General features: G+C 39.6%; 1 protein-coding gene and 1 pseudogene across 4 annotated transcripts; one reads left to right on the top strand and one right to left on the bottom strand.

Moving 5' to 3' along the window:
- Positions 1 to 4,814: 4,814 nt before the first annotated feature.
- On the bottom strand, positions 4,815 to 5,237 carry LOC145064328 (secreted RxLR effector protein 161 pseudogene; annotated as a pseudogene).
- A 31,107-nt stretch (positions 5,238 to 36,344) lies between these two features.
- On the top strand, positions 36,345 to 43,209 carry LOC145062209 (lysine-specific demethylase JMJ21-like). Of its 4 annotated transcripts, none has more exons than XR_013687480.1 (12): positions 36,345 to 36,579; positions 36,670 to 37,188; positions 37,570 to 37,680; positions 37,755 to 37,813; positions 37,956 to 38,022; positions 38,112 to 38,308; positions 38,496 to 38,591; positions 38,757 to 38,920; positions 38,995 to 39,233; positions 39,350 to 39,447; positions 39,517 to 39,638; positions 42,774 to 43,209. XR_013687480.1 is itself a non-coding variant. In XM_079009841.1 (11 exons), exons 3-6 carry the CDS (start codon positions 37,574 to 37,576, stop codon positions 38,116 to 38,118), a joined length of 240 nt encoding a protein of 79 aa, XP_078865967.1. In that variant the 5' UTR covers positions 36,345 to 36,579; positions 36,670 to 37,188; positions 37,570 to 37,573; the 3' UTR covers positions 38,119 to 38,308; positions 38,496 to 38,591; positions 38,757 to 38,920; positions 38,995 to 39,233; positions 39,350 to 39,447; positions 39,517 to 40,671. The 4 variants fall into 4 exon arrangements, 1 of the variants encoding a protein (XP_078865967.1); XR_013687482.1 differs by lacking the exon at positions 42,774 to 43,209 and having other exon boundaries at positions 38,995 to 39,066; positions 39,170 to 39,233; positions 39,517 to 40,671; XR_013687481.1 differs by lacking the exon at positions 42,774 to 43,209 and having other exon boundaries at positions 37,931 to 38,022; positions 39,517 to 40,671.
- Positions 43,210 to 72,089: the final 28,880 nt, after the last annotated feature.

Below are 72,089 nucleotides of genomic sequence, written 5' to 3' on the forward strand. Positions count from 1 at the left end.
TTGTTTCAACCCATATAATGACTTCACTAGTTTGCAAACCTTTGATTCTTTTCCTGGGGCAACATACCCTTCTGGTTGTTCCATGTAGATTTCTTATTCTAAATCCCCATTTAGAAAAGTTTTTTTTAACATCCATTTTATGTACTTCAAGATTTCTTATAGAAGCGATTGAAAGTATCAATCTAATGGATGTAATACGTGTGACAAGAGAGTACGTATCAAAGTAATCAAGGCCACTTTTTTGTCTATAGCCTTTAATTACTAGTAATGCCTTGTACTTGTCCATGGTTTCATCCACTTTCATTTTCTTCTTGAAAATCCATTTATAGCCTAGTGGTTTGCAACCTTGAGGTAAATTCACTAGCTCCCATGTATGGTTTTGCAAGATGGAATCCATTTCGCTTTTAATTGCTTCTTTCCATTGAGGTCCTTCTAAGGAGGTGACTGCCTCTTTGAAATTTTGATGCTTTCTTTCAACCATGTAAGTGTAGAAATCATCTCCAAATGACTTCTCCACTCGTGCCCTTTTACTTCTACGGGGATATGTTTCTTCTTCTATTTCTGGTTCATAAGAGGATTCATTGTGCTCAATTTACTTTGAAGCATTTGTCTCAACCTTATGAAGACATGGAAACACATTCTCAAAGAACGATGCATTTCTTGACTCCATTACTGTGCCTTTGTGAATTTCTGGAATTTTTGAGTCATGCACAAGAAATCGATACACACTACTGTTTTGTGCATATCCAAAAAATATGCAATCAACATTCTTGGGTCTTATCTTAACCACCTTGGGTGCAGGTACCATGACCTTTGCAAGGCACCCCTTCACTCAAAGATATTTGTTGGATGGTTTTATACCTGACCATAACTTGTATGGTGTTTTATCCGATTTCTTTCGGGGGACCTTATTTAAAAGGTAGTTACCTGAAAGTATAGCTTCTCCCCACATTGAGGGTGGCAACCTAGAACTTAATAACATGACATTCATCATTTCCTTTAAGGTCCGATTTTTCCTTTCTGCCATACCATTTTGTTGTGGTGAATAAGGTGCATTAAGCTCATGTATGATACCATGAGTTGCAAAAAATTCCTCAAACGGTGATACATATTCACCTCTACGGTGACTTCTTAGTACTTTAATTTTCTTTTTAAGTTGATTCTCAACTTCACTTATATACACTTTAAACTTCTCTATAACCTCATCCTTACTTTTAAGTAGATAGACTTAGCATAATTTAGTGTAATCATCAAAAAAAGTGATAAAGTACTTATTTCCACCTTTAGATGGAATTGATTTCATGTCACACATATCGGTGTGAATTAATCCAAGTGGTTCGGTTATCCTTTGAATGGACTTGAAAGATTGTTGTGTAAATTTTGATTCAACACAAGTGTTGCATTTGTATTTTGAGTCAATGTGAAAGTGTGGTATGTGATTGATTTTAATTAAACGACGAAGAGTATCAAAATTAACATGTGCTAATCTAGCATGCCATATATTTGAAGACTCAACCAAGTAAGTAGAAGAGTTATTCATTTCCTTATCATCCTCACTTGGCTTAAGAGCCATTACATAAAGTTTGAACATATGATGTTGGAAAATGGAAACAAGATTAATGAATTTGACAAGTGTGTTTATGTTAAAAACACAAGTGAGGGTTATGTTATCTTGTTACTTTATGTTGAAGATATGCTTATTGTTGGTAGCAACGATAAACTGGTTCAATCAACAAAGGACATGCTAAAGGCAAGATTCGACATGAAAGATATGGGTTTGGCAGACGTCATCCTTGGTGTGAAGATTACAAGGACTGCAAATCGACTTAATTTAAATCAAACCCATTATGTGGATAAAATTCATGAGAAGTTCAAATCTGGTGATACTACTGTAGCTAGGACACCAATTGATACAAGTCATCATCTAAGTAAAAATAGAAGTGGAGGAATTGCACAAGTCGAATATGCTATAACTATTGGTAGTCTAATGTACCTTATGAGTTGTACCAGATCTGACTTAGCTTTTGCAATAAGCAGACTAAGTAGATATACCAGTGATCCGATTGATGAACATTGGAAGAGTATTAAAAGATTATTACAATACTTAAGGTACACTTACGATTATGGGTTGGACTATACAACATATCCCGAGGTGATAGAAGGGTATAGTGATGCAAATTGGATATTTGACATTAAAGACTCCAAATCAACCAACGAGTTTTTTTTCACACTTGGTGGTAGAGCTATATCATGGAAATCTTCAAAACAAACAGTTATAGTTAGATCCACCATGGATTCTGAATTTATAACACTTGATAAAAGTGGAGAAGAAGCTGAACGGCTACGACGATTTTTGGAAGATATACCAGGATGGACTAAACTAGTTTCGGCAATCTCAATCCATTACGATAGTCAATCGACAATTGGATGGGTGCAAAGTGCTATGTATAATGGTAAGTCTCGACACATCCGTCGAAGACACAACACCATTCTACAACTAATCTCAACTGGAGTTATCTCAATTGACTACATAAGGCCCAAGGATAACATTGCGGATCCGCTAACCAAAGGGTTAAACAGGGAGTTAGTTGCTAAATCGTCAAAAGGAATAGGATTAAAACCCATGAACGAATAATTTAGTGCGAAGGAAAACCCAACCTAGTTGACTGGATATCCCAAGATCTAGGTTCAATGGGACAACCTACTTGCATATAGCATATGTGGATCAATGTGGGGGTCAACCCTAACCCATTCTTATAAATAATAGTGATGCAGGTTAAGCTTATAGTAGTTGGTGATAAGTTAGAAATCATCACGCTTTATCTTTTAATGATTATAATATAATCACCTATATGAGAGAGAAGTGGGGTCGCTTCAAATGGGAATTGAATGGGCAAGTTCCTAAGCTCTTACAGAACCAGGTAAGTGTCCACGACCAAAAACGGACACATCAATTAGAACCTAACTAGGTCAGGGAGAATCATGTGAGACATGTATTGATTATTTACACAAATGGCAGAACAGTTCATGGACATCGAGTCTGCTGGTCCGCTAGTAAAATAAATAAGTATATTAACCTATGCATGATTCAACTGCTGGATTTTACCTAAAGCAGCTTGGAATTGCGGATGCTGAAGCAATTTTCATTCATGTAGGGGATTGTTGGAAAATTAATTTTGTTAATTTCCAAAAATGGATTTTCTCCATTTTTGAGCACAAATTTTGGACTCTAAATATAATCAAAATGAGTTATTGGTTATATATCCGCGCTCTCCTCCGTGATATCTTTGTTTTGATACTTCACACGTACAAAACATATCAAAACAAAGATATCACGGAGGAGAACACGAATATATAATCAATAACTCATTTTGATTATATTAAGAGTCCAAAATTTGAGCTAAAAATGGTGAAAATCAATTTTTGGAAATTAACTAAATTAATTTTCCAACAATCCCCCACATGAATGAAAATTGATTCAGCACCCGCAATTCCAAGCTGCTTTAGGTAAAATCCAGCAGTTGAACATTTCTGGTCGACCGGTGGTGCATTCGTGCTCGCAGTACGTGCGCTCGCACACAAGTTCAGTGCCCCAAATCCAATTTGGCTTGCATTTGCACCCCCTTGTGTGCGCACGCAAGAGAGAGCCTTGGTTCTAATAAGCCTTACAAAGGTAGCTAGTCTTTGTAGTTATAAACCAATTTCCTTTTCATTCTCCCACGAATGTGGGATGAGTTTTAAAATCCACTTAACTCCTTTACTTTCGCTTCTAAATTCCCTTCTTTGACAAGTAATTTTTCATTCATTTTTAATTTGTTTTATACGTGTGATGTATCAAAACGAAGATATCACAGAGGAGAACACGAATATATAATCAATAACTCATTTTGATAATATTTAGAACCCTAAATTTGTGCTTAAAAATGGAGAAAATCCATTTTTGGAAATTAACTAAATTAATTTTCCAACAATCCCCAGTATGAATGAAAATTGCTTGAGCATCCGCGATTCCATGTTGCTTTAGGTAAAATCTAACAGTTGAATCATGCATAGGATTGGTAGGTTTGATCCTTTGAACCTTCCCTTAAGATACATATTTATTTTACTAGCAGACCAGTAGACTCGATGTCCTTGAACTATTCTGCCATTTGTGTAAATAATCAATACATGTCTCACATGATTCTCCCTGACCTAGTTAGCTTCTCAATGATGTGTCCATTTTTGGTCGTGGACACTTGTCTGGTTCTGTAAGAGCTCTTAGGAACTTGCCAATTTAATTCCATTTGAAGCGACCCTACTTCTCGCTCACATAGGTGATTATATCATATTCATTAAAAGCTAAAGTGTGATGATTTCCAACTTATCACCAACTACTATAAGCTTAACCTGCATCACTGTTATTTATAGGAATGGGTTGGGGTTGACCCCCACAATGATCCACATATGTTATATGCAAGTAGGTTGTCCCATTGAACCTAGATCTTAGGATCTCCAGTCAACTAGGTTGGGTTTTCCTTCGCAATAACTTATTCGTTCATGGGTTTTAATCCCATTCCTATTGACGATTTTGCAACTAACACCCTGTTTAACCCTATGGTTAGCGGATCTGCAATGTTATCCTTGGACCTTATGTAGTCAATTGAGATAACTCCAGTTGAGAGTAGTTGTCGAATGGTGTTGTGTCTTCGACGGATGTGTCGAGACTTACCATTATACATAGCACTTTGGGCCCATCCAATTACCAATTGACTATCACAACGGATTGAGATTGCTGAAACTAGTTTAGGCCATCCTTGTATATCTTTCATAAATTGTCATAGCCATTCAGCTTCTTCTCCATTTTGATCAAGTGCTATAAATTCAGATTCCATGGTGGATGTAGCAATAACTATTTGTTTTGAAGATTTCCATGATATAACTCCACCTCCAAGTGTGAAAAAAAACTCGTTGGTTGACTTGGAGTCCAACCCATAATCGTAAGTGTACCTTAAGTATTGTAATAATCTTTTAATACTCTTCCAATGTTGATCACTCGGATTACTGGTATATCTACTTAGTCTGCTTATTGCAAAAGCTAAGTAAGGTCTGGTACAACTCGTAAGGTACATCAGACTACCAATAATTCTTGCATATTTGACTTGTGCAACTCCTTCACCTATATTTTTACTTAGATGATGACTTGTAGCAATTGGTGTCGTAGCTACAGTAGTGTCACCGGAGTTGAATGTGACATCCATATTTTTCACGGCCAGAAAAAGACCGATTTTGTTTATGCTTTATAAAAATCAGAGTACTTTTTTTAATAAAATTGTTGCGGAATTTGTTCCCAGTTAAACATGATAAATACGTTATCAAAACATTTCCGAAGAAATGTATTTTTATTCATTTTAAAACATTTTGGATGTCATTGTCAATACAGAAACATAAGCATAAACGGAACTTACGTTCATTTACACTAGTGATCTACTCCTCTTTAATCTCTCAGTGTAATGTAACTTCGTTTCGGCACCTGTGATTCAAATAAGCTTGAGTGGGTCAGGTTGGGAAACCTGGTGAGTACATAGGGTTTTCAACCCACAATAATATAATAATTATGTTTAAACATCAAATAATCAACCCAATTACCCATCCACTTTATATTCTTTACTCTTAAGGATCTACCCTAAGAATTAGCTATTCCTCGTTCATTCATTCCTAAGGATCATCCTAAGGAATCTGCATGAAATCCATCATTGCCAGGGTTTACTCAACAGGAACTAAGTTGCATAGTTGTTAGGGTTTAGGCACTAAGTCTCATAGTCGCTAGGGTTTATACAACAGGCACTATGTCGCATAGTCGCCAGGGTTTATGCACTAAGTCTCATAGTCGCCAGGGTTTATACAACAGGCACTACGTCGCGTAGTCTCCAGGGTTTAGGCAGTAAGTCTCATAGTCGCGAGGGTCTAGGTACTAAGGCCGTGTTTGTTTTTTATTAAAAACCTCTTCACACCTCTTTGTGCTACGTGGCGCAGCACACGCGCAATACTTTCTATTCCGCAACTGTTTGTTTTATCGTATACTTCGAAGTTAAAAACCTCTTCCCGTCCTCTTCTTGGGACAACACTTGAAAATTACTTCTAACCTCTTCAAACCAACCTAAACCTCAAGAAAACGGCCAACACATTATTACCATAGCTTCTCGTTCCAAGAAGTCGATCGCAGCACCTCTCATCTCGCACCTCCCGTCGACCACACTCCTCCTCCTAGCGCAGCCACCACCGCCACAACCCCCCACCGATGCAGCCTCCTTTTAGCAGTCCCTCATCGTAGGTATGGGTTTTTTTTCATTTTTTGATGCTGAAGGCAGCACATCTGCTCGGGGTCCTGGAATACACATTGATTATCGACTAATTTCAATTTTTTTAAACTGATAAAATATTAGAGCAATAGAGGATCAATGAAAAAGCCAGGTATGTGTTTTGATGAAGACAATCTTTAGAAGGAAACACGAAAATTTTGACCAAGGTGTTCGTGAAAATACCTTAAAGCAAAAGCCATGTGATTTTGGTTCAATGATGATAATATTTGTTCTTGTGGTGAGTTGATGTCATTTCTTCGACTTTGTTTCAAGAAAAAAAAGAACCAAACGGAGCTTTGTTCTAAAGATAAGGAAAGAACAAGCACCAAGCTATTTACCAGGTTTGTTGGAACTACATGAGGCACGAGAAAACTCTCGATATGAAAATCACCGTCCACCTACTTGCGATTTGAAAAGTAAAAGATGATTCTAGATTTGGAAAATGATTCTTGTAGTGATTTCTTCAATGAGTACATCAATTTAAAAAAAATCATGATTTTTGATGATCAAATTTGTATTTTATGTAGTTTCATTTTTGATGATCAAATTTGTATTTTAGTTTATTAAATTACTTTATTTTAATTTTTTTAATATTTGCTGCAGCCTGCAGATGTTAAAAAAATAGACACGCATGTCATTACAGTCTGCAGCTGTTTGGTCCACCTCTTCTGCTACAGAGGTCTGTAGAAATGGTCTGCAGACTTCAGATAGTTTCACTTCGGAAAAACAAATAGCACCTAAGTCTCATAGTCTCCAATGTTTACTTATATCCCCTTTCATCCCTCCTCATTCATCTACCCATGTTTTACCCAACATATTCGTAGATATAAACTACATATACAGTTTAAATCATTTAAAACATGTATAAAATCGTTCATCCAACATCGATAATAAGTATACATGTTATCTGCACACATAACACGTAATTTATATAAAATACTTCAAATCTATGTGTAAGATGAAAGTAACTATGAACTCACTTGTTAAAGTGATGAATCAAAGCTTAGACAGCGCTTCGCTTCTTAAAAATAATTTTCCTTTGACAAACCTAGTATTATTATTATCATATAAGCGTTAGAAAATTATTGTTCACCCACTATGTACAGACATGGGCCAGACATGAAACACCATAGGGTAGGACCATTTTGGCATATAGCACTCCTGAAATCCAACAACCCAAGCAACCATTCAAACCAGATTCCCCATACCGCGATTGGTTAAAAAGATATTATAACGGCACTTATATAACTCATAATAATAGCCCAAATAATTATTATAAAGTCCAAATAATGTTACTATATTTAAATAAAATCTATATTTAAAATAGGGTATGCGTAGCTCACTTACAGCGGGTTTTATTAAAAACCGGGCTTCGCTAGAGCAGCGTTTCCGAACCGAAAAGCTCTTTTCCTCGGAGCCGTCATGAGCTCCGGTGCTTCCTTCTCGTGCTACGGAGGTACCCTAGGCTTTGGGGGAGTTAGAGAGACGTTAAAGAGAGAAAGAAAGGCTTATGGTGTGAAGAAAATATGAAGGATTCATCCTTTATTTATAGGGATTTTATCGTAGAGTAGCCCCTAAGTTCCGTCCATATCTTCCGTGTACGAGCTCTATTTTCTATGTTATTTATATCCACATGTTGGTATTTACGAGTACTATAACTTTCATTTAGACCCCGTCGGCTAATTCTCATTGTATCTCAGATTTACAAAACTGTATCGAATTCGCCGCGCTTGAAGAGTAGAGAATAAGTTTTGTCCACATCTTTCACATACGAGCTCTATTATTGATGTTATTTATATCCACGTGTTGGTATTTACGAGTACAACTTTCATTTAGACCTCGTTGGCTAATTCTTATTCTATCTCAGACTTACAAAACAGTATCGAATTCGTTGCGCGTGAAGAGTATAGACTAAGCTTCGTCCATATCATTTGCATACGAGCTCCGTTTTTCACTGTCTTTTTATCGTTTAACTTCTATAAACGATATCTTCATTTCCCGTTTAGATTATTTTGGCTAAAAATCGACTGATCTAAAATTGGAATTTCGGGTTGTGCACTGCTATGCTAAATCTTAGAAAAATCATAACTTCCTTATACGAAGTCAGATTTGGATGCTCTTTTTATGCACGCTCTCAGTTTAATGAATACTACGAATTTTTTTAGATCGCTAAGGCTAAAAAGTATTTTATCAAAAATTCACTTTTTACGTTACGCGGTGTCGTGACGGTTTTGCCGTAAAACTTCGACAGGTCATAAATTCTTTGTTATAACTCGGATTTCAACGTTTTTATATGTACGAAACCCTTTTGACATATAACTCAACTTGGTTAAGATTATTTATTCTAAATAATCTTCTATTAAAAAGTCATTTTTGACGCTTATCGTCTCTAATTTAACTAGCCCGGATCTGCGAGCGTTACAATTATCTCCCGCTTAGGATGATTACGTCCCGAAATCATCAACAAAAAAAGGCTTGTATACTTACTCCATATGTTATCTCTTCATCCTAGGTAATAACCATAACCTCTATGTTTCTTCGAACGAGTATCTGACTCTTGGACTTCTTAACTGTAGGCGGTGCTCGATCTTGCACACGCTCTCTATCTCACGTCGGACTTTCAATTAGGCCTGGCAATGGAGCGGGTTTTGACCCTGATCCGATCCAAACCCTTAACAATTATACGAGTTTGGAGCATAGTTTTTTATCCGTTTACCCGTTAACGACCCGTACCCGCTAACCCTTTTATTAAAAGGGTCGGGTATGGATCTTCACCGATCCGCTCCATTTATAAGCCGCCCCATATAAATTTTAGAATTATACATAACACATTTATGTTTTATACTGCCTAAATTTTACTTTAAATTCCAATTGAAATTCCAAAGAGAAAAGGCCAAAGAGTAAACTATTTATACATAGGACTTGGGGACTGAACTTCTAGACTTCCAGTCTTCTCCCATGAATCATGATATCATTTCATTTATATTTCATCATGTAATAACCAATTTCATTTATAAATCAATAAATTCAATTATCAACTAGAAGAAAGTATGTAATTGTTATTCTCTATCAATGCAATCGAGGGTCAAAAACCAATTGGAACTAACTACAATGATGATTTTAATTCCAATCGAAAGTCTTCGACTACAAAATGTGTTTTCTAAATCAACATTTTTTTATTTAACAAATGTGATATATTTATGATTTAAGTAAAATGTGTTTTATGATTCAAAAAACCTAAGGGTTACAGGGCGGGTTTGGATATCTGCTGATTCGGTGGATAAGGGTATGGGTTTGATTATTCAAAACCCTGCGGGTTATGGAGCGGGTTTGGATCGTGTTTTGAAATTTGTTAAAAGGGTTTGGATCAAGTTCGATTCGCTCCAAACCCACCCAATTGCCAGGTCTACTTTCATTCGTGACCTTCAAGTCAAAATCTCGATCCTTATTGTAGAAACCTGCTCCTTCAGAAACAGTCTTTACTTCGATTACTGTAACAGACCGATGGGACATGTTCTAATGACATGTTGTCGTATGATGCAACGCTTAGACTCAGGTCTTTTATAGTCAAATTCCAGAACGGAATATACCTTCCTTCAAGTTCTATTGTGATATAATCACATTCTAGCATGTAGCACTTCTAGGTACAAGCTTCCAATCTTAAAAATGGTTGCGATACTTCTATTGATCGCTTCAATTATCTTTCACTTCAATCTTCTGACTTAAGTCAAATGCTACATCGATCTCGGTTCTCGGAACCATGTAACATACTCATCTTAGTCGGACTCGACATGATATGATCACTAGGGTCAAAATAATAATCATCTTCTTAGTCATTACCGAAACAATGGTAATGACATACATGAACAAAACGAAATCAATTACTAGCACTTTGGTAACCTTTTGACTTTCCTTGATCCAAGTGTGAGTCATGTGCTTCCAGTAGTATAGGCCTCTACTACCATTCACATCTACTCATACTCGTCCCAAGTATTGTCTCGCAACTTTCCAAGTCACCATACAAGAAGATCACATAACAACTTAACACACCAGATAACAAAACGAAGGTTTTATATTACTCTTTTAAATGATTACATAGGTATTCAAGTTAACCCTAGACTATGCCTCTAATAGGCAACACCATACAACACTATCCATATGGTTGCTACATAACTTGATAAAGTCCTCATCCTCGATTCATTGTGTTGTTTCCTGCTTCGTCGAGGATCATGTGGAATTCCCTTGGATTTGGTGGTGTGTTTGGCCTCGCTGCCTCGTTTTTCTTTGGGAAATCTCAAGAAATATGTCCTTCTTTGTTACATCCATAGCACACCTTTTTGTTGGGCGCACACTTGTTGGCGTAATGCCCTGTCTTTCCACATTTGTAGCAAGTCATCTCCTCGCTACACTTCCTGAAGTGTTTCTTTTTACACCCCTCGCACCACTTAGCTTCCCCTCTACCTCCAAATTTTGAGAATTTGCTTTCTTTATTGGTCTATGAAGATCCCTCATGCTTCCTTTTCTCGCCAACTTCGACCTTGTTGGCGGCTCTACTCTTGATCATATCTTCTACAGACTTAGCAACCCAGATAGTCGCCTTAAGAGTAGGTGTCTGGCGTACTGGCACCGCATACTCCCATGGAAGTCCCTTTGCATACTTTTCAATTTACTTCAACTCGTCTGGGACAAGGCACAAGGCAAATTCCATTTTATCGGAGAAGTTGTTGGTGTATTCATCGATGGACGTGCTACTTTTCTTCAAAGTCATGAATTGGTTTTCTAGCTTGCTCAAATATTGGGTTGAGTAGTATTTGACCTTGAAATGCACCAAAAACTTTGCCCAAGTCAGTTGCAGGGGCTCATTGGGGCTTAGAGTCTTCCCCAGGGTGTTCCACCAGCGAACATCGCCTCCTCTGAACTGACATACTACAAATATGGTTTGTATCTTGTCTTTGCAACCACATGTCTTGAAGGCTAATTCCATCTCTAAGATCCAATCCATGACTCCGATCGGATCTTCCTTCCTAGTGAAAGTCGATGGCTTGCAAGTCAGAAAATTTCTGCACGTGCATCCATTCCTCTCGACTCCGTCATCTTAATTGTTCCTCCAAATCACCAGTGGATCAGATTGACCAACGTTCCTACTGTTGTTCCCTTCCTCAGACTGCCCGTCATTCAGCTCGGGCTGTTCAATAGGCATCGTCAGTTCCTCTCGATTTTGTTGAAGTAATTGCCTTGTTTCCTCCATTTGACGATCCAACATCATTTAGATCAACACTTGCACTCCGGCCATCGTGATTAGATCAGGAGCGGTTAGTACAGTAGGTATTTGCTCAATCAATGGTGGTTGATTCTTGTTTCCATTTGCATTCCCGACTCCACTTCGGGTTCTTGCCATTTTGATCTATACACTAATTCAGACGTTCGGTGTGTAATGACGAGAATTAAGATAGGAAAGATTTTATTTACGATCAACGTGTAAATCTCCCTAGCGCTCTGAAAAGTTACATGGCAGTTCAAATACAGTAGTTAAATGATTAGAAATCTAAACACATAAAGTTTCCGGATCGAGTCGGCAACAGACCATAGATCCGATGCATATCATGCATATCATAAATAATTTAGCTTCCACCACCACGGTCCTTGCAGTGACTTCAAATGCACCAGGTGCAATAAGAAGGGGCATACATCCCGCTTCTGTAAGGAGCCAGCCCAATAAGCCGCCCCCACTGTTAATGCGGGAGTAAGCCGTGCCTGCTTTGAGTGCGGAGCCATGGGACACTACCGCAGGGACTGCCCGAAGGAAAACAACAGGGATACCGGCGGAAGGGGCCGAGTGTTCGCAATGGGACAGGATGAAGCCGTTGCAGACCCCACTGTTGTTAAGGGTAAGTTTCTTCTCGATAACTCGTATGCATGCATTTTGTTTGATAGTGGAGCGGAGAGGAGTTTTGTGAGTCATAATTTTAAAGGCCTGCTGAAACAAACACCCCAATCATTAAGTGAACCGTTTATAGTAGAAATGGCCGACAGTAAAATAGAAGGCACTAAGGAGATATAGTTATACTGTACCCTAAATCTAAATGATAATCCCTTTCCAATCAGCCTCATGCAAGTCTCGATTAAGAGTTTCGATGTCATCATAGGCATGGACTGGCCGAGTTCTCATCGTGCGGACATTTTATGTTACGATAAGGCCGTTCGCCTTAATCTGCCAACCAGCGAAACCCTCATTATCTATGGCGACAAACCTAGTATCACTCTTCATATTATCTCGTGTATCCAAGCTCATAAGTGCCTACGCAAGGAATGTCATGCATTTTTAGCACATGTTGTGGATGTGAAACGCGAAGTCCATGATTTCAAGAGCGTGCCTGACGTATGTGAGTTCCCCGATGTTTTTCCCGAAGATCTTCCAGGAATACCACCTGCGAGACAAGTCGAATACAAAATCGATCTAATTCCTAGAGCTACCCCAGTAGCCAAAGCGCCATATCGATTAGCCCCAGCAGAGTTGCAGGAGCTATCCAGCCAACTGAATGAGCTACTCAGCAAAGGATTCATCAGGCCGAGCTTCTCGCCTTGGGGAGCACCAGTGTTGTTTGTGAAAAATAAGGATGGATCATTTAGGATGTGCATCGACTACCGAGAGCTCAACAAACTTACCATCAAGAACCGATATCCCCTACCACGAATCGCCGACTTATTCGACCAACTCCAAGGATCCAACTACTTCTCCAAGATCGATCTGAGATCGGAATATCACCAGCTCCGAGTCCTGGAGAATGATATTCCCAAAACGGCCTTACAAACAAGATACGAACATTACGAGTTTTTTGTGATGCCATTTGGTCTAACCAATGCCCCTGCCGTATTCATGGACTTAATGAATCGGGTCGGTCGTCCATTCTTGGATAAATTTGTGATAGTATTCATAGATGACATACTCATTTATTCAAAGAGTAAAGAAGAGCATGGCCAACATCTGAGACAAGTCTTAGAGACATTACGAGCTGAGAGACTTTATGCGAAGTTCTCAAAATGCGAGTTTTGGATTAGGAAAGTGGACTTCCTCGGTCACGTGGTCAGCGAAGAAGGAATCCATGTGGATCCATCTAAAATCAAGCCTATCGAAAATTGGGCTGCACCAACTACGCCAATGGAGATTCTCTAATTTCTAGGCCTTGCTGGTTATTATCGAAGGTTCATTCCGAACTTCTCCAGCATCACAAAGCTTCTTACCTCCCTAACTCAGAAAGGTGTGATCTACAACTAGGGAGAAAAGCAATATGCCGCTCTCCGGACTATGAAACAGGCCCTATACAGTGCACCCATTCTCTCTCTTCCGGAAGGGATCGAAGATTTTGTGGTGTATTGTGATGCTTCAAATCAAGGGTTGGGATGTGTGATAATGCAGCGAGGAAAGGTTATTGTGTATGCCTCCTGACAACTGAAAACACATGAATTCAACTACACCACTCATGACTTAGAACTTGGAGCTGTGGTCTTCACTCTAAAAATCTAGAGGCACTACCTATACGGTACCAAGTTCACCATCTTCACAGACCACAAGATCCTTCAACACATATTCAACCAGAAAGAGTTGAGCATGAGACAACGACGTTGGGTCGAATTGCTCAACGACTATGAATGTGAGATTTGTTACCATCCGGGAAAGGCGAACGTAGTGGCTAGTGCCCTTAATCGTAAAGAGTACTCTGGTCGAAAAGTGAAGTCATTAACTATGTCGATCCATTCGCATATGTCAACACAAATCAAGGAAGCTCAAAGAGAAGCCTTGAAACCCAAAAACGTGACAGGTGAAACCCTTAGAGGAATGGACAAGAATCTAGAGATCAAGAGTGACGGAGTGCACTACCTCATGAACCGAATCTGGACACCAAAGTTTGGTGGGTTCAGAGAGATAGTTATGAACGAAGCACACAAGACTCCATACTCCGTACACCTAGGTTCATATAAGATGTATCTAGATCTCAGACAACTCTACTGGTGGCCAAACATGAATGCAGAAATTGCTATCTATGTGAACAAGTGCTTGACTTGCGCGAAGATAAAAATAGAACACCATAAGCCCTCAGGTCTACTCCATCAAACCAAAATACCTGAGTGGAAATGGGAAAAAATTTCCATGGACTTCATAACAAAACTACCCAAGACTCAGGGTGGTCACGACACCATTTGGGTGATCGTCGACAGACTAACCAAGTCTGCTCATTTCCTACCGATCAAGGAAACTGATAAGACGGAAAAAGCTAACGAGAACCTACATCTGAGAGATCGTGCGACTTCATTGAGTGTCGATGTCTATCATCTCGAACAGAGACACTAGATTCAATTATAGATTTTGGCAATCGTTGCAAAAATCCATGGGAGCAAGGTTGGATATGAGTACAGCCTATCACCCACAAACTGACGGACAAAGTGAGAGGACGATCCAAACCCTAGAAGACATGTTGCGAGCATGTGTAATCGACTTTGGTAAAGCGTAGGATGTTCACTTACCATTAGTCGAGTTCTCATATAACAACAGTTATCATACTAGTATCAAGACTGCTCCATTTGAAGCCCTTTACGGCCGTAAGTGCAGATCACCTCTGTGCTGGGCGGAAGTAGGCGACACGCAGTTGGAAAAAGGTCTAGTCCCTGATAGCACTCTCACTGGTCCGAAGATCATTAGAGAAAGAACTGAAAAGATCGTTCAAATTCGAGAGCGTCTGAAAGCCTCGAGGGATAGACAAAAGAGCTATGCCGACAAAAGACAAAAACCCTTGGAATTTTAGGTTGGTGACCGCGTTCTGCTGAAGGTCTCACCCTGTTGGTGCATGATACGCTTTGGAAAGTGTGGAAAACTAAATACAAGGTACATTGGACCCTTCAAAATTATTTCAAGGATTGGTCCAGTAGCTTATAGACTTCAACTTCCTATCGTGCTTAACAAAGTACATCTAGTGTTTCGCGTATCTAACCTGAAAAAGTGTTTGTCCTACGAAACTCTTATGATTACACTCGATGAAATCGAACTTAACGAAAATCTTAAGTTTGTGTAAGAATCCGTCGAGGCCATGGATAGGGAAATCAAACGAACTAAACAGAGTCGCATACCAATAGTGAAGGTCCGCTGGAATGCTAAGCAGGGACTTGAATTCACATGGGAGCGAGAAGATCAGATGCTACAGAAGTATCCGCATCTCTTTCCCTAGTCCCTAAACTTTTATTTTATTATTAATTTCGGGACGAAATTCCCTCTAACGTGGGGATAATGTAACAACCCGTTATTTCAGGTCAATATAATGACTAAAAGTTGAGTCTTGTAACCTCTTTGTAAAGTAATAAGAAATATCATCGAAAATGAAATGTTCAAAAAGCTCTATTTAGGTACACTATGTGGTAGATATCGTGTTAAGGTTCCCAAATATATAAAGAACACTAAAATCCGAGTTATAACGAAGGAGTTACGACCAATCAAAGATTCGTAACACTACCGGTAAAGCATTGTTAAGCATAAAACGAGAAATTTCAATAAAATACTTTTTAGCCTTAGGTATCTAAATGAAAGTTGTAGATATCTTTAAACCGTGAACATACATACAAAGAAAGCCCCAATCTGACTTCGTATGAGGAAGTTATGATTTTTCGAAGTTTCTGACCTACCAGTAGACAACTAAAAACTCGAAATAGAGATCGAGCGGTGTTTAGTCGACACAACCTAAACAAAAGTTGAAGACCCCGACAATAGGAGTACAACAGTAAAAATTCTGACGAAGATGGACATCATATGATGGAGTTATGGAATTTAAACGGACTTTTCCAGGCCCGACCTGTTAAAAATAATATAATAAACATAAATTCAAAATTAGCTGACGGAGTCTAAACGAGAGTTGTAGAGCCTTTTCACACCTACGCGTGCATATAAAGAACGTCGAAATCGGAGCGCGTATGCAAAAGTTACAGATTTTACAAGTTCGGGACACAAAATCGGAGGCAGACTCAGCCTCACGACGTGAGGGGACCATGGTCACAACGTGAGATCGTGATTGATGGATTCCAGTGTGTCAGCCACGTCAAATCATTGAAGAGGATCATCCTGACTAAGCCTCAGGACGTGAGCAACCCAAACTCACGAGGTGAGACCCCAGATCAGGCCCTATAAATAGAAGCTTAAGGGTGCCAGGTTTGGTGCTCATTTCTTTCCTTCTAAGTGCCGTTACTCTGCGTGATTACCTCGATAAGCCTTCCCAAAGCCCCGATTTTTTACACTTGAGTCCCGAAGGAGGTTCTACACTCCCGAGATCCCCGAGAATCCCGAGATTTCAACTCTCTCTAGCCGAAGTTCTGCAAGATTCTTCTCTCAACTACTTCAAAACCACCACTTCAATCAAGTGTGTTCATACCCCCTTTTATACGCCTTCAAATACTTTATAATGTACTTTTAATACATTTCGGGGGAGAATACAAGTAAACACATGACTAAAATCGTGTGAAACATCGATCTTTTGCTATACTTTTCATACTGTTGTTTTAACTATCATATGAAGTTGTTATCATGCAAAACACCTCACAACACAACTTTACCCTCTTGGGGTACAATATGTTTTATAAATAGAAATTTGTTTTATTTATACGTTTGTATACAAAACTATTACTTTAATAGAGATTTAGTTGAGAATCCGTGAGATGATTATATCTTCAAATGCTACCTTTTTGTTAAAAGGTATTACCTAAAGTCCTGTCTATTATAACCAGAGTCTCCCATGGGAGAGCATGTCAAATGTGTATAGATCTATACGGGAAGTCATGATCCTGCGCGCTGACTATTATCTATAGTCCTTTGGGTGACAGTTTGTCATAAACGTTTCGACGCCTGAAGACCGTCGCCACAGGCATATTATGTTTAGTATGGTTATAAAACTCACCGGATAGACATTTATTATGGTATTCTGATTTTTTTTGGATGAGTAGCTATTAAAACTACTCTTCATCTAACAAGTGCGATCTTCTTATAGCTTTATTATATAAAACTATGCCTTAACCTTTAAGCATGTTAGTTGCTTGCGATTTTCGGTCTTGGATATTAGAGACTGCCTGTTACGTTAGGAAAATAAGGGATTTTCCTGTATCTGAAAACAATCAACTAATAGGAAAATAAGGGATTTTCCTAGTGCAACTATTTACAATTCACAACACGAACATTCATATGCATCTCATACTTTTATAAGAAAATAAGGGATTTTCTTGGAAAACGCACGAACTTTGGAATGGAATACATTTTCTCAAAACCGCTTATGAACTCACCAACTTAATTTTTGACACTTTTCTTTGAAATAACTTGTATTCTCAGGGAACCGCTAAGCAGGTTTGGAAATCATCTTTTGAGATTAGCGTTCTAGCGTTAATGACTTCTTTTGAAACATGTTATTGTATTTATATTTTGAATATGTAACAACTACGATTATGTAAACACTTTTAAATATTTATATATTTGGTGGTGTGTACTTTCCTTACGATAAACTGTTATGATGCTGAATATGACGTCCTCTGCCCGCGAACGTTTCCGCCGTTCTGGTTTGGGGGTGTGACAGATTGGTATCAGAGCAGAGTTTATAGTGAATTAAGTATATCAAAACCATTTTTGGTATACAACTATAAACACATCTGGGCAAATACACTCTGAGTAAGAGTCATACTTTAAAAAATTAAATTTATTTAATTTTTGTAAAGTAGGCATGCATTCATTTCATATTAATAACAGTGTCATAAATAGATCAATATAGAAGTATTATAAATAAATTGTATAGTGCAGGTGTGCCTTGGGACATGTAATCGGAACTGGGATGAATATAGCCTGATCAACTATATTTGTCCGAGAGCCGACTAACGTATGCCAGGGAGTGTCTGTAGTGGACAATAAATTTAAAACATACCAAAGAGCATATCATTAAGAATACTATAGGAGTATTTGGGTATCTTCAACTATAAAACTAAAGGGTAAATCTTTACATGCTTTAGCTTAAAGTCAATTCTTAGCCCTATTCTCGTATTGACTCAATGGCTGGATTCCATCACCCGGGCGACCCCTACTACCCCAACCAAGGTAATGGAGGATGGATTGAAGATGACCCCGAGGAGGAACCCATGGAAGACGAGAAGGAGGAAGATTCGGATAGCTCAGCCTCAGAGCCTGAGGTAATCAATCCGCCAGTCGTCCGACCTCCATCCGTTCGACCTCCTCTCAGGATGGGATTTCAAGGACCAACTACCGTCTGGGGAAGCCACATCCACCATTGGAGCCTGTAGAAAAGACTGCATCCTCCTTACGGTATGTGTCGGGACTTCTACGATGTCAGCAGAGGAAGTACAGCCGATCGAGCACTCCCAGTTATGGTCGGCAAACTTGCCAATCAGGCTTATCAATCTGGAGTCCAAGCCAACCGGATTCACAAAGTTGACATAAGGATGGAGGATAACGCAACTGATATCCGACTCCTTGACATGCTACAAGGGAATGCTCAACTCTACACCAACTCTCTCTAGGATAAAATGACTACGGCTCTCTCCGAAATGAGAGATTTGAGCGAGCAACAAGCTGCCTTTGACAGGCGTCTCATGGGAGCCAAGCAGTCGGATGCGGAATTGAGCTCCAAGCGCAAACTGCGCCGTGAGTAGTACTCGCCTAACTCCCAAATTTTGATATAGAATAGGACCATCGGCTAAAAGTCTTACTTTCTTTAACTTTCTGTAATCAGAGACCTTTAGAAAGGTCAATTTTGTTCTAACTTCAGATGTAACACAAACATATGTTTAATATATATATAGGGCATATCTATTTCGTGTGTTAATTCTGTGCATTTCATCCGAGTTCTTGAGTTTATCTATTGCAATTCAAACTCCAATTGTGAATCAAACTCAAGCCTGTATAGGTCAAATCAAATTCTTAAACTATTAAAGATAATTAACTCATTATCATTCAACCCTCGATCACCAAAACTAATGATCTTTCGTTTTTAATTCTTCGCAGCGCGATGCCTCCTCGTCCAAACCTAAGACCCAGGCCGGGCACGATACCAACAGCACCTCCACCACCAACTTATGATCCGACCATGGTTCAGGCTTCTATCACAGCAGCAATAACTGCCATCCTCTCTCAAATAAACTCCAACGGAAATGGAGGGCCAGGAAGCAGCAAAAATCATCCCAACCATGGCACTGGTCATGGTCAAGTAAGGGAATGTACTTACAAGGAGTTCTCCAACACAAATCCAAAAACCTTTAATGGCATAGGGGGGGGTCATTGCACTGATGCAATGGTTCGAAAAGACCGAAACGGTCTTTAAGATCTGATCTTGCCAGGAAGCGAGCAAAGTCAAGTTCACCGCTTGCACCCTCACTGATCACGCCCTCACCTGGTGGAAAAGCCATGTGAAGTCCGTGACTCTCACCGTCGCCAATGCCTTAAGTTGGGAGGACTTAAAGGTCCTACTACTGGAGGACTACTGCTCAAGGGGCAAGATACAAAAACTAGAGTAGGAGCTCTGGAATCTAAAGATGACTGGGTCTGACCTAGTAGCCTACACAGCCAGGTTCAGCGACCTTGCCGCCTTGTGCCCTGCCATGGTCAACCCAGAACCGAAAAAGGTTGAGAGGTACATTTGGGGGTTGTCACCCAAGATACAAGGTCACGTCTTGGTCTCCAACCGTATCACTTTCAACAATGCTAAGCGCCTGGCTCAGTGACTCATCGACCATGGGGTCAAACAGGGTACTGTTGAAGCTACTGCCGATCCATTAAAAGAGGTACAGGTCCAGGGAAGGCCTTGGAATAAGAGAAAGGGGAAAACCCTACAAGGGAACCCCAAGAAACAACAAGTGGTAGCGGCTCACGTTGTTACTATTCCTACTTCCACTGCGCCCACAATTTCATAAAGTGGGAAATTTCCGAAGTGCAACCAATGCAGCTTCCACCACGACGGTCCTTGCAGTGACTTCAAATGCACTAGGTGCAATAAGAAGGGGAATACGACCCACTTCTGCAAGGAGCCAGCCCAACAAGTCGCCCCCACCGTTAATGCGGGAGTAAGTCGCGCCTGCTTTGAGTGCAGAGCCACGGGACACTACCGCAGGGACTGCCCGAAGGAAAACAACAGGGATACTGGCGGAAGGGGCCGAGTGTTCGCAATGGGACAGGATGAAGCCGTTGCAGACCCCACTTTTGTTAAGGGTACGTTTCTTCTCGATAACTCGTATGCATGCATTTTATTTGATAGTGGAGCGGAGAGGAGTTTTGTGAGTCATAATTTTAAAGGCCTGCTGAAACAAACACCCCAATCATTAAGTGAACCGTTTATAGTAGAAATGGCCAACGGTAAAACAGAAGGCACTAAAGAGATATACTTAAACTGTACCCTAACTCTAAACGATAATCCCTTTCCAATCAGCCTCATGCCAGTCTCGATTAAGAGTTTCTATGTCATCATAGGCATGGACTGGCCGAGGTCTCATCATGCAGACATTTTATGTTACAATAAGGCCGTTCCCCTTAATCTGCCAACCGGCGAAACCCTCATTATCTATGGCGACAAACCTAGTTGCACTCTTCATATTATCTCGTGTATCCAAGCTCAGAAGTGCCTATGCAAGGAATGCCACGTGTTTTTAGCACATGTTGTGGATGTGAAACGCGAAGTCACGAATTTCAGGAGCATGCCTGACGTATGCGAGTTCCCCGATGTTTTTCCCGAAGATCTTCCAGGAATACCACCCACGAGACAAGTCGAATTCAGAATCGATCTAATTCCCGGAGCTACACCAGTAGCCAAAGTGCCATATCGATTGGCCCCTACAGAGATGCAGGAGCTATCCAGCCAACTGAATGAGCTACCCAGCAAAGGATTCATCAGGCCGAGCTTCTTGCGTTGGGAAGGACCAGTGTTGTTTGTGAAAAAGAAGGATGGACCATTTAGGATGTGCATCGACTACCGAGTGCTCAACAAACTTACCATCAAGAACTGATATCCCCTACCACGAATCGACGACTTATTTGACCAAATCCAAGGAGCCAACTACTTCTCCAAGATCGATCTGAGATCGGGATATCACCAGATGCGAGTCCTGGAGAATGATATTCCCATGACGGCCTTCCAAACAAGATACGGACATTATGAGTTTGTTGTGATGCCATTTGGAATAACCAATGCCCCTGCCGTATTCATGGACTTAATGAATCGGGTCTGTCGTCCATTCTTGGATAAATTTGTGATAGTATTCATAGATGACATACTCATTTATTCAAAGAGTAAAGAAGAGCATGGCCAACATCTGAGACAAGTCTTAGAGACATTACGAGCTGAGAGACTTTATGCGAAGTTCTCAAAATGCAAGTTTTGGATTAGGAAAGTGGACTTCCTCGGTCACGTGGTCAGCGAAGAAGGAATCCATGTGGATCCATCTAAAATCAAGACTATCGAAAATTGGGCTGCGCTAACTACACCAACGGAGATTCGCTAATTTCTAGGCCTTGCTGGTTATTATCGAAGGTTCATTCAGAACATCTCCATCATTGCAAAGCTTCATACCTCCCTAACTCAGAAAGGTGTGAACTACAACTGGGGAGAAAAGCAAGATGCCGCATTCCAGACTCTGAAACAGGCCCAATAAAGTGCACCGGTTCTTTCTCTTCCAGAGGGGATCGAAGATTTTGTGGTGTATTGTGATGCTTCAAATCAAGGGTTGGGATGTGTGCTAATGCAGCGAGGAAAGGTTATTATGTATGCCTTCCGACAACTGAAAACACACGAAGTCAACTACACCACTCATGACATAGAACTTGGAGCTGTGGTCTTCACTCTAAAAATCTGGAGGCACTACCTATATGGTACCTAGTGCACCATCTTCACAGACCACAAGAGCCTTCAACACATATTCGAGTAGAAAGAGTTGAGCATGAGACACGACGTTGGGTCCAATTGCTCAACAACTACGAATGTGAGATTCATTACCATCCGGGAAAGGTGAACGTAGTGGCTAATGCCCTTAATCGTAAAGAGTACTCTGGTCGAAAAGCGAAGTCATTAACTATGTCGATCCATTCGCATATGTCAACACAAATCAAGGAAGCTCAAAGAGAAGCCTTGAAACTCGAAAACGTGACAGGTGAAACCCTTATAGGGATGGACAAGAATCTAGAGATCGAGAGTGACGGAGTGTGCTACCTCATGAACCGAATCTGGACACCAACATTTGGTGGGTTCAGAGAGATAGTTATGAACGAAGCACACAAGACTCCATACTCCGTACACACAGGTTTAGATAAGATGTATCTGGATCTCAGACAACTCTACTGGTGGCCAAACATGAAAGCAGAAATTGCTATCTATGTGAGCAGGTGCTTGACTTGTGCCAAGATAAAAATAGAACACCAGAAGCCCTCAGGTCTACTCCATCAAACCGAAATACCTGAGTAGAAATGGGAACAAATTTCCATGGACTTCATAACAAAACTACCCAAGACTCAGGGTGGTCATGACACCATTTGGGTGATCGTCGACAGACTAACCAAGTCTGCTCATTTCCTACCGATCAAGGAAACTGATAAGATGGAAAAGCTAACGAGAACCTACATCCGAGAGATCGTGCGACTTCATGGAGTGCCGATGACTATCATCTCGAACAAAGACAGTAGATTCACTTCCAGATTCTGGGAATCGTTGCAAAAATCCATGGGAACAAGGTTGGATATGAGTACAACCTATCACCCACAAACTGACGGACAAAGTGAGAGGATGATCCAAACCCTAGAAGACATGTTGCGAGCATGTGTAATCGACTTTGGTAAAGCGTAGGATGTTCACTTACCATTAGTCGAGTTCTCATATAACAACAGTTATCATACTAGTATCAAGACTGATCCATTTGAAGCCCTTTACGGCCGTAAGTGCATATCACCTCTGTGTTGGGCGGAAGTAGGCGACACGCAGTTGGAAAAAGGTCTAGTCCCTGATAGCACTCTCACTGGTCCGGAGATCATTAGACAAACAACTGAAAAGATCGTTCAAATTCGAGAACGTCTGAAAGCCTCGAGGGATAGACAAAAGAGCTATGCCGAAAAAAGACGAAAACCCTTGGAATTTCAGGTTGGACACTTCGAAATTACATCAAGGATTGGTCCAGTAGCTTATAGACTTCAACTTCCTATCGAGCTTAACAAAGTACATCTAGTGTTTCACGTATCTAACCTGAAAAAGTGTTTTTCCAACAAAACTCTTGTGATTCCACTCGACGAAATCGAACTTAACAAAAATCTTAACTTTGTGGAAGAACCCGTCGAGGTCATGGATAGGGAAATCAAATGAACTAAACAAAGTCACATACCAATAGTGAAGGTCTGCTGGAATGCTAAGCGGGGACCTGAATTCACATGGGAGCGAGAAGATCAGATGCAACAGAAGTATCCGCATCTCTTTTCCTAGTCCCTAAACTTTTATTTTGTCATTAATTTCGGGACGAAATTCCCTCTAACGGGGGGATGATGTAACAACCCGTTATTTCAGGTCAATATAATGACTAAAAGTCGAGTCTTGTAACCTCTTTGTAAAGTAATAAAAAAGCTCTATTTGAGTACACTATGTGGTAGATATCGTGGTAAGGTTTCCAAAAATATAAAGAACACTAAAATCCGAGTTATAACGAAGGAGTTATGACCAATCAAAGATTCGTAACACTACCGGTAAAGCGCTGTTAAGCATAAAACGAGAAATTTCAATAAAATACTTTTTAGGCTTAGGTATCTAAATGAAAGTTGTAGATATCTTTAAACCGTGAACATACATAAAAAGAAAGCCCCAATCTCACTTCGAATGAGGAAGTTATGATTTTTCGAAGTTTCTGACCTAGCAGTAGACAACTAAAAACTCGAAATAGAGATTAAGCGGTCTTTAGCCGACACAACCTAAACAAAAGTTGAGGACCCCGATAATAGGAGTACAACAGTAAAAAGTCTGACGAAGATGGACACCATATGATGGAGTTATGGAATTTAAACGGACTTTTCTAGGCCCGACCTGATAGAAATAATATAATAAACATAAAGTCAAAATTAGCCAATGGAGTCTAAACGAGAGTTGTAGAGCCTTTTCACACCTACGCGTGCATATAAACAACGTCAAAATCGGAGCGCGTATGCAAAAGTTACAGATTTTACAAGTTCGGGACACAAAATCGGAGGCTAACTCAGCCTCACGACGTGAGGGGACCATGCTCACGACGTGAGATCGTGATTGATGGGTTCCATTGTGTTAGCCACATCAACTCATTGAAGAGGATCATGCTGACTAAGCCTCACGACGTGAGCAACCCAAACTCACGAGGTGAGACCCCAAATTAGCCCCTATAAATAGAAGCTTAAGGGTGCCGGGGTTGGTGCTCATTTCTTTCCTTCTAAGTGTCGTTACTCTGCGTGATTACCTCGACAAGCCTTCCCGAAGCCCCGGTTTTTCACACTCGAGTCCCGAAGGAGGTTCTACACTCCTAAGATCCCCGAGAATCCCGAGATTTCAACTCTCTCTAGCCGAAGTTCTGTTCGACTCTTCTCTCGACTACTTCAAAACCACCACTTTAATCAAGTGAGTTAATACCCCCTTTTATACGCCTTCAAATACTTTATAATGTACTTTTAATACATTTCGGGGGAGAATACAAGCAAACACACGACTAAAATTGTGTGAAACATCGATCTTTTGCTGTACTTTTCATACTGTTGTTTTAACTATCATATGAAATTGTTATCATGCAAAACACCTCACAACACAACTTTACCCTCTTGGGGTACCATATGTTTTATAAATAGAAATATGTTTTATTTATACGTTTGTATACAAAACTATTATTTTAATAGAGATTTAGTTGAGAATCCATGAGATGATTATATCTTCAAATGCTACCTTTTTGTTAAAAGGTATTACCTAAAGTCCTGTCTATTATAACAAGAGTCTCCCATGGGAGAGCGTGTCAAATGTGTATAGATCTATACGGGAAGTCATAATCCTGCGTCCTGACTGTTAGCTAGAGACATATTATGTTTAGTATGGTTATAAAACTCACCGGATAGACATTTATTATGGTATTCTGATTTTTTTTGGATGAGTAGCTATTAAAACTACTCTTCATCTAACAAGTGTGATCTTCTTATAGCTTTATTATATAAAACTATGCCTTAACCTTTAATCATGTCAGTTGCTTGCGATTTTCGGTCTTGGATATTAGAGACTGCCTGTTACGTTAGGAAAAAAAAGGAATTTTCCTGTATCTAAAAACAATCAACTAATAGGAAAATAAGAGATTTTCCTGGTGCAACTATTTACAATTCACAACACGAACATTCATATGCATCTCATACTTTTATAATAAAATAAGGGATTTTCTTGGAAAACGCACGAACTTTGGAATGACATACATTTTCTCAAAACCGCTTATGAACTCACCAACTTAATTGTTGACACTTTTCTTTGAAATAACTAGTATTCTCAGGGAACCGCTAAGCAGGTTTGGAAATCATCTTTTGAGATTAGCGTTCTGGCGTTAATGACTTCTTTTGAAACATGTTATTGTATTTATATTTTGAATATGTAATAACTACGATTATTTAAACACTTTTAAATATTTATATATTTGGTGGTGTGTACTTTCCTTACTATAAACTGTTATGATGCTGAATATGACGTCCTCCGCCCCCGAACGTTTCCGCCGTTCTGGTTTGGGGGTATGTAAGTCCCCAAAATTGCTTGTGTATCAATCAGATCCAATTGATGGTGCGGAATCCCAATCAATTGGATGATGTCAGATCAATATAGAAGAGAAGGAGAAGAAGAATTAAGATGAATCTAATGATGTATTGATGTAATTGAGTGATGCTCCTTACAATAGATTCTCTCTCTCACACACACACACACTTCTTCTCTCTAACTTTCTCTCTCTTCTCTAGCCTTCTTACCTTCTAACCGTACATTCCCACATGCACTCCTCAATTTATATGGACCTCCAGCCATACACATGTGTACAACCGCACACCCTGTGTACGGCCGTACACAGGGTGTGCGGCTGTACACACGTGTACGGCCGTACACACAAACCGCAAACACATACAACATTACATAAAAATATATTTTTCTACAAAAGCAAAGTATAAACCATATTTTTTACCCAACAATCTCCCCCTTGGTTTATAGCTTTCTTTTCTAATTGTCCCAACAAGCTCCCCCTAAAAAGTTGCTGACTTTTCTTGTTAATCTTCATTGGGAGCTTGGCTTTAACATTAATCTTCAAATTGCTTCACAGCAGCAAGATGAACATATGAATCTTAAATAAATGACTTTATCTTGAGCAGTTGGGATTTCTGCCGAATTTGACATTGAACGCACATTGGGTGAGAAGGCTTGATGTACTGATTCTTGAAAGATAGCACTTTCAGGTTGAGAATCTACAGAGAGAACATCAGAGAGAACAATTCTTCTAGATCACTTCAGCAGGTACAAAAATAGCAGTAGACTTATTGAGGAGGATTCAATGCAATCTGTTACATATTCTTCAATTTCAGCTTCACCTTGCTTCTGAGGTTGACAGATTGAATGTCGAAAGAATAATCTTCATTTCTTGCTCCTTCGAATGTGAATTCTTCGATGCTCACAGATGAAGCCTTGGCTCAAAAGATCTTCACTACAGTCTCCACGAGTCTCATCTACACCTGAAATCACTTTTCAAGACAAAACAAAACTAAAAGAAAAATTAGCACACAAAAAAAAATATTTTTGGATTCTTGATATTTTCTAGAAAAATAAAAACAGAAACAAATTAAAATATTTTTGGATTTTTAATTTTCTGATTTTTGTTTGATTTTTGAATTATTTTTAATTCTCCTCCTAAAATTTGTGCATAGAGGAAAACTATGAACAAATTTAACAAAAATAAAATGATATCTAACTTTAAGAATGATTTGGGATCAAAGTTTTTAGACAGCCTTAATTCGCTTGTCGGTACCTTCCATCTCCACGTCTTTGTCTGGTCGATCGCCGGTATTGTTGTCCACTTAAACACGAAAAATTGTGACAAAATTGGGACATACTATAAGTGACAAGACAATGTGATCCTAAATTCCTAGATATTATATTTAAACCTAAGTTTCTAGATACTATATCTTAAGGACCATTCAGCTGACAACGACCAGTGATATTGTTGTCCACCTAAATTGAGCAGCGAGATCTATAGACAATCTGTATGTGTTCAATTTTAAGTGTACTAGAATGTGTTTCCCGCTTCCTGATATGCCCCAACCATCAAGAACTTCCAGAGTACACCTTACATCGGGTGAGCAGACAACCATTCAGAGAGAGGATAGATTCAAAATTCTTCAGAGGGGTTGAGAATAAGAAGGTTGCATATGCTGTGTACCAGGTCGGATTAGAAGTCGCGCAAAGGAGACATCATATGGCTAACATATAAGAAGTTTTTCACACATTTATATATATAGCCTGCAGAGAAATAGAGTTGCATATGTTGTGTACCGGGTCGGATTAGAAGTCGCGCAAAGGAGACAACATATGAATAACAGACGGAAAGAAAGAAAATGATATTCTACAATCTGTTTAGTCTTCTTATTGTAAACCCTGTACGCAGTTCGAGCAGCATATCCAACAAAATAACAGTCATCGGCTTTGGCATTGAATTTGGGATTGGATTCCAAGTGGAGAAGGGTGCAAGGGCAGCCAAATACTCGGAAATGACTGACAGATGGCTTGTGTCCAAATAAAATCTCATACGGCGTCTTCATTCTGGCTTTGTTGATTAGCACACGATTTTGAACATAACACGCAGTGTTAATCGCCTCTGCCCAGAAGAATACAGGAAGCTTGGAATCACAGAGCATCGTCCTTGCGGCATCTTTTAGAGTTCGATTCCGACGTTCGGCAACCCCATTTTGTTGACCTGTTCGAACAGAACTGAATTGGCGCACAATCCCTTTCTCAGCGCAAAAATGATCAAGAACAGCGTTCTTGAATTCTGTTCCATTATCAGTACGCAGCGCTTTCACTTGATTGTTAGTCTGTTTTTCGATCATCACAATGAACCTTTTGATAAGGTTAGGAATTTCAGCTTTGTTAGACAGAAAGAAAACCCAAGTTAAACGAGAGTAATCATCTATCACGACAAGGCAGAAAGAGTTGCGATTGATGCTCAAAACATTAATCGGACCAAATAAATCCATATGCAATAACTCGAGCACATGACTTATGGAGTTTATCTGCTTTGGAAAGTGTGGTTTTCGATGATGTTTTCCCTGGGCACACGAAACACATTTCTCAAAAGTAATGAAATCTTTGATGGGTAGCCCACGAACCAATTCGTTCTTCGCAAGCCGATTCAGGTTCTTGCATTCGCATGACCGAGACGACGATGCCACAACATCGCATTTTGTTCAGAAGCTTTGGAGAAGAGACATGTGACATCATCAGGGAAATTGCTATTCATGTCTATAATGTAGTTATTTCCATCTTGTTTAGATCTTACAAGAATCCAATCGTCAGGGATAATAATGCCAGGTTTTAAGATCAGACATTCCTTATCTGTGAAATGAGTAGAGTAGCCTTTGTCGCATATCTGGGATACACTCAGCAAGCTGTGCTTCAGTTCTGGAGCAAAGTTAACATTCTCAAAATTCAACACTCCATTGGACACAGTTCCTCTTTGAGTAATTTTTCCACCCTCTCCGCCCGCAAAAGAAACATACCCCCCATTAAAAGTTTGAATGTCGTGTAATTGGGATATGTCTCCATTCATGTGCCGGGAGCAGCCGCTGTCGACATACCAAGGTCTGGCAATATTACTCCGCAACTATCCATGCACGATGAATGGAATTATTTAGATTTGGGAACCCAGGTCATCACAATCCTGGGTAGACTCTTTCCTTTTACAAGTTTTTCATTTGATTCTTTCTTTGCTTTTGAATTGGAGATTAATGAAGATTGATCTGAAAAAGATTTTGGAATCCATTGAAAGTTAGGTTTCAAAATTTTATGAGTTTTCTTTGAACCGCTGGATCTCTTACTTGAAGAGTTAGAAGATCCTGTCCTTCTCTTTGACAAATTCGACTTAGGTTTGGCCTGAGTTGACTTTGGCAAACTTCTGTTGTTTTTGCAAAAAACCTGTTTATTCTTTTGAAATCTTTCGCATTTTTTGTTTAATGTTGTATTCAAATCTCCATTTCTAGAATGAGTTTTGGGAATTTTCCTAGTCAAGGATCGTCCCCAAAATTCATTCTCCCCTCCTTTTGTTGTATGAGATACAAACATCCGGTTCATGCAGTTTCTTGCAATGTGTCCAGCAGTGCCACAGTTAAAACAAATTTGTTTGTTATCAGAAGCTTTGGCACTGCTGTTGTCAGTGTTGTTCTTAGCTTTTCCATTTCTAACACAATTACACTTGCAAGATCCATCATAGAATTTAGTAACAGATGTGTTAGATGCAGAGACATGTAAATCAGATTTAGCAGTTTGATCAGTAACAACACTATTAGAATCATTTTCAGACTGAAATAAAATACCACCCGGCACAATAACATTTGTGTTTGATTTTGACACAGACTCATGACTGACACCACACTCAATCACAACATTATTTGACTCAAAAGTTTCTGCAGCATGCTCCCCTAGACTATTGATATATCTGCACTTGAAGCAAAAACATTAGTATGCAAAGTCTCATAACTAGACTGTATTTACTGCTCAGAAGCTGACTTTCCGTACACCATGCAAGGTTCTTTGTCAATTTCTTCTTGAGACAGGGGAATAGCAGTATAATTGTGATTGAAGGGAGGAGGGACACTCTCATAACCTAATCCAACTTTTATTTGATTACCATGAGTGATATCTCTCCAGTGTGATTGACCTTCGATTAATTTTGCAATCTTTTCACTTGACCCATCGTATTTTTTGAAATTAAATTCAGCTTTTTCAAAACTATTCTTCAATGTGTCAAGTTCCATGGTTACAGCAGCAAGTTTTCTTTTGTTTTATTTTCTAATTGAGTTTTTAAGGGCTTTTGATTTTTTCTAAGAGTATATCCCTCATATTTCAAGTCCTCGTTCTCTCTCTTGATTATTTCAATTTGATCTCTCAAAAACTTAACAATTTTAATACAAGATTGAGAACAATCGAATTCACTAACCTCAGATTTGACTGGTTCAGGAGTGGTCTGAACCATGAATGCAAACTGCAAATTCATCATCTCCTCCTCTGGATCTGCTTCCATTTCTTTACTTGCATCCTTGACTTGAGCAAGATTTGCCTTTTCAGGTTCCGAAATGTTTAGGGCCTGAACTTGATCTTCCCAGTTGAACGATTGAGCTACCATTGCCATGTTTGCAGACTGATTGTTTGAAGATGATCCTCTGTTGTTGCTGTGAACGTACGTTACTGGCACCATGGTTCTTTCGGAGTTTTCTTGCTGATTTGGTTTTGGACATTCCCTCACAAAGTGTCCTGGTTCATGACAATTATAACAACGCAACTTTCCTTTGCTAAAACCCATCTTTTTGTTTGAATTGACACCCCAGTTGTTCTTTCCAGTCTTTTTTGAGAAATGTTTAGCCCTGAATACTGCCATTGCCATTTGCCAAGTAATATCCATCTCTTCCACATCTTCAGGATGAATTTGATCAAGATCAGTGAATGAAAGTTGTGGAGAGAGCTCTCCAGCAACAAAGGCATTGTAGCAGTTCACCATCCCAGTAGCTAAAGCCATATTTTCCTCCTTTTCTTTTGCAAATGAGATTTGAGAACCAATTCCATGAGATTGAATTAAAACATCTGTGGAAGGACTAACACTAGAACCAACTTGAGATATGGTTTGAGGGATTTGAGTTTGTTGCATGTTAGGTATGATGTATGGTATGTTTTGATGGACTGTATGAGGTTGAACTTAAGGAACCTGGATTTGAGTATTTTGAAGAGTGGTGAAGCTTGAAAAAGCAGTGTTGTTATTTTGAAGTCCAAGATTGGTTGTAGAGTATGAATTGACATGATTGATTTCTCTTTGTTTATCATCAAGATCGCAAGCTTTGATGATTGCCATTGTTTCAGACAGGCTTAAACGGTTCAGATCTTTTGTCTTTTTAACCACCGAGAAATTCATGTCCCATGATTTTGGAAGAGAATTTAGTAACTTCTTGTTGATTTCAGATCTAGTAACCATCACTCCTGCGGAGCTCATTTCAGTGGTTAATGTGATAAATCTTTGCAATTGATTTTCCAATGTTTCTCCCAATACATAGTTAAACATGTTGAATTTTTGTCGGAGCATGTCTTTTCGACTTTTCTTCATGTCTTCATTTCCTTCATACACTTCTATGAGTGCTTCCCATAATGCTTTTGCTGATGTATACTCACGAAATCCTTGTGCTATTTCCGGAGACAATGCCATAGTCAGTGTGGCAAGAGCCTTTTCTTGTTCTTCAACTCGTTCAAAATCATCATCAGTGTAGTTTTCAACTTGTTTGTCAATTACCGTTCCATCTTGTAAAGTAGAAGTAATCCGAATTGGTCCTCTCAAAATGCTTCTCCAAATTTTGAAATCCTTCATTTTGATGTATTTTTCAATTCGATATTTCCATTCAGGAAATCCTTCAGCTGATAGCAATCTAGGAATACGAGTAGTGATTCCCATTATTGCATCCAAATCTTGATGAACAGTCATGTTTTGAGATTCCATTTTAGTAATTTTAAACTGAACACTAAAACTCTTAAACACACACTCCTTAACCGCACACACATATCCAGCCGCACACTGAATTGAGCCGCACACACCAATCTAACCGCACACTAAACTGACAATCACTTTAACCGCACACACTTTCAACCGCACACACCTTCAACAGCACACACCTTCAACCGCACACACCTTCAACCGCACACACCTTCAACAACACACACCTTCAACTGCACACACCTTCAACAGCACACACCTTCAACCGCACACACCTTCAACAACAAACATCTTCAACCGCACACACCTTAAACAGCAGCAAACCTTCAACAATTGGCAACAAACCTTCAACAGTTGACAGCAAACACTCAAAAAGCAACTTCCATTGATACCAAATTGGCTCTGATACCAATTGTAAGTCCCTAAAATTGCTTGTGTATCAATCAGATCCAATTGATGGTGCGGAATCCCAATCAATTGGATGATGTTAGATCAATATAGAAGAGAAGGAGAAGAAGAATTAAGATGAATCTAATGATGTATTGATGAAATTGAGTGATGCTCCTTACAATAGATTCTCTCACACACACACACACACTTCTTCTTTCTAACTTTCTCTCTCTTCTTTAGCCTTCTTACCTTCTAACCGTACACTCCCACATGCACTCCTCAATTTATATGGACCTCCATCCATACACATGTGTACAACCGCACACCCTGTGTACGGCCGTACACAGGGTGTGCGGCCGTACACACGTGTACGGCCGTACACACAAACCGCAAACACATACAACATTACATACAAATATATTTTTCTAGAAAAGCAAAGTATAAACCATATTTTTGACCCAACAGGGTATGACAGATTGGTATCAGAGCAGAGTTTATAGTGAATTAAGTATATCAAAACCATTTTTGGTATACAACTATAAACACATCTGGGCAAAACCACTCTGAGTAAGAGTCATACTTTAAAAAATTAGATTTATTTAATTTTTGTAAAGTAGGCATGGATTCATTTCATATTAACAAGAGTGTCATAAATAGATCAATATAGAAGTATTATATATAAATTTTGTACAGTGCAGGTGTGCCTTGGGACATGTAATCGGAACTGGGATGAAATAGCCTGATCAACTATATTTGTCCGAGAGCGACTAACGTATGCCAGGGAGTGTCTGCAGTGGACAACAAATTAAAAACTTACCAAAGAGCATATCATTAAGAATACTATGGGAGTATTTGGGTATCTTCAACCGTAAAACTAAAGGGTAAATCTTTACATGCTTTAGCTTATAGTCAATTCTTAGCCCTATTCTCATATAGACTCAATGGCTGGATTCCATCACCACCGCGACCCCTACTACCCCAAACAAGGTAATGGAGGATGGATTGAAGATGACCCCGAGGAGGAACCCATGGAAGATGAGAAGGAGGAAGATTCGGATAGCTCAGCCTCAGAGCCTGAGGTAATCAATCTGCCAGCCGTCCGACCTCCATCCGTTCGACCTCCTCTCAGGATGGGATTTCAAGGACCAACTACCGTCTGGGGAAGCCACATCCACCATTGGAGCCTGTAGAAAAGACTGCATCCTCCTTATGGTATGTGTCGGGACTTCTACGATGTCAGTGGAGGAAGTTCAGCCGATCGAGCTCTTTATATGTACCGAACCCTTGTGACATATAATATAACATGCTTAAGATTACTTAAGTCCAATGCTACATCGATGTTGGTTCTTTGAACCATGTAACATACTCATCTTAGTCGGACTCGACATGATATGACCACTAGGGTCAGAATAATAGTCATCTTCTTAGTCATTACCAAAATGATGGTAAACACATACATGAACAAAACGGAATCAATTACTAGCGCCTTGGTAACCTTGTGATTTTCCCTGATCCAAGTGTGAGTCCAGTGCTTCTGGTAGTATAGGCCTTTACTACCATTCACACTTATTCCTACTCGTCCCAAGTATTGTCTCGCAGTTTTCCAAGTCACCATACAAGAAGATCACATAACAACTTAACACACCAGATAACAAAACGAAGGTTTTATATTACTCCTTTAAATGATTACAAAGGTAATCAAGTTCACCCTAGACTATGCCTCTAATAGGCTACACCATACGACACTATCCATATGGCTGCTGCATAACTTGATGAAGTCCTCATCCTCGATTCCTTGCGTTGTTTTCTGCTTTTTCGAGACTCATGTGTAATTCCCTTCGCTTTGGTGGTGTGTTTGGCCTCGCTGCCTTGTTTTTCTTTGGGCAATCTCTAGAAATATGCCCTTCTTTGTTACATCCGCAAGACACCTTCTTGTTGGGCGCACACTAGTTGGCGTAATGCCCTGTCTTTCCACAATTGTAGCAAGTCATCTCCTCGCTACACTTCCCAAAGTGTTTCTTTTTACACCCCTCACACCACTTAGCTTCCCCTCTACCTCCAAATATTGAGAATTTGCTTTCTTTGTTGGTCTTTGAAGATACCTCATGATTCCTTTTCTCGGCAACTTCGACCTTGTTGGCGGCTCTACACTTGATCATATCTTCTACAGACTTAGCAGCCCAGATAGCCGCCTTAAGAGTAGGTGTCTGGCGTACTGGCACCGCATACTCCCATGGAACTACCTTTGCGTACTTTTCAATTTTCGTCAACTCGTCTGGGACAAGGCATAAGGCAAATTCCATTTTATCGGAGAAGTTGTTGGTGTATTCATCGATCGACATGCTTCCTTTCTTCAAAGTCAGGATTGGTTTTCTAGCTCGCTCAAATGTTAGGTTGAGGAGTACTTGATCTTGAAATGCACCAAAAACTTTTGACCAAGTCAGTTGCATGGGCTCATTGGGGCTTAGAGTCTTCCCCATGGTGTTCCACCAGCGAACATCGCCTCCTCTGAACTAACGTACTGCAAATGTGGTTTCTTGCTTTCCTTTGCAACCACATGTGATGAAGGCTATTTCCATCTCTGAGATCCAATCCATGAATCCGATCGGATCTTCCTTCCAGTGAAAGTTGATGGCTTGCATGTAAGAAAATCTTTGTACTTGCATCCATTCCTCTCGACTCCGTCATCTTGATTGTTCCTCCTAATCACCGGTGGATCAGATTGACCAACGGTCCAACTGTCGTTCCCTTCCTCAGACTGCCCATCATTCAGCTCGGGCTGTTCAATAGGCATCGTAAGTTCCTCTCGATTTTGTTGAAGTAAATTCCTTGTTTCCTCCATTTGATGATCCGACATCATTTGGATCAACGCTTGCACTCCGGACATCGTGATTGGCTCAGGAGCGGTTACTACAATAGGTATTTGCTCAATCACTGGGGGTTGATTCTTGTTTCCATTTGCGTTCCCGAATCCACTTCAGGTTCTTGCCATTTTGATCTATACACTAATTCAGACTTTCAGTGTGTAATGACGAGAATTAAGATAGGAAAGATTTTATTTACGATCGATGTGTAAATCTCCCTATCACTCTGAAAAGTTACATGGGAGTTCTAATACCATAGTTAAATGATTAGAAATCTGAACACAAAAAGTTTCCAGATCCGGTCGGCAACAGACCATAGATCTGATGCATATCATGCATATCAAAAATCATTTAGCATATAAAAGCATGTTAGGTATTTTCCCTAAATAAGATAGTGCTTGTGTCTATTAAGGTGTATTACAAAAAATTATTAGACATGCCCCTCGCGATCATCGCTTAGCATTCTAAGTTTAAGTCTAGAAATAAAACCTTATTCCTAGTTCACTTAAACAAAAACTCTGATACCAACTGTGAAATCCCCGTTTTTCACGGCCAGAAAATACCGATTTTGTTTATGCTTTATAAAAATCAGAGTACTTCTGTTAATAAAAATGTTGCGGAATTTGTTCCTAGTAAAACATGATAAATACGTTATCAAAGCATTTTCGAATAAAGGTATTTTTATTCATTTTAAAACATTTGGGATGTCATTGTCAATACAGAAACATAAGCATAAACGGAACTTACGTTCATTTACACTAGTGATCTACACCTCTTTAATCTCTCAGTGTAATGTAACTTCGTATCGGCACCTGTGATTCAAATAAGCTTGAGTGGGTCAGGTTGGGAAACCTGGTGAGTACATAGGGTTTTCAACCCACAATAATATAATTATTATATATACTATTAATCGTTAAAATCGTGAGGAACAGGAAAGTTTTTTCTCTTTCATTTTTTGCCACCCAACTTCTTCTTCTCATTCAAACGCCATAATTAATCGTATTCTTCTCTTCCTTCTTATCCCACTTTTCCCACCACCGCCTCATCCACCCAATCAGATGTTGCACCGCCATGGAAATCATTCATTATCTTTCTCCTGTGATTAGATCTATTTTCATTCTGAAAGCTCCCATTCTTAGATATCAGTCGATAACCCTGCTCTCCCATCTTCATCACTCTGCTGCTTCACCTCTGCTTAGACCAATGCTAGATAACCTCCTTCTGTATGCCAATATCTATTGCTCATCTATTTTGCCCTAAATTGAACATTATCTCTTGCTTTGGTGGATTTTAAAATTTTTGTGCTTCTGTAGGTGGAATATACTGCTCCTATTGAAGCCGTTCTGAGGAGTCAACCACAATTTAACATCTGATGGCTGCTCTGTTACCTCCCGTACCAGAGGGGGTTATACCTCGGAAGAATTGCAATAATCAACAACTTTCTAGCTCCGTGTTTGTCACTTACGGGTTACGTGAACGGGAATCTGATCCTCAGCCGCACGCGGCGAATCCTCGGTTAAGGAAAATAGAAAAATCAGCCTATGCGCCACCGCACAATTGCGTAAACATTAAGCAGGAATCACGCCCTTTTCGATTACAATATAGATACAAGTTGAGAAAGTAGTTATAGAGAGAAATTAAAACCCCTGTTGAGTTTTGGTATTAAGGAGGCGATCAATGGAGGTGGACGCGAATTCGTAAGCTCAAGTTGTACTGAGAGGTCGGAGACCTGATGCTCTTGTAGGTTTCCATGTCCTTCTGGATGAAATCGTTTGTTCGATACTGACTTTGCTCTCACCTCGTGATGTCGCTCGTCTAGCTTGTGCTAGCAGGTTGTTAAATTTCTTGTCCTTTTCTTCCAAATTCGAAATTCCGATGTATATTATGTTTATAGAAGTAAGAAAAGGTTACTAATTTGGGAGATTTCCATGGATGATCTTACATATGGTCTTCATTAATGATTATGATTAGAATGAATGCTTATTGTGATCTTCAAACAATAGGCAATTCGCTAGTGTGATTTACGTATTCCTTTCAAGTTTTCCATACGTTGACAAAAACTGAACTTAGATCTATCAAAGATCTTACTACATACTTTTTAAATTTTTATAGCAATGTTTACAAAGTAGTTCTCTTGTCACTGTCTTGCTAAGTTCAGAGTAAGAGTTAATTAAGTGAGATTAAATCTGCTTAATTGGGGTTATGATTTGCAGTGTGATGTATATCCTATGCAATGAAGAACCTTTGTGGATGAACTTATGGCTTAATAATGAAAATCGTGAGCTTCAGTACAAAGGATCCTGGAAGAGGACAACACTGCATAGGTATGCTTTCAAAATTTCCTTTTGCTTTAATTCAATTTATATGATATTAATAACACGCCTAATATGAGCTGCAGACTTCAAGTTCTGAGTAAATGTGATGATGATCCTTGTAGAAAACCACTACACTTTGATGGTATTCAATTCTATCACATGTCATAGTTTTCAATTCAACACTTTGGTTGCTTTACTAAATGTTACATGGTTTAACACTTTATTCCTGTATAAGAGATTGTATCGTTGCTATACTCAGTTAAATGGGTTTGCTTTTGATCAAGGAAATGTTGAAAGAAAGACAGACATTCAACTAGATGAGTCCTTCAACAATATGATGCACATAAACCTGTAAGTCATTCATTTAATTCAAAAAGTTATCTGAACTTGTATTTTTATATTATTTGATTCAGAAAGTTATGCTATCTTGCTCCATGTAGGTTCTAATTTCCACATTGGCTGATACTTGGGCTGCAAGAAAAACCTAGACTCCTTAACAACTATTACTCAAATATGGAACTACACCTTTCAGAATCTCTCAAAGAAGTGCTAAAAAACTATCCATGATGTTTGAGGATTATGTGTCCTACATGCAAGAACAACATAATGAGGATCCCTATGCATTTCTGATGACAATGTACATTTTCTTACTCTCATTTATTTCTCCACCTCCCCATTTTCTATTGATACTTTAAAAGAAATGTGGCTTTGTAATTGCAATTTGGAGAAGTTGCACCATATTTATTAAAAGATTACAATGTGCCAAATCTATTCCCAGATGACTATTTTGATGTATTAGCTAATGATCAGAGACCACCTTTTAGATGGCTTATCATTGGACAAGAGAGATCTGGTGCATCTTGGCATATTGACCCTGCTCTTACTAGTGCTTGGAATACTCTTTTGTGTGGGCGTAAAAGGTAATTTTTATAAAGTAATTTTCATAACTTCGATATAAAGTCGATTATTAAGGCTTTAGCTGCTTACATGATTGATACAGTTGTTTCGAGAACAAGATAACAAGGTACTGGTATGATTTTTTTAAGTTTTTTTTAATCAAAAAATTCCAAAATTAACTGCCGTAGGCTTGGATGGAGCTACCTATGGTGAAGAGGAACGAGATGAAAAAAGTCTGTTAGTATACAATTCAAAATGGGTGCTACTGAATATCACATAATGTTGGGAACTGATCATCGGATTGCAACATATCCATTGTCTATGAGGATCAGAGAAGATCAAATTAAGCAAAGTAAGTTTTCCAATTATTAAGTTAATGCATAAATCATAATTAGACTTTTTACAAATTTGCCCTTGGTTTTGTAGTATGGGGTGGATATTGGGTTTATCCAACAGTGAACTACATTGAAGATCCACATCAAGTGATTGATTACAGGGGTCCTTTTAGTAAACTTAACCTTTTCTTTTTAAATAAATGCTTTTATATATAATTTTTCATTGATTAAGCTAACATTTACTTTTCTATTATTGATCATAATAGAAATATAACATCAAAGGATGAAATTGATAAAAGATTGGCATTAAAGAAGGTTGAAAAAGTAAAGGTAATAAATAAGCCTCCATTATTGTTTTTTGTTTTCTTCAATGTATTATTTTCAATTACTCATTTCACTGTTTTCATTTTGTAAACATGTTAAATCAACAGTTTGTGATGATGAAGGTACAGGTAAATCTACGGGTAAATCTGTTGACATGAGTGATGATGAGGGAAATAAAATTTAATGTCGAAAAGTGCTCCTGACCTTTGCAAATCAAAAGGTAATCTTTTTAATCTGTATTCTCTCATTTTACCCATTTGAACCATAATTGAACTTTTTTTGTAAATAGGTCAAAATTTGTCAAGGAAAGGCAAGATGACATTGGAGGAAGCTATTGTCGATTCTCAAAAGTTGACTGATTTGATGTTAGACTTCGATCAAGATAACGATCTTGGAATGTAATTTTACAAGGTACATTACCTATTTCACATTGATTATAAAAAAATTGAATATTCATATGCTATGAAACATCAACTTTGTGAGCATTAAATATGATTGTAAATTAGATAATTGTGGATACTTGATAAATAGAACATGAATCTATGGAAGATGATTTAGAGTTAGCTGAAGGACTGGCTATTTGTTGCATCTTTTTTTATCTTATTTAATGGCCTATTTTTCTTAAACAGTAAATTAATTTTCGGACCAAAGACCCTTCATTTATTATCTCTGTTTCTTGCAGGAGACAAAGAAACAAGAAAGAAAAATTAGAGGGGTAAAAATAGAGCTAATAAAAACCATCTGTTGCTAATGTAGTCGGGGCTATGTAACTAATATGAACATCCCTTGTACTAGGCTGGACCAATATCCAAACCTGAAAGAAGAAAAAATAAAATGACTCAGCGCCAACGGGCTGTCATGATTCCCATCTAGTTATATTTAAACATCGAACAATCGACCCAATTACCCATCCCCTTTATCTTCTTTACTTTTAAGGATCTACCCTAAGAATTAGCTATTCCTCATTCATTCATTCCTAAGGATCATCCTAAGGAATCTGCATGAAATCCATCGTTGCCAGGGTTTACTCAACAGGCACTAAGTCGCATAATCGCCATGGTTTAGGCACTAAGTCTCATAGTAGCGAGGGTTTATACAATAGACATTACGTCGAGTAGTCGCCAGGGTTTAGGTACTAAGTCTCATAGTCGCCAGGGTTTATACAACATGTACTACATCGCATAGTCGCCAGGGTTTAGGCACTAAGTCTCATAGTCGCCAGGGTCTAGGCATTAAGTCTCATAGTCACCAATGTTTACTTATACCCCCTTTCATCCCTCCTCGTTCACCTACCCATGTTTTACCCAACATATTCGTAGATATAAACTACATATACAGTTTAAATCATTTAAAACATGTGTAAAATTGTTCATCCAACTTCGATAAGAAGTATACATGTTATTGTTGGAATAGTGTCTAAGGCTGCAACTATATTAGGCAAGTATTTGAGCCGGTTGTGCATGGTCCTTTTGGGTTGCCTTCACCATAGCAACTTGATAAGATGATTTATTAAGAGATAGTAAATATTATTAATATATTATGAGAATAATATAAAGAATAATATATTGTTATTTGATTAATATAAGTCATAGAATTAATTGGAATTAATTTGGTGACTTAAAGAGATTAATTAAATAAGAGGGTATAAACTGTCAATTGTTTGATAGTTAAACTTTAGACTGTAAATCCATATAGATATATAATGGACGGATTCTAGAAGCTAGGATAGCTTCAAAATCGTCCAAGGTGATATCTATGGAAAGGATTTGGATAGCCTTAAGAGAAGATTATCCAATTAAGGTTTAGGTTGTAACCCTTAAGGAGTCTACAAGTATAAATAGACCCCATGGCTAAAGGAAATCGGCACTTCATAAAAAGCATAGAAACCCTGGCCGATTTCCTCCCCTCTCCTCTCTCCCAAATCATCCTCATTGCTATTTGGTGTTTGTAAGCCATTAGAGGAGTGACAATTGTGACTCTAGAAGCTCCAGGACAACAAGATCAACAAGGAATTCAAAGGTATGATTCTAGATCTGGTTTATCATTGTTCTTACACCTAATTAGTCATTAGAAGTCTTGGATTCAAAGCATGTTTAATTAGAAAGCCTAGATCCAAGTATTAGGGTTTTGCATGCGCACATAGGAAAGTTCTTATGGCTAAAACCCATCAGTGGTATCAGAGCCTAGCTTGGTTTTCATTAAATTATTGCTTGATTAACTGAAACTAAACTGCAAAATTCGATTTTGTATTTCTGAGTCATGGACTCGGCGAGTTGGCCTGACTCGGCGAGTCCCTTTGTGCACTCGGCGAGTCCAAGCGTCAGGAATGGCCAGATTCGGGATTTTTTCATAATTATCTTATGGATACTTACCTTAATCATATTAGATCAACCCTAATCCCATTTTTTGATATATATGACTATAATCTTGATCTAATTAAAGATATTTATCATCTAATAAAGTATTTAATTTCATTATATGATAATTAATTAATTATTTTGATTATTTTGGTAATTATCTTAGAAAGAAATCTTGAATAAAATCAAATATAGATAATTAGGATATTAATTGTCAATTGGAATTATTTGTTATTTGATCCTCCATGTTTTAAATGTTTAAAACTTGCCCTCAAGTTTTGAAATTTATATTTTGTGATTCAGAGTTTTAATTTAGACAACTTAAATTTCAAACCCTAGATTTTAAAAGATTTAAAATACAACCCTATACTAATATGATATTACTAGAATAATATATATGTATAACAAAATGCTAGTCTTACCGTTAGTTGGCCTCATTCACGAAGCCGATCTATAAGGTGGGTATAAGGTTGCGGCCTATAAAATGGCGCTTAATGGGTGTACACTCACACCCACCGTTTGCTTGATTGGTGGAGGGTCGTTAGCCGAACGGGTAGGATAGGGCAACCTCATCCTCTCATTAAAAGTATAATAAGTAATACAAAGTAACTACACATTTTTTTAAAATTTCCCAATCTTAGTTACTTTAGGAAAAGTGAATTGATGCAATCCCATGAAATTACACTTTGCACCCTTGCTAAGAAGTTAGTGGAGCGTGTGTGGTTTACCGGCACACTAATTGGTTCTAAGCAAAGGTGGCAAAGGGTGATTCATTGTTTATCATAGTACGATGGAGCGTGTGTGGTTTACCGGCACATCAAATAGGTGACCGTTACAATGAAGGCACCATGTGAATTTGCATGGTAATTCACACCCGCTTTGTGATCCTCGGTATCCCAGTCACAAACAAGAGGGGCATATCGAGATTTAAAAATGCCATTGAATAGTTTCAATGAATCTCATCCGAACCTAGGAATTCTCAATACACTTAGGACTAATAGTTTAAGTTTCGTGATGGAGAATTAGTGAATCGTCATTCACTTACCTTCAATTTATTTGCATGTTAGATTACGGCATCCCTTTTCTAGTGTGTAAATGTTATTGTTGGATCCTAGCCCTAATTTTTCTTATTGGGTGATAATTAGGGATTCTTATTCTAATCTATCTTTGTCCTTTCTTCCTTTTGTAGATGTCGAACGCAAACAACGCTGCTGCTAGTTCTTTCACGTTGATGAGCCTTTGCCAAAAGGTCACCTTCGATGGAACGAACTTTAGCGAATGGATAAGATACATTTGCACCATTGCTCGCTATGAGGATAAGGAGTATGTCCTCGATGAGAAGCTCGAGAAAATCAACCCTGAAATTGCTACTCCGGCCGAAATCACCGCTTTTGAAACTCATGAGCGAGATGCAACGAAGGTACATTGCATCATGATTTCCACCATGAACTCTGAATTCCAAAAGTCCTACGAGGACATGTACCCGTACGAGATGCATCAAAACTTATTGGAGAGATACCACCAAAACGCGAGACAAGAGCATTATGAGATTTTCACTAACATGATTTCCGCTAAGATGGGTCATGGACAATCTCTTACCGTGCAACTGCAAAAGATGCAAAGGTATGTCGACCGCCTTCGCAAGTTAAATTTTGACTTTGGGGAAGACTTGGCGATCGACATGGTACTTCACTCTTTGCCTCCGATGTACAATCAATTTAGGATGACCTACCACATGAACAAAGAAGAGGTCACCCTAAGCAAACTCCAAGGTCTCTTGAGGGTCGCTGAGAGCAACTTCAAAGACAAGTCTGTTGCACCAACTCCCAATCCGCCTGCTGCACCTGTCTTGGCTATTGGTCAAGGAAAAGGAAAGAAGAGGAAGGATTCATCTAAGAACTATCGCAAGGTTAAAGCCCGAGATGGTGGCTCTTCTAGTGGGACCAAAGTTGATCCCGCTAAGCCCTGCCCTAACCCTAAGGAGGCAGAGTGCCACCACTACCACAAGATAGGACATTGGAAGAGAAGCTGCCCAGAGTACCTGCAAGCCATCAAGGAAGGAAAGATCAAGCCATCTTTCGCAGGTATATACACAATTAAATCTAACGATTCTAATCATGCTATTTCTTGGGTTCTTGATACCGATTGTGGTTACCACATTTGTTCTAATGTGCAGGGACTAAGAAGAAGTAGGGATGTGGAGCAAGGAAGGATCAATCTAATCATGGGGAACAGAAGATCGTCGCCTGTGACCAAGATTGGAGTGTATTCTTTAGTGCTTAGGAATAATTAATGTTTAGATTTGAAAAATTGTTGCTATTCGCCAGAAATGGCCAGAAACATCATTTCATTTCATGGTTTGTATAGACAAGGTTTTAGATTTTCTTTTAATAATGAGAATGGTTCTATTTTGGCTTATCTAAATGGTGTCTTTTACTTTGAAGCTATACCATGTAATGGAATTTATGAAACTGTTATGATTGTTGATAACTTAGGAAATGATGTTTTGAATATAGATTCTTCCACTAGTATGGATAAAGCATCCTTGTGGCATTGTCGTCTTGGACATGTCAACAAGAAACGCATAGCCCAACTCCAAAAGGATGGAGTGTTGGAGTCATTCGACCTTAGGGAAGATGACACGTGCGAGTCTTGTTTACATGGAAAGATGACTAAATCACCCTTCACGAGTACGTGTGAAAGGGTGAGGGTCTATTGGACCTAATACATACCGATGTATGCGGACCGTTTAGATCAACCACGAAGGATGGGAACCGCTTCTACATGACTTTTACCGATGATTATAGTAGATATGGGTATATCTATTTAATCAAGCAAAAGACAAAAACCTTTGAAAAGTTCAAAGAGTTCAAGAATGAAGTGGAGAATCAATTGGGCAGGAAAATCAAGATGCTTCGATCTGATCGAGGAGGAGAGTACCTAAGTCTTGAATTCCACGATTATCTCAAGGAGTCTGGAATAGTTTCGCAATTGACGCCTCCTAGGACACCGTAGTTGAATGGTGTGGCAGAAAGGCGTAATCGGACCTTATTGGATATGGTTCGCTCTATGATGAGTCGTGCTTCACTACCTATCTCTTTTTGGGGGTATGCCTTAGAGACTGCCGCCCATATCCTTAACCGAGTCCCTACTAAGAAGGTTGCCAAAACACCTCACGAGATGTGGACAGGGAAAGCTCCCTCGTTGGCACATATCAAGGTTTGGGGTTGCGAGGCTTTCGTATGACGAGATACTCACGACAAGCTCGAACCTCGAAGTGAGCGATGTATTTTCATCGGCTACCCGCAGACATCCTTTGGATATCTCTTCTATAGACCGAAGGACAATGTTGTCTTTGTTGCGAGGAGAGGAGTTTTCCGAGAGCGAGAACTCATAGGCCAAGGAGACAGTGGGAGGCAAATCGAACTTGAAGAGATTCAAGAGTCGATAGATGAAGGAACCTCTCCCGCTAGCACTCAACCCGAGGAGGAAACTCCGGTTGAACAGATTGACGAGTCCTTACCTCTTAGACGTTCCGATAGAGTTAGAGTTCATCCCCAGTTTTATGGTTTTCATATTACTACCGAAGGGGACACGTATATTAGTGATGGGACACTAATAAATCTTGATGAACCTAATAACTATAAGGAAGCCATGGCAGGCCCGGAGTCTGAAAAATGGAAAGAGGCAATGGATAGCGAGATCCAATCCATGTATGATAACCAAGTTTGGAATTTGGTTGATTATGTGCCCGGACGTAAGACCGTTGGGTGCAAATAGATCTTCAAGAAGAAGACCGATGTGGATGGAAAAGTACACACATATAAAGCATGATTGGTTGCGAAGGGCTTTTCTCAAACTCCCGGAGTTGACTATGATGAGACCTTCTCACCAGTTGCAAAGATTAAATCTATTAGAGTGATGCTAGCGATTGTCGCATTTCATGATTATGAGATTTGGCAAATGGATGTCAAGACCGCTTTCCTTAACGGAAAGTTGGCTGAGGATGTTTACATGGCTCAGCCAAAATGGTTTGTGGATCTGAAGCATCCAAATAGAGTGTGTAAGCTTGAGAAGTCCATTTATGGACTTAAGCAAGCGTCTCGCAGATGGAATCTTTGCTTCGATGAGAAAGTCAAAGAGTTTGGATTTGTAAGAAGCGAAGACGAATCATGTGTATATGTCAAAGCCAGTGGGAGTATAGTAAGCTTCCTCGTTCTATATGTCGATGACATATTACTCATAGGAAACGACATCCCGACTCTGTAGGAGGTTAAGTCCTGGCTCGGGAAGTGCTTCGCTATGAAGGACCTCGGAGAGGCTTCTTACATTTTGGGAATAAGGATAGTAAGAGAAAGAAGTAAGAGACTAATTGGACTTAGTCAGAATACTTACTTAGAGAAGGTACTAAAACGTTTTAGTATGGAGAACTCGAAGAAGGGAGAATTACCGATACAAAGTAATGCCAAATTGAGTAAGACTCAAAGTCCGAGTACCGAAGTTGAGATAGCAGAAATGAGCCGAGTACCATACGCTTCCGCAGTTGGCTCAATCATGTACGCTATGACTTGTACTCGCCCTGATGTAGCCTTCACTTTGAGCATGGTTAGCAGATATCAAGGGAATCCTGGCATAGCACATTGGATTGCGGAGAAGAATATCCTTAAGTACCTTCAAAGGACGAAGGAATGGTTCCTAGTTCTCGGAGGGAGTGATGACTTGAAGGTGTGAGGGTATAGTGACACCAGTTTTCAGACCGACAGGGACAGCTACCGTTCGCAGTTGGGCTGGGTCTTTACCCTAAATGGAGGAGCAGTGACATGGAAGAGTTCCAAGCAGGAAACCGTAGCTGATTCAACGTGCGAATCAGAGTACATTGCAGCGAGCGAAGCGTTGAAGGAGGCAATATGGCTAAAGAACTTCATTGGTGATCTTGGAGTTGTACCTGCCATAAAGGAGCCCATGGAGATTTTCTGTGATAAAGAAGGAGCGGTTGCCTTGACCAAGGAACCGAGGGATCATGGTAGCTCAAGACATATCGACAGAAAATATCACTTCATTAGACATCGTGTAGATGAAGGACAACTCGTAGCGAAGAGGATATCATCGGAAAATAACCCAGCAGATCCGCTTACGAAGGAACTGAGTAGGGTTAAGCACTTGCAGCATGCTAGGAGTATTGGGCTGAAGGATGATATTAGCATAGATTAGAGAGTATTAGAAACGTGTAATAGATAAATGTAGTTAACATTTGATGATTAAATAAAGGAGTTTTATTTATGAGTAATGTTACTGTCTTATGTTAATTGTTTAACTATTGTTTCACTTTGCATGTTTTGACTTCCAGAATAATTGAGTTTATTAGGAATAATCGAATTGTTCAAATTATCCACAATCGTTCATATGTTTGAAGTAGATATGAATGAAGATTGTCATGAATTGGTGTGTAGATTGTCTAAATGGTGTTAGACATAGCAAAGGGTTGCTGCAACGTTCATGAGTGCTTATGAACTAGTTTTGAGCATTAGAATAAACCCACACTTGCTGGAATCACCTTATGGAATATGATATAAAAGGGTGATCGCAAGACGATAATATCATATAGTCTTAAACCCTAGATATATGGTTTGTTATTTATTAATTGATTGTACATTGATAATGCGAAAACGCATCAGTAACTCGGTGTTATAAAACGCATTGTTGTGTATAGTTGGTTAATGAATAAGTAAATGCATATAAGTCGAAGTTTATCTGTAACTTTTATCTAAGAAGGTAAAAGCAATATCTCGGCCGCTCGATGATTTGATTTGACTTATGTGCCAGGCCCGGTCAGAACTAAATTGATGTGTTCGATTAAGTTCTATGTCAAATAAATCAGAGATCGAGAAACCTAAATGCTTGACTAACCATTCCATAGGATTGTCAGCATGGTATCTAACAGAGGACTGTACGATCCCTTATCTAAAGGACAAGATTGATTAGATCAGAGTTGACAGCGTCTTTGAGAGCTACGATTCCAAGTGGGAGACTGTTGGAATAGTGTCTAAGGCTGCAACTATATTAGGCAAGTATTTGACCCGGTTGTGCATGGTCCTTTTGGGTTGCCTTCACCATAGCAACTTGATAGGATGATTTATTAAGAGAGAGTAAATATTATTAATATATTATGAGAATAATATAAAGAATAATATATTGTTATTTGATTAATATAAGTCACAGAATTAATTGGAATTAATTTGGTGACTTAAAGAGATTAATTAAATAAGAGGGTATAAACTGTCAATTGTTTGATAGTTAAACTTTAGACTGTAAATCCATATAGATATATAATGGACGGATTCTAGAAGCTAGGATAGCTTCAAAATCGTCCAAGGTGATATCTATGGAAAGGATTTGGATAGCCTTAAGAGAAGATTATCCAATTAAGGTTTAGGTTGTAACCCTTAAGGAGTCTACAAGTATAAATAGACCCCATGGCTAAAGGAAATCGGCACTTCATAAAAAGCATAGAAACCCTGGCCGATTTCCTCCCCTCTCCTCTCTCCCAAATCATCCTCATTGCTATTTGGTGTTTGTAAGCCATTAGAGGAGTGACAATTGTGACTCTAGAAGCTCCAGGACAACAAGATCAACAAGGAATTCAAAGGTATGATTCTAGATCTGGTTTATCATTGTTCTTACACCTAATTAGTAATTAGAAGTCTTGGATTCAAAGCATGTTTAATTATATGCCTATTGTATATGTATGAGAATTTCATGGTAGAATAGGGCTAGAGGATCTAGGAAGATGCCTGATATGCCTGCTATATGTGTTTATTGAGCTTCGAGATAATCTTGATTAGTCGGTTATATGATAGCTTGGATAGAGTATGTCGGATTGTGTTACTCAATGACCGAATGTTGTTGCTTTGTGCTCCGGGAGCTCTAGTTATCTTTAGCTAACTAGTAAATGAATACGTTAAGTTACATACTACGGGGACGAAATAATTTCAGAAGGTTAGGTCTGTCCCTACTGCATAACTCTTGTTTGAGTCCAACCGTTGTGGGGTAGGACATTTCACTCAAATAATTATCTGGTCTTAGTAATATGTAATGGTATTCGCAAGCTGGTCAAGTAAGGGTAACAGGGGTTGCTTATGCAGTTGATGGTGGAGAGTAGGTCGGAGAGCTACCCTAGGGCGAGCCTAAGATGAGTTTAGCAAAGAGTGCAACAGTAGTCGAAGGGACTTGGTGAAGTTGAAGTAATCCTTGAGGAAGGTACGGATAGATATGGGAGGTAGTATGGGACCGTACTACTGAAAGCAGAGGATCCGTACCCAAGTCCAAGAGGGTTAATACGGAATCAGGGAACTATAGAGTGTATGAGTCTTCCTGAGAGTTATGTATGATTCTAATGATTATTTGTTATGTAGTAGAATGGTGATGATCACACGTCATGGAGGAGGAGGTTCAGGTTCGAGATCAGGTGCCAAGCGAGTTGATGAGGGGATATGCGAGTTCATCGCGTCTGAGATCACGAGAGGCATCCTAGAGGCGCCCCTGTGATTTTTGGTCGATCAAGGAGGGGATCAAAGAGTTGATGGAGGATCGCCTCAGAGCATTCCGAAGTGACATGGCATCCGGCTTGTTAGGGGCGCGCACACTGTCCTTTAAGGACTTCAGGGGATGTGGTGCACCATACTTCCATGGGGTGAAAGACCCTATAGTCTCCAGGAGATGGATTACAGACATGGAGTCTGCTCAATTGATTAGGTTTAGCCCTAAGGGGTCGAAGGCCCGATACGTTGCAGGATGTTTGAGGGTCCGGGCTAGGGATTGGTAGGAGTCAGTGGGTGACTCCTTGGGAGCCTCCGCCATTGAGGCTATGACCTGGTCTGACTTCGTGACCAGGTTTAGGGCAGAGTTTGCGCCGGATGTGGAACTCTAACAGTTGGCCATGGAGTTTTTGGATATGCGGCAGACGACTGAGACGGTGGCGTAGATTACCGCCAAGTTTAGGGAGAGGGCCTTACTAGTACCTTAGTATGCGGGGGATGAGGAGATGCAGAAGACCCGCTACCATGATATGTTGAGGGCTGACATCCGAAAGCATGTCAGCTACTCGGCATGCCCGACCTTGGATGATATGATTGCAAGGGCGAAAGAGAGAGAGGGGGAGAGAAAGAGAGAGAGAGAGAGAGAGAGAGAGAGAGAGAGGTTGACATTAAGCACCTCCGGAAGAGGAAGTCGTAGTCTGAGCAGGTCACGGGGGTTTCAGGAAAGAAACCCAAGGGATTTGACGCTAGGTCGATGGGCCAACAGGGCTGGGGCTGTTGTGGGAAATGCGGCAAGCCACATAAGGAGCCCTGCAAGTCGGGGGGTCGGGCTTCTACAAATGCGACAAGTATAGGCATTTTGGCAGGGATTGTACCACCCCTACCCCCACTATTCAGTCATCAGAGATGTTATGTTTCCATTGCTACCAGCGAGGCCATAAAAAGGCCAATTGCTCGAGGTTGGCAGCAGCAGCGCCAGTGCCGACACCAGCACCAGCGCCCATGTGGATTACTGATGGCCAGCAGGGCAAGTCCGAGGCTCCAGCGGTGAGGAGCCGAGCCTTCCAGCTGACTACTGAGGAGGCACGCACCACACCCGATGTGGTGATGGGTATGACTTCTTCTCCATAGCTCTTATTTTGTGTTGCTATGATAATTATGTATGTGTTTTATGTTTGGTCTAGGATCGTTTCATGTGAACGGTATACCAGTTCAGGTGTTGTTCGATTCGGGTGCTACCCGATCATTTGTCTCCCTTGCACTTAGCAAGAGGTTCCCTGAGCCTTCGGGCATGTTGGATAGCCCTCTAGAGGTTGAGATTGCCGATGACCGATTAGTGCGAGTGTCAGCAGTTTTCAGATATTGTGTTCTGAGACTATTCGAGGAGCGCTACTTGGTAGACTTGGTTCCCATTCTGTTGCGTGGGAACAAGGTGATTATAAGAATGGATTGGTTGAGCCCCAACGGGGAAGTGATTGACTGCGTGCAACAGTTGGTTCGGATCAGGACCCCGAGTGGAGGAGAGCTGGTGATCCATGGAGAGAGGCCACAGCACGGACCAACCTTATGTTCAGCAGCGAGGGCTAGGTGCTATCTACAGCAGGATTGCACTGGGTATGTCGTTGATGTCTTGGATACCCAGGAGGCGGGTAAGGCAATGGTGAGCGATGTTCTGGTGGTGTGAGATTATGCAGATGTATTACCAGAGGAGCTGCCTGGGATACCTCCGGAACGATACGTGGAGTTCAGGATCGACCTAGTCCCTGGTGCAGCTCTGATAGCGAAGGCACCATATCGGTTGGATCCTCCGGAAATGCATGAGTTGTCTACGCAGCTGCAGGAGCTGTTAGACAAAGGATTTATCAGGCCGAGTAGTTTGCCTTGGGGAGCCCCAATCATGTTTGTCAAGAAGAAGGAGGGATTGCATCGCATGTGCATAGACTACCGGGAGCTGAACAAGGTAACGGTAAAGAACCGTTACCCACTCCCAAGGATAGATGACTTGTTCGACCAGCTTCAGGGAGCATCTTGGTTTTCCAAGATAGACTTGCGGTCAGGTTACCATCAGATGAGGGCCACTGATGAGGATATACAAAAGACTGCTTTCTGGACTCGCTATGGGCACTATGAGTTCGTGGTGATGCCCTTCAGGCTCACCAACGCGCCTGCCGCATTCATGGACCTAATGAACCGTGTGTGCAGACCGATGCTAGATCAGTCAGTGATAGTTTTCATTGACAACATCTTGGTTTACTCCAAGACGAATGAGCAGCATGAGGAGTATCTGCGAGAGGTGTTGGATACCTTGAGGGGGGAGGGCTTGTATGCCAAGTTCTCCACGTGTGAGTTTTGTTTGCATGAGGTGCAGTTTCTTTGGCACCTTGTCAACTAGAACGGGATATTGGTTGACCCGGCCAAAGTGGAGGCCGTGATGAGATGGGAGGTTCCGAAGTCTCCATTTGAGATTCGGAATTTCCTCGGATTGGCATGCTATTATCGTATATTCAACAAAGACTTCTCCAAGATAGTTGTGCCTCTAACCCGGCTGACAAAGAAAGCTGTTGTTATTCGTTGAAGGCCTGAGCAACAGGAAACGTTTGAGACGTTGAGACAGAGACTGTGTGAGGCGTCGATCCTCACCCTGACCGAGGGCATGAAGGATTTCGTGGTGTATGGTGATGTGTCTATCTCGGGTTTGGGCACAGTTTTGATGCAGAGAGGGAATGTCATCGCCTACGCCTCGAGGCAGCTGAAGCCTCACGAGGCAAACAACCCGACACATGATTTGGAGTTAGGGGCGGTCGTCTTCGCTCTCAAGATTTGGCGACACTACCTCTATGGGGTCCATTGTACCATCTACACGGATCACAAGAGTTTGAGGTACCTCATGGACCAGCCGAATCAGAACATGAGGTAGCGTCGATGGATAAATGTGGTAAAGGATTACAATTGTGAAATCATTTACCACCCGGGGAAAGCCAATGTTGTGGCCGATGCGTTTAGCCGCAAGGCAGCACCGATCAGAGACATCTGCATGAGGATGACAGTGGTGACTCCGCTGTTGGAGCGGATTCGAGAGGCCCAACAGGAGGCTATGAAGGAGGAACATCGGAAGAGCGATCGTATTGTAGGGCATGTTTCCTCCTTCGATTACGACAACAGGGGTTATTGACACTACATCGTAGAGTATGGGTTCCCTATCATGGGGGTGTGCGCCAGGTTCTGATTGAATATGCGCACAAATCCTGATTCTCGATTCATCCCTGGGTGACGAATATATACAGAGATCTTCGACCCGATTACTGGTGGCCCTGCATAAAACGGGACGTCGCCTGGTACGTAGAGCGGTGCTTGACCTGTAGGAAGGTCACACCAAAGGCCACATGGCAAGATGCAGTCGTTAGACATTCCCATGTGGAAATGGGAAGATATTTTTGGATAAGGTGTCTAAGTCCATAACTATTTCGGGTGTGTACTTGACCCAACCCGGCATGGTCCATTTGGGTTGCATGGAACCATGCAATTGGATAGACTAAATGAGAGAAATAACACTTGGAGATTATTAATATATTATAAGTTCTAATATATTAATAATATTATTTGATTAGTTTGATCAAGAATTAATTTAGAATTAATTAAGTGATCAAAGGATAACTAATTAAATGAATTGGTTGATTATGTAAATCATTCATATCTTGTATAGTGGGCTAAGAGGCTCCATGGATTATCAAGTTGGGTTCTACCCATAGGATGCTCCATAGGAGTTACAAACCCATGGGTCATGGAAATGAAGAGTCATGACACATTAGGGTTTACATTGTGTAACCCTAGATGTGTCAACACTATATAAGAGTCCCATTCTCCACCAAAATCGGTTACACATAAGAAACTAGAGGGCTTGGCCGATTTTAAGAAGTGTGTATTCTCTCAAAAGTCTTTCCAAGAGCATTTGGTGTTGTGTGAATCATTTGAGGCATCACACTTGGGGTGCTAGGCTCACAAGGTTTCAAGGAACATAAGCAACAACAAGGTAAGTTATTCGATCTTTCATTCAAGTTAAAATTGTTCCCCATGTATGCTAGATAGGAATATAACCTTGGAAATTCAACTTTGCATGATAATTAGACAAACATAGATCCAAGGTTATTAGGGTTGCATGTACACTTAGGATGTGTTAGAATGCTCAAAACCCATCAGTGGTATCAGAGACTGGTTTTTTTGTTTGTTATTTGTGCTAAAAAGTTGAAGAAAGTCGAAAAAACTTGCTGTCTGACTGCTGGACTCGTCAAGTCCATGGGGGGACTCGTCGAGTTCACTTGTATCTTCAACCAACTCGTCGAGTAGGTTAATGCACTCGGCGAGTAGGGTCGACAGAGTGCAGATTTTCGACTTTAGTTGCTGGAAATGGATTAGAAACATTACCCTAAATTGTTTTGGTACTTGAAAACTTGTTTTAGATGGTGTAATGTCTTGCTAATTCATTTACAACAAATAGTTATCAAAATTACAAAGTTTTAAGTGTAGTTTTGATTCATGAAAGTGCTTATGTTCATGTTCTTGATCTTATGATGTTTAGATGATCATAGGAATTATTTGTAACCTATGTGGTAGTTTAATTCTTGATCATAATGTGTTTTAATGGTCTCCATAACTTGTCCTCAAGTTATGGAAAACCAAAAGTCACTTGAGTTAAAAACCATTAAAAGAACACAAGAGTTAGAAAAATGAAGAGTCTTCATTTTATTACTCTATTAAACTCATAAGTTACAAGAAATGAAAAGTTTTGAAAGTTTACAAAACTTGCCCTCAAGTTTTGGAACAAGTAAAGTCAAGTTAAAACTTTAGTTCCAACCCTTAGAATTTTAAAATTTAAAATTCAACCATTATACTTATGTTATTATGATTTAATAATTATATATATATATATATATATATATATATATATATATATATATATATATATATAAGAACAAAGTCGTCTTACCGCTAGTACGCCTCATTCATGAAACTGGTCTATAAGGTGGGTATAAGGTTGTTGCCTATAAAGTGGCAACTTAATGGGTGTCCACTCTCACCCACCGCTTGCTTGACCGGTGGAGGGTCGTTAGCCGAACGGGTAAGACAAGGACTTATAAATTCGCATTAAAAGTATGATGAATATTATAAAGTAACTAAATGTTTTATTAAATTCCCAATCTTAGTTACTTTAGGAAAAATGTGAATAAGGTGCTAATCCATGAAATTACACTTTACACTTTGTTTAAGTCGTTGGTGGAGCGTGTGTGGTTAACCGGCACACTAACTTGGACTTAACAAGGTAGGTAAAGGGTGACTTAAGGTTTATTATAGTATCGGTGGAGCGTGTGTGGTTTACCGACACATCGATTGAGTGATAAACTTTAAGGGTACCAAGTGATTTGCATGGTTACTTCACACCTTGTTTTGTGATCCTCGGTATCCCAGTCATAAAACTAGGAGGGCACACTCGAGATTGAAACATGCCTTTGAAAAGTTCATTGAATCTCAAAGAATCTAGGAATTTCTAAGAACCAATCAAAAACCTAATATTTAATATTTCGGTTTTCGTGGTGGAAATTGGTGAATTGTCATTCACCTACCTTTCAAATATGTTATAGCTTGGATTACGACATACCTCTTCCAAGTTATAATATATTGTGATTGGATCCTAGCCTTAATATTACATTTGGGTGTTTTATTAAGGACTCTCCTAATATCTAAACTAATCTTGTCCATTTCTTTAAGATGTCTTCAAACAATGTTGCTTCTGGCTCTAACCCTAATAGCTCCTTTACCCTTATGAACTTGTGTGGGAAAGTCACTTTTGATGGATCCAAGTTCAATGAGTGGATCAGAAACATCAGGATGATTACCCGCTACGAGGACAAAGAATATGTCCTTGACAAGGAGCTTAAGGAGATTGATGAGACCACTGCAACTCCTCAGGAGATCACTGACTTTCACGCACATGAAAGGAATGCTACGAAAGTGGCATGCATCATGATGGCCACGATGACAGCGGAACTCCAAAAGTCTTATGAGGATTTCTACCCTTATGAAATGCACCAAGATTTGATGGAAATATACCATCAAAGTGCACGACAAGAGAGGTATGAAATCATCTGCTCCATGATAACAGCCATGATGAAGGACGGGGAATCCGTCACGTGTGACATACAGAAAATGCAAAGGTATGTGGATCATTTGCTGAAGCTTAATGTGAACTTCCCCGAGGAGCTTGCAATAGATATCATTTTGCACTCCTTACCATCGTGCTATGATCAATTCCGCATGACATATCACATGAATAAGGAAGAGGTCACACTCAGCAAACTTCAGGGACTTCTCAAGACCGCAAAAACAGGTCTTAAGGGGAAGTCGGTTGTTAACACTCCTACTTCAAACTCTACTCTGGTTTTGGCAATCGGGAAAAGTCGAGGGAAGAAGAGAAAGAGCTCTTCGAAGGGTACCAAGGCTCGGACCCTTGATGGCTCTTCTTCAAGTGGAACCAAGAAAGGTTTCATCACTCCTTCTTCTGACCCAAAAGAAGCTGAATGCTTCTATTGCCATGAAAAATCACATTGGAAGCGGAACTGCCCAAAATACCAGCAAGATGTGAAGGATGGGAAAGTTAAACCCAACCATGCAGGTATTTACACTATCATTTCTAATAACTCACCCCATTCTAAATCTTGGGTCCTTGATACCAGTTGTGGTATTCATATTTGTTGTGACTTGCAGGGACTAAGAAGAAGTGAGAATGTGGAGCAAGGAAGAATAAATTTAATCATGGGGAATAGGAAAGCTTTACCTGTTACCAAGATTGGAGTTTATACTTTATCGCTAAGTAGTGGGTTTAATTTAGATTTGAATAAATGTTGTTATTCGCCAGGAATGGCAAGAAATATTATTTCCTTTCATGCTTTGTACAAACAAGGGTTTACCTTTTCGTTTAATAATGAAGTTGGTTCGATTGATGCTTTCTTTAATAATGTTCTTTATTTTAAAGCATTACCTTGTGATGGTGTGTATGAAGTTGTATCTGTTGTAGATAACTTACGAAATAATGTTTTGTGTATTGATTCTATTAATAATAATAACTTGGATAAAGCATCATTATGGCATTGTCGTCTTGGACATATAAGCAAGAAACGCATAGGCCAACTCCAAAAAGATGGAGTCTTGGAGTCATTTGACCTAAAGTCAGATGATAGTTGCGAATCATGCTTACTTGGAAAAATGACAAAGTCACCCTTCATAGGTTCTTGTGAGAGGAGTGAAGGTTTGTTGGACCTTGTACACACGGATGTGTGTGGACCATTCAAACATGCCACAAGGGATGCTAATCGTTATTATTTGACTTTTACTGATGATTACAATAGATATGGATATGTCTACTTGATCAAGCATAAGTCAGAGACTTTCGAAAGGTTTAAGGAATTTAAACAGGAAGTCAAGAATCAATTGGGCAGGAACATTAAGATGCTTCGATCCGATCGTGGTGGTGAGTATCTTAGTTCAGAGTTCCTTGACTATCTAAGGGAATGTGGGATAGTCTCACAATTGACACCTCCCAGGACACCACAGTTGAATGGTGTGGCTGAGAGGCGTAATCGAACCTTGTTAGATATGGTTCGTTCCATGATGAGTCGAGCTTCGCTACCAATCTCATTTTGGGGGTATGCCTTAGAGACTGCCGCCCATATCCTTAATCTAGTCCCTACAAAGAAAGATGCCAAAACTCCTCACGAGATGTGGACTGGTAAAGTACCCAAACTAGACCACATCAAGATTTGGGGTTGCGAGGCTTTCGTAAGATGCGAGACTCATGATAAGCATGAACCCTGAAGCGAGAGGTGTATTTTCATCGGCTACCCACAGCAATCCTTTGGTTACCTCTTCTACAGACCTAGTGAAAATGTGGTCTTTGTAGCTAGGAGGGCTTGCTTTAGAGAGAGAGAGAGAGAGTTCATAAGCCAAGGAAACAGTGGGAGGCAAGTGGATCTTGAAGAAAATCAAGAGTCAAGCGGTGAAGGAACTTCAAACCCTAGCACTCAACTTGAGGAGGAAACTCCTGTTGAGCCAATTGACAAGTCTATACCTCTGAGGCGTTCCACAAGGGTTAGGAATGCTCCTGAACATTACTATGGATTCCATATTACTGCAGAAGGAGATACACTTATCAGTGATGAGACACTGATAGGTCTGGATGAACCTAACAGTTACGCGGAAGCCATGGCAGGCCCTGAGTCGGCCAAGTGGAAAGAGGCAATGGACAGCAAAATACAGTCCATGTCTGACAATCGAGTTTGGAACTTGGTTGAGAATGTACTAGGTCATAAGACAGTAGGGTACAAATGGATCTTCAAGAAGAAGACCGACATGGATGGTAAAGTACACACTTATAAGGCTCGACTGGTTGCAAAGGGCTTCTCTCAAATTCCTGGAGTGGACTATGATGAGACCTTTTCTCTAGTAGCCAAGATTAAGTCTATTAGGGTTCTGTTAGCCATAGCTTCATTTCATGACTATGAAATTTGGCAAATGGATGTCAAAACCGCTTTCCTTAATGGAAAGTTGGCTGAAGATGTTTACATGAGTCAGCCAGAGGGTTTTGTCAACAACGAGTACCCTAATAGAGTGTGTAAGCTTGAGAAATCCATTTATGGATTGAAGCAAGCACCTCGCAGATGGAATCTTTGCTTTGATGAAAAGGTCAAGGAATTTGGCTTTTCTAGGAGTGAAGATGAGTCTTGCGTGTATGTCAAGGCTAGTGGGAGTATAGTTAGCTTTTTGGTATTGTATGTGGATGACATACTACTCATAAGAAATGACATCCCAACTCTACAGGAAGTTAAGTCCTGGCTTGGGAAGTGTTTCTCTATGAAGGACCTAGGAGAAGCTGCCTATATTCTAGGGATAAGGATCTTGAGAGATCGGAGTAAAAGACTAATTGGACTTAGTCAGAGTACCTACTTGGATAAGGTGCTGAAGAGATTCAGCATGCAGGACTCCAAGAAAGGAGAGTTACCCATCCAGAGTAACACCAGATTGAGTAAGACACAAAGCCCTAGCACTGAGGCTGAGATAGCAGAAATGAGTCGAATACCTTATGCTTCAGCTGTAGGATCGATCATGTATGCTATGACGTGTACTCGACCTGATGTAGCCTTTGCCCTGAGCATGGTTAGCAGGTATCAGGCGAACCCTGGCAAGGCACACTGGACTGCGGTAAAGAATATCCTCAAGTACCTACGGAGGACTAAGGACTAGGTCCTTACCCTCGGTGGGAGTGATGACTTGAGAGTTGTAGGGTATAGTGATGCTAGCTTCCAGACTGATAGGGATAATTTTCGCTCTCAGTCGGGCTGGGTCTTTACCCTAAATGGAGGAGTAATTTCTTGGAAGAATTCCAAGCAAGAGACAGTGGCTGATTCAACTTGTGAATCAGAGTATATTGCAGCTAGCGAGGCGGCAAAGGAAGCAATATGGCTGAAGAACTTCATTGGAGACCTTGGAGTTGTACCAGCTATTAAAGAGCCAATGGAGATTTTCTGTGATAGTGAAAGTGTTGTTGCCTTAGCCAAGGAACCAAGGGATCACGGGAGATCCAGACACATCGACAGAAAATACCATTTTATCAGACATCGAAAAGAAGAAGGACTCCTCGTGGAAAAGAGGGTATCATCGGATAAGAACCCAGCAGATCCCCTCACGAAGGGACTGACTCGGGTTAAGCATCTCCAGCATGCTCGGAGCATAGGGCTGAAGGATGATATTAGATTTAGTAGTTAGATAACCCAGAAATTTGTAAAGTGTAATTGACATTAGATGAAGAATAAAAGGTGTTTTATTTATGAGTAAAGTGTTGCTATCTCTTTTCGATCGTTTACTATATTTCTTTTGCATGTTTTGACTTCCAGAATAATTTTGTTTGGTATAACATATTATTCAAACCTCCACAGTCGGTCATATGTCGGAAGTAGGTATGAATCAAGACTGTCATGATTGGTTGCAGAGGTCTAAGGTGTTGGACAAGGCTACAACAATCATGAGTGCTCATAAGTTTTGAGCATTGGACTCAACCCACGCTCACTGGAATCACTTCATGGAATTTTATCTCGAGTGATCGTGAGACGGTAATATCATATAAGTCTTCAAACCTAGAGATATGATTTGTTACTTACAAGTTGGTTATGCATTGATTGTACGAAAACACATTGGTAACTCGATGTTATAAAACGTGCTTTTGTGTGTAATTCAATGAGTGGTAGAACAAACATATGAGTCGAAGTTTATCTGTTCCTTCTTGGATTAGAAGCTGATATCTGGGCCCCTCGATGATTTTGTTTTGACCTATGTACCGGGCCCGGTCAGAACTAAGTTGATGTGTTAAATTAAGTTCTTTGTCAAACAAATCGGAAATCGAGAAACAAACTGCTGGACAATAAGTAAGACATTGTTCCATGTATTTGTCCGGCTGATATCTAGAACAGAGGATTATATGATCCCTTATCTTAAATGGCGTACCATCATCTTCTCAGTTCCGAGAAACCTTGAAAGAGCTACGATTGCCGATCGGTTCCTGATGTACTGGAGTTATAGTTATTAGACTTATCCAAGTGGGAGACTGTTGGATAAGGTGTCTAAGTCCATATCTATTTCGGGTGTGTACTTGACCCGACCCGGCATGGTCCATTTGGGTTGCATGGCACCATGCAATTGGATAGACGAAATGAGAGAAATAGTACTTGGAGATTATTAATATATTATATGTTCTAATATATTAATAATATTATTTGATTAGTTTGATCAAGAATTAATTTAGAATTAATTAAGTGATCAAAGGATAACTAATGAAATATATGGGTTGATTATGTAAATCATTCATATCTTGTATAGTGGGCTAAGAGGCTCCATGGATTATCAAGTTGGGTTCTACCCATAGGATGCTCCATGGATGCTCCATGGGAGTTACAAACCCATGGGTCATGGAAATGAAGAGTCATGACATATTAGGGTTTACATGGTGTAACCCTAGATGTGTCAACACTATATAAGAGTCCCATTCTCCACCAAAATCGGTTACACATAAGAAACTAGAGGGCTTGGCCGATTTTAAGAAGTGTGTATTCTCTCAAAAGTCTTTCCAAGAGCATTTGGTGTTGTGTGAAGCATTTGAGGCATCACACTTGGGGTGCTAGGCTCACAAGGTTTCAAGGAACATAAGCAACAACAAGGTAAGTTATTCTATCTTTCATTCAAGTTAAAATTGTTCCCCATGTATGCTAGATAGGAATATAACCTTGGAAATTCAACTTTGCATGATAATTAGACAAACATAGATCCAAGGTTATTAGGGTTGCATGTACACTTAGGAAGTGTTAGAATGCTCAAAACCCATCAGATATTACTATGGATATCATCACCAAGCTTCCCAGGACTGCACGGGGAGTGATTCAATTTGGGTCATCGTAGATCGATTGACCAAGAGTGCCCACTTCATACCAATCCAGGAGAACATATCGTCCGAGAAGTTGGTCGATATCTACATTCGAGAGGTACTAGCTCGGCACGGAGTGCCAGTTTCAGTGATTTCAGACCGAGACGTACGGTTTATTTCCAGGTTCTGGAAGAGGTTTCACAACGAGTTTGGTACTGTCACACCCCGCTAAAGCGGAAACACGAGGCGTGGCAGTATAAAGGGTTTCATAGCAAAAGTTAAAAGACAACACCAATTATAGTATTAAAAATCATTAGAAATTTACAATGGGTTGAACAACTTTTAAAAGAAATTATAATGAAAATTTGAATACAACACATGCAAATGCTCCTAACAGTGATGTGTCCCTAAGTACCACTTACTCGATGATTCCTGAAAAAGCATGTAAAACGAGCGTCAACTATAAAAATAGTTGGTGAGTACTCACAGATAAAAAGATAATAATAATTTTGGTTTCATGAATCGAAATCAATGTTTTGATAAAAGTTTCCATAAATAGAAATATATTGCAAAAATGAGTATTAAGTTTGCAGAAACAAAGTTTGTTGTTGTAATGAGAAACAAAGTTCATTGCTATAATTAATAAACAAGTTTATTGCCATAATAAATAACAAGTTTGTATGTGTATGAGCAAACAATGAGTTCCCAACCAAGCCTATGATTGATTCCCTATCAAGATTTATGCTTATCGTTCCATAGATTATATGGTATCATGCACTCAAGCAATCAGGCGAGTGAGGAGTTGTCAATTCCTAGTAGCGCTATCCACGATGACCATTGGCTCAAAGAGTTAATGGTTGGAGAAAAGTGTAAGGGAAGGGACTTAAGACGACAAGTTCTCATGTTTCGTGTTGCATAGACATACATAGAGAAATATAGCAATAAAATAGCAATCAAGTTTGATACAAATCACTTTAAATACAACGAAAAAAACAATAGTTTTTCAGACATGCTTTTCCACCCCAAAACATAAAACCGAAAATAGGGGGAGTCATAAATACTCACAAGATGCATTGAGATGATCCAAATGGTGCCTTCAACTACGATCCATTTGTGCCACTATTGATTCCTACACGATGTTACACACTAATGACTCTCTAGTAGAAAGCTAACACTAGTATATTTGCTACTACAATAAAATTATGTCAATATTGTGTCAAAAATTAATATTGATAAGTTACAAACATTTTTCTAAAATGGTAAATTTTTATAACACATGTGATTAAAACAACTTTGGATATTAATTTTCCTGATTTTTTTGTAATATCAATTGAGAGTATTTCAACACATTTAAATGTGTTTTAACATCTTAAAAAGACAAAATAGTATCAAACAGTTTCCAAAATTTCTCAAACCTTTCATTTTGATTCTAAACACAGTAGAGGTCTTGCATAAATTTTCTTTTAAATTTTTTATATGATTAACTATTTTTCCAAAATTTTAAGCCTTCATAACAATATAAATTCGTGAAAAATAGTATCCAAATGATAAAAATTCCCTAACTTCTTATGTTACTGACATTAGACATACTAAGCTGGGAAAAATATAAAAATAGATTTTTAAACTGTTTAACCCAACTTTATGATTTTTGTGCATTTATTCTAATAAAAATTGAAATAAATAGAAAACAGTTTCCAAAATTGCCCAAACATTTTTTTATTAATGTTATTCAACATTCTTAAGCTAGTAAAAATATAAAAATATATTTGTAAACTGTTTAACCCGAATTTATGATTTTTGTTCATTTATTCTAATAAAAATTGAAATAAATAGAAAATTGTTTCCAAAATAGCATATTGTTATTATATATTTAGAAGCTATGAAAAATAAAAAAGATATTTTTCAATTAGTCTTTCTATTTTTATTTGTTTTTTCCTCTTAAATAATCATTAATTGGAGAATAATTATTAAACAGTTAAAGTAAATTTCCAAAAAAAATTTTAACTTTATTTACAGTATAAATAATCTGGGAAAAATCCCAATGGTGATTTTTATATAGTGTAATCTGATTTTTTTGGATTTATGTGTATTTAATTTTATAAAATAAAAGAAAAATAGCATACTGAATAGAAAAATCATCCAAATTTTTATTTAGAGTTATAATATATTATAAGAACGTCTGGAAAATTGTCATGAATTTTGGATGAGCAGAAATATTTTTCTCATTATTAGTCCATTATAAATACAAAAATAAGGGAAAAATAAGAATGAATTATAAAAAATTCTGAAAATATTTTTCTGAGTACTCCACATTCGGTAGGATCTGTGAAAAATCTTATATAGCCTTTTCATATTCCTTAAAGTGGTTTTATGATTTATTTGAATTAAATGAAAAGAAAATTCAAAACCATTACAAACAGTAACCAAAATCGATGAAACTCACTGAGTTGTCATCCTTTACCTTAGGGGTCATCCACGAATTTACCTAGGATTTTTAGACCTCAGAAGGTATTTCATATGAATTTATGCCCTAATTTATTAAAATAAATATAATAATTCGAAAAAAAATTTATTTTCTAAAAATTTGTAGAACATCTCATTTTGTTGATAGAATTCTAGGAAAAATTGAATTTGATCAGAAAAGTTGTTTTAGATATTTATTTGGGAATAAATCCTTTATGAACATATTTGAAAGCTTTCAACTACGATCCACTTGTACCAATAGCGATTCCTACACGATGCTACACACTAATGACTCTCTAATAGAAAGCTAACACTAGTATATTTGCTACTACAAGAGAATTATATCAATATTGTGTCAAAATTTAATATTGATAAATTACAAACATTTTTCTGAAATGGTGAAGTTTTATAACTCATTTGATTAAGACAATTTTGGATATTAATTTTCCATATTTTTTTTTCTAATATCAATTGAGGGCATTTCAACACATTTAAATGTGTTTTAAGCTCTTAAAAAGCCAAAATATTGTCAAACAATTTCCAAAAATTCTCAAACTTTTCATTTTGATTCTAAACACAGTAGAGGTATTCCATAAATTTTCCTGTAAATTTTTTATATGATTAACTATTTTACCAAAATTTTAAACTTTCATAACAATATAAATTCGTGAAAAATAGCATCCAAATGATAAAAAATCCCTAACTTTTAATTGATGAGTTCGAAAACACTTTGATCGATTAGATCTTTGTAACAGGTAAATCAATAAAACAGAAACAATAATATAAAAACACAAGTATGGATCTGAATGTGTCGAATGATTTGATTAACTCAATCCTCAGCAGAGCTCGATGAAGAACTTCCGCTGTAGAGGATTCTAGGGTTACAAAAGATAAGAGCTTGAATGCTATAAAATCTCTATCAAATCTTACGTTAAGAATGCATGCAAGCATCTATATATAATAAACCCTAAACAAAACTCACGGATGGACAGGCCCATACCGGAGACAAAACTTGGACTAGTAAATGAGCCCAAAGACGCAACACTAAACTGGACCTAACAATCTCCCCCTTTGCGTCAATTTGGAGCGAGATTATTACTTCTTCTTGCTTGGACCAGCTGCTGGAACCTTCTTGGTTGTATCAAACAGACGTGGGATAAGGGCGAGGATTGTCTGTCTGAAGCGAATGTACCATTGAATCATATCATCAAAGTACTTCTTGTCATCCGCCGAATTCTGCTTGCACCGATGAATGATCCCTAAGACATGTTCCAGACATGCAGTGGTATAGAGATGTTTGTATGCATAAGCGAACAGTCATTTTTGGCCTTCGTTTCTGGTAAACATAACGGAATTTCTTTTCGGGTCTATCTTCCCCATCTGCATCATGTTGAGATCACTGGCAGAGCCAACAGGAGATATAGTAGGCTTTTTCTTGAATACGCTCGCTATCTCCTGATCCATCTTGGCAACTTCCATGATATAGCAGATAAGCATCCTCTTGAAGTGGCCAATGATCGGACCATATTCTGCTTCGTTTGTAAGAAGGATGTTGTGCAAAATGATCCAGTCGTGTGGATTCAAGTTGGGAAGATCAACAAGCGAGATAGCATGTTCAGTCTTGGCAGATCCTCTCAGCACCTTAAACCGAAAGTTGGTGAAGTTTCCTTCCCTATACGGCTTTAGGACCCGAACATTGATAATCTTCTGAGCGCTCCATGTTTGATATTGTGGTTGAGCGGCCCTCAGATAGAATTCGACTAAGTCCATGTCAACCTTTGGATGAGGATGAGGGAACTCAGCAATGTTGTCAAAGGCATGGAAGACGAACACCTTTCGGGTCAGTGGCATGTCGAACTGAGAATCGACAGTATTAGAACGATCTAAAGACATCAACGGTTCTTACCACAAGATGCTTGGAGTATCGATGGCTTCTTTCAGCTACTTCTCAATAGTCCAAGGAGGAAAAAGAGTTTTCCTACTCTCGGGAAGGTCGTGAGCTTCTTTCTGTCTTCTTTCGGTTTCTTCAGCCTCTCTAGCTACACGAGCGCTGATGTCAGCATCTTTATCATGACCTTGCTTCTTCAGAAGATCGGCAATGGTCTTTTTGTCATCATCGCTCTCCTAAGCAATTTTCATGCCCTTGTCTTTGACACCCGAACCTGAGGCTTGGCCTGTAGGAGGAGGTTCGGTTGTGTGTGTTGCTGTTGAAGTAGGAGGCGGTTGAGACACATTTTCTTTTTCTCCCCCTTGTTTCGGAATGGACACGAAATCAAGGAGCCCTTCAATCTTGCTCAGGAGAGAGAGGGCAGGAGCATGCTTTTCTGCAAGATCACGCCTCACAGAGTAGTTTAGACTCAATGAGAATTGGAGAGTTGAAGACTCTTGACCTTCAGAGCGGTGGTGTTCCTGGCAAGAGCGTCCATGAGAGAATTTTCAGCAGCAAGGTCTTCATGGAGCTTAGTCAGCCTCTCCTCAATCGTCGCTTTAAACGTTGAGTTATCGTCTGAAACAGTCTGATGAAGAGAAGCAAAAGACTTCAGTTCTGATGCAACTGAGATAGCCAGCTGGTTGATAATGGGTTCCAGCTTCGTTTTGGTGGCTTCGGCAGTTTCCTGTAAAGATTGTAACAAAGAGGAAGCATCAGTAAATAGTTTATCGACTTTTTCGGTCGCTGCCTCACAGGCTTTGGTGGAGGCATCAATGGCTGTAGTAGCGGAGTCTAAAGAGACTTGATGAGCTTTGGAAAAAGCATCAACAATCTTCTGAATGGCAGCTTTAGAAATCGTAGATTGGGATGAAGAAGAGGAGGCGATGAGCGAATCTATCTTGTCGTGAAGCTCCTTGAGATGCCTCTTTGTGACGGGAGCATCATCATCGTCATCACTCTGCACTTGATACGGACTGTAATAGACCGAATCAAAGGTCATGTCCTCCCCACCAAGGAATGGTTCTTCGTCCTCAACTGCCTAAGCAGGATATGATGGGGGTGGTGAGGGTGGAGGCTCGGTAGTTGTAGTAGGTTCGGGTTGGGTTGTAGTTTCGGTAGTTGGTGTGGGTTCAGGTGCGTCAGTAGGAACCCCCGTATTAGATACGTTGGTTCTTACTTCTGCGGTTGTAGTGGTTGCTTCGGTAAAAATGGGAAGGGGGACTGGAATGGAGGTAGATGGTATTTGAGTGGTGGAGGTTATGGGGTGAATGGAAATAGGAATTGTAACTGGTGGAGAAGAGATTGGTGAAGTGGAAAAGTGAACTTCTGGAGTAGGCGATCGTGGTGGAGTGTTACCACGCGGAGATGCTTCAGAATCTGAACTATCTTCCTCAGAATCACTTGAGGAGGAAGCGATTATCAGCTTTCGCCTTGGTTGGGTTTTTCTCTTCTTCAATGGAGGGGATTGGACAGCCTTGGTAGTTTTTCACTTCTTGGGAGAAGGGCCTTTCGCTCCCTTACCAACTTGCTTGTCTTTGCCTTTGTCATTCTTCTTTCCCCTTGGCGCAGGCTTGTCAGCTTCATGGATGGGCTTGATCATCTCAGGAGTAAGCTCCCTAGGACCAGAGCGACGAAACACCTTGTAGGTTTTAATGATCCGGCTGTCGGCAGGAACGTCTCCATACATCGACTCAGGGATTGAGCCAATGAATTGAAATTTTGAGGCATCGGAGACAATGATCTTCGTGGTATGGAAAGTACCAATCGAAGACATTGGAGAACCAGCAACAATGGGGACGTGGTACTTGTCCATCACCCATTTTGTAATGAGAGTCCAAAAACGAGCTTAGGAAATCTCGGAATGCCAAGATGTAGAAGACATAATCTGAATGAGCTGTTGCCATAGGACCGACCCGTAGTCCTAGTTGATACCGTTGTAGATTCCATAGAGAATCGAGATGAACACACGACTCGCTCCGTCCGATCCAGCACTGCGTTCAGACAGCCCCTTCAACAGCACTGTAAACAACCAGTTCCATTGAGGAGGCAGGCACGATTTCTTGAACTTTGTGACTGTTGTCAGCACCTCAGTATACCCCATGTTGTAGAACATAGAGAACATGTGACCCACCGGAATCGATACAGGGTTAACCCTAGAAGAATCAGGTTCGAACCCTAAAATTGAGCAGAATCGTTGCTTGGAGATCGACGCCTTGTGATCAAGCACGTCGAAGAAGATCCTGTCGACTGACTTGTCGTAATGAGCAGTGGCGAAAATCTGAGATAAGAACTCCATAGGAACTACTTCAGCTTTGGTGAGTGCAGGAGCAATCGGCGAGTACTTGAGGCATTCGATGATCGGGAACATGAAATTAAAGCATCGTAGACCTGAGGAGTAAGATCAATGATCAAACTCTGTTAGGGACGAATCGACAAGATGTGGGAAGTGGCATGAACTGATGATGAATCCGCCATTTTTGTGAAGAAGTTGGGAGAGATGATGAACAGTAGAATACGTGAAGGATTTCTTGCTCTCTGAAATTTGGGTGCAGTAAAGAGGTAAACAATGGTTGAAGTTACCTTTTATACTGTGGGTAGAGGAGAGAGAAGAATTTGTCCCAAATCTTCGAGGGAAATACGAAGGGGTTTTTGGAAGTGATGGATGCGTGACAGTTGGTATCACCGATGATTACGCATGAGAGAGAGTGTCAGTCCCGATTCACACGCCTTCCCATCAGGCGCCGTTTTTAAATGAAACGGTTCCACTTCGCACGCCTGGCCTTCAAGCGTCGTTTGAAAATCAAATCGATTGGACTCCCGCCTGAGTCAACATCTTATCCTTTTAGATTAAACGTCATCTTAAAGCAAAATTGACCACGTGGATCAATATTAACCACAACCCTTTTATAACTGTAAATCCCATTAAAAATTATGCCTTGTAACTGATGAAACCAGAATTTTAGGAAATCAAAGATTTTCGTGCTTAGTGTGTAAAAGAAATAGAAATAAAGCAACACATATGAGGGATTTTGTGATGTCAATAAAGACACGAAACAATGGATCCCGGGCACGAATCTCTTCCTTCAAAGTCAAGAGAGACTTTAAAGTGTTTGTGTGGTTTCCCGTTGAATAACGATCAGACACTTATTGAGAAGTGTTGAAAGGCTTCATTTAATTAGGCTTATTTGGGTGGCTTTCACTTCAATTCAGAATTCCTGATCTTGATATAAGACAGAAATCGAACGAAGTACTTGTGAGACCAATGTAGTCTGTTGAACAAGTAGGTTTGAAATAATTTAAGTGACAATGTAAAATAGTTGATGTAAAATCTCAAAAAAAAAATTAAAACTGAATTCCAAGGGAAGAAATGTTATGGGATTTAACAATATAATAGGAATCACTCAAAAGGAAATTAGAGATTTTACTTTCCATCCCCATAGATGAGTCTGTCAATTTGTTAGTGAAAGCTAGAGCAAAATTGATTGTTTACCGTCAATGCATAGTAGGTATTGAATTGTGGGTTTCACTTAGTTCGTAGTGGCACGAAGCTAAGATAATAAACACAGAAATTATGTAACCATAAACCTCAGTGGTAATTTCTGAGAGTCTTAAGGGTTACGTTTATGAAGCGAATGAGATGGAGAAAAGTAGTGTAGATGGTGTAAAGAAACCAAAGTACCTCTACTGTTAAAATGGGGACCAAGCAGAAAACTCTTATCTCATGTGAGAACAGAGTTAGGTAGCTCATGATTAGAATAAATATGAAAGCCTAATTGGGAAGACAAGGTTTGTATGTACCAAGTCAGTAAGGCTATTATTGAGAATCAGGTGAGGCTTTGGACACATACATCAGCATCCTTCTAGGGACACTTAACTAATGAAATAATTTCCCCACAAATATCCACAAAAATATGAGACACAAAATAAAACAAAATAATAGAAAAAATAATAAAAAATATTCTTGGAGTTTTTGAATTCAAGAAAAACTTAAAAAAAATAAAAAAAAATGAGACACAAAATAAATTTGGAACCGAACCCGAGCGTTCGGTCTATTTCGGTTAAAAAAAAAAATTTGGAACCGAAACCCGAGCGTTCGGTCTATTTCGGTTGTCAAAAAAAATAAGTTTGAAAAAGAAAAGAACTTTGAAAATAAGAGAAATGAATTCGAGAAAATAATACAAAAGGTTTACAACCAAAGAAACTACCTTTGAGTGATAAGCGAAGATCAGATGATACGACCGAACCCGAGCGTTCGGTTCATTTCGGTATACCAGAACAAGACCCGAACCCGAGTGTTCGGTTCATTTCGGCACACATGTGAACCGAACCCGAACGTTCGGTACATTTCGCTTCCAAATTTTAATTTTGAGAAGTAGTCTTATGTACTGACTCTGATTCCATCATTCCTAGCCCTTGTAGAATTTTATTGAAAGATGCTTCAGGAAGAGCTTTGGTGAAGATGTCAGCCAGTTGATCAGTGGTTCGAACAAAGTGAATTTCGACGTTCCCATCTTCCACATGATCCTTAATAAAGTGATACCTCAGTGCTATATGCTTGGTTTTGGAATGCTGCACTGGGTTATGACAGATCCTAATTGCACTTTCTGAATCGCAATATAGTGGGATCTTTTTCATATTGAGTCCATAGTCCCGGAGCTGGCTTTGGATCCAAATCACTTGAGATGTACAGGAGGCAGCTGCGATGTACTCTGCTTCGGCTGTAGACAGAGAAACACATGTTTGTTTCTTTGATTGCCAGCTAACCAACTTCCCGTCTAGGAATTGGCAGCCTCCAGTGGTGCTTTTCATGTCTAAACCACAACCTCCAAGGTCTGCATCTGATTAGGCTTGAACGAAGAAACCTGAGTTTCATGGATACCATAAACCGAGAGAGGTGGTACGTTTCAGATATCGGAGTATGTTTTTCACGGCAAGCATATGGGGTTCACAAGGATTCGCCTGAAATCTAGCACAGTAACACACAGAAAACATTATATCAGGCCTGCTAGCAGTAAGGTACATTAAAGAACCAATCATTTGGCGATATCACGTAATATCGACTGCCGGTTTTTCCAAGGATGGTGTGAGCTTGGTGCCGAATGCCATTGGAACTTTAACCTTTGAGTCCCCCATCATGCCAAATTTAGCAAGAAGAGTCTTGGTGTATGCTTCCTGGTTGATAAAGATGCCTTCGGGTCCCTGTCTAATATGTAAACCAAGGAAAAAGTTAATCGGACCCATTGAGCTCATTTCAAATTTAGTCTCCATCAGCTTTCTGAATTCAGCTGTTAAGCTAGGATTCGTTGAGCCAAAGATGATATCATCGACATAGATTTGAACAATCATCAGGTGGTTACCTTCCTTCTTACGAAAGAAGGTTGGGTCAACCGAACCTTGTTTGAATTTTGACATCTTTAAAAACTTGGTTAGTGTTTCATACCATGCCCTAGGCGCTTGTTTCAGACCGTAAACCGCTTTGTCCAGAATATAACAGTGATTGGGGTACTTTTCATTAACAAAACCCGGAGGTTGCTCCACGTAAACTGTTTATTCAAGTTCTCCATTCAGAAAGGCGCATTTCACGTCCATTTGGTAGACCTCGAAGTTCTTGTGTGCAGCATAGGCCAGAAATATTCGAACAGATTCCAGCCTCGCTACCGGAGCAAAAGTTTCCTCATAATCAATCCCTTCTTCCTAGCAGTATCCTTTCACCACGAGACGAGTTTTGTTTCTAATCACATTGCCTTCCTTGTCCATTTTGTTTCTGAATACCCATTTGAGACCAACAACTGAAGCATCTTTAGGAGTTGGAATAAGGCGCCAAATCTTGTTTCTTTCGAACTCGTTGAGTTCATCTTGCATAGCTTGAACCCAGTCAGAGTGATCAAGAGCAGTATTCACTGTCTTCGGTTCAACTTTTGATACGAAAGAATTATACATGCAGAACTCTACTTTGGAGAATAGAGATGTTTCCTTTGCCTTCAGTTGAGATCGGGTCAGGACCTTTTCAGAGACATTACCCACTACCTGGGATACAGGATGATCTCTGGTCCATTTAACAAGAGGAGGGTAATTTGGATCATAGGATGGATCCAATTCAGCATTCACCATTTCTTTCAATTCAGATTGACTATCGTCGTCGTAAAATATATCGGAGTTCTCCCCCTCGACTGATGAGCTTACCGGTGTAGCTGGACTTTCTGGTGCTACAGGACTTTCGGGTGTTGATGAGCTTTCGGTTGTAGTTGAGCTTTTGGGTGGAACTTGAATGGAATTCTACCCCTCAACTTGTGAGCTCGGTTATTTTGAAGAAGGTGGATTCTCCCCCTCAACTGAAGCACCATGCTTAGGAGGTTCGTTTGGAACTTGTTCTCCTTCACCCATTTGTTTGGCTGCTTCTTCGATAATTTTCTTCAGATGGTCGACTTTGTTGTCTGCTGCCTTGGCCTACGAGAGAGTAGCTTTCTCAGGTTCATCAAATAGTTCCACAAACTGATCGAACAGATTAGCAATCGAGGTCGTGACTTGACCTGTTTGAGTAAAAATCTCTCCAATTGCTTCTTTAGTAGCCTTTAGCTTTTTGACATCGTTATCATCGAAAGTCACATAATATGTTTCTTCGATCTTCCTCGAACGCTTATTTAAAACCCGGTATGCTTTTGAAGTAAGTGAGTATCCCAGAAAAATTCCTTCATCAGCTTTAACGTCAAACTTGTTACAATGTTCTTTGGAGTTGAAGATGAAACATCGTGAACCGAACACATGGAAGAATTTTACGTTCGGCTTCCTGTTGTTTATGATCTCATAAAGAGTAAGAGAAAAACGCTTGTTGAGATATGACCTGTTCTGTGTGAAACATGTTGCAGCAATAGCATCAGCCCAGAAATATAAAGGAAGGGAAGCGAAACTTAGCATCGTTCGGGTTGCCTCATACAAGGATCGGTTTCGTCTTTCGACAGTTCCGTTCTGTTGGGGTGTGTAGGGGGCTGAGAAGTTGTGACTGGTTCCTTTTTCTGCCAAAAAGTCTTCAAATTCTTTGTTCTTGAACTCCAGTCCATTGTCGCTCCTGATGTTGCGAACGACGTTTCTCAGTTGCACTTCAACCTGCTTAATAAA

The sequence above is a fragment of the Lactuca serriola genome, chromosome 7 (assembly GCF_051521515.1).
Source record: "Lactuca serriola cultivar US96UC23 chromosome 7, Lser_US96UC23_V15, whole genome shotgun sequence".
NCBI classification, from domain to species: Eukaryota; Viridiplantae; Streptophyta; class Magnoliopsida; order Asterales; family Asteraceae; genus Lactuca; species Lactuca serriola.

Bases quoted from the DNA above. Each gene is read 5' to 3' on its own strand.
- LOC145062209 (XM_079009841.1), top strand. From the start codon at position 37,574: ATGTATATCCTATGCAATGAAGAACCTTTGTGGATGAACTTATGGCTT. The intron at 37,681-37,754 runs GTATGCTTTCAA...TATGAGCTGCAG, and splicing joins AAGAGGACAACACTGCATAG to ACTTCAAGTTCTGAGTAAAT. The intron at 37,814-37,955 runs GTATTCAATTCT...CTTTTGATCAAG, and splicing joins AAAACCACTACACTTTGATG to GAAATGTTGAAAGAAAGACA.